Source organism: Lolium perenne, chromosome 7 (genome assembly GCF_019359855.2).
Source record: "Lolium perenne isolate Kyuss_39 chromosome 7, Kyuss_2.0, whole genome shotgun sequence".
In the NCBI taxonomy this organism is placed as follows: domain Eukaryota; kingdom Viridiplantae; phylum Streptophyta; class Magnoliopsida; order Poales; family Poaceae; genus Lolium; species Lolium perenne.
This window is the reverse complement of record NC_067250.2, coordinates 201,067,350-201,139,074: the sequence shown is the minus strand read 5'-3', so window position 1 is coordinate 201,139,074 and position 71,725 is coordinate 201,067,350. Positions and strand designations below refer to the sequence as shown.

General features: G+C 45.2%; 2 protein-coding genes, 1 long non-coding RNA gene and 1 other non-coding gene across 11 annotated transcripts; 1 reads left to right on the top strand and 3 right to left on the bottom strand.

Annotated features, from left to right (window-relative positions):
• Positions 1–16,310: 16,310 nt before the first annotated feature.
• On the bottom strand, positions 16,311–22,499 carry LOC127314482 (uncharacterized). 8 transcript variants are annotated; one of them, XR_007859690.2, is made up of 6 exons: positions 21,674–22,499; positions 20,850–21,008; positions 19,317–20,536; positions 18,558–19,163; positions 16,632–16,675; positions 16,311–16,542 (listed from the first exon to the last, which is right to left on the bottom strand). It is a non-coding gene; the product is annotated as an uncharacterized lncRNA (long non-coding RNA). The 8 variants fall into 8 exon arrangements; XR_007859683.2 differs by having other exon boundaries at positions 16,632–19,163; XR_007859684.2 differs by having other exon boundaries at positions 16,311–16,675; positions 17,302–19,163.
• On the bottom strand, positions 17,933–18,042 carry LOC127318149 (small nucleolar RNA snoR103). The gene has a single exon (XR_007861704.1). It is a non-coding gene; the product is annotated as a small nucleolar RNA snoR103 (small nucleolar RNA).
• A 12,021-nt stretch (positions 22,500–34,520) lies between the features above and the next one.
• Positions 34,521–37,046, top strand: LOC127314484 (vesicle-associated protein 4-1). Its single transcript, XM_051344949.2, has 7 exons — positions 34,521–35,049; positions 35,541–35,611; positions 35,840–35,921; positions 36,010–36,128; positions 36,217–36,294; positions 36,392–36,511; positions 36,623–37,046. Exons 1-7 carry the CDS (start codon positions 34,878–34,880, stop codon positions 36,680–36,682), a joined length of 702 nt encoding a protein of 233 aa, XP_051200909.1. The 5' UTR covers positions 34,521–34,877; the 3' UTR covers positions 36,683–37,046.
• Positions 37,047–39,509: 2,463 nt separating this feature from the next.
• Positions 39,510–44,859, bottom strand: LOC127314485 (external alternative NAD(P)H-ubiquinone oxidoreductase B2, mitochondrial). Its single transcript, XM_051344950.2, has 10 exons — positions 44,668–44,859; positions 42,835–43,090; positions 42,324–42,530; positions 41,886–42,136; positions 41,429–41,645; positions 41,247–41,351; positions 40,724–40,996; positions 40,504–40,625; positions 40,090–40,209; positions 39,510–39,952 (listed from the first exon to the last, which is right to left on the bottom strand). Exons 1-10 carry the CDS (start codon positions 44,757–44,759, stop codon positions 39,865–39,867), a joined length of 1,731 nt encoding a protein of 576 aa, XP_051200910.1. The 5' UTR covers positions 44,760–44,859; the 3' UTR covers positions 39,510–39,864.
• Between the last annotated feature and the right edge of the window lie 26,866 nt (positions 44,860–71,725).

Sequence of the window (71,725 nt, the reverse complement as noted above, 5' to 3'; positions counted from 1 at the left end):
ATATTCGGCGACACGTGGAGAGTTGTGCTCTATCTCGATTGGTAGTACTGCCTCTGCTCCATGAACCAGGAAAAACGGAGTTTCCTGTGTTGCTGTGTTTGGTGTTGTTCGGATGCTCCACAACACGCTTTGTAGTTCTTCTGGCCAGGTATGTCGAGCTTTTTCCAGTGGTCCTAACAAGCGCTTCTTGATGCCATTGCAGATGATGCCATTGGCTTTCTCGACTTGCCCATTGGTTTGAGGATGTGCGACTGACGCAAAGTTTAGCTTGATACCCACCTCTTCGCAATAATCTTTGAATTCATGGGATGTGAAGTTACTGCCGTTGTCTGTGACGATGCTGTGGGGCACTCCAAATCTGAAGACGAGGCCTTGTACGAATTTTACTGCGGATGCTCCGTCTGGTGAATTTATCGGCTTCGCTTCTATCCACTTTGTAAATTTGTCGACAGCTACTAACATGTATTCCTTTCCTCCTGGCCAGGATTTGTGTAACTTGCCCACCATATCAAGTCCCCATTGAGCAAAGGGCCATGACAATGGTATTGGTGCTAGCTCTGCTCTTTGGAGAGTGAGGTTTTGCGGCAAACCTTTGACACGCGTCGCAAGTTCTTACTATGTCCTTGGCGTCCTCGATTGCTGTCAACCAGTAGAATCCTGCTCGAAAAACCTTGGCTGCGATAGCTCGACTACTTGCGTGGTGGCCACATATTCCTTCGTGTACATCCTTCAGAATTATTCTTCCTTCTTCGGGTGTGACGCACCTTTGCAAGACGCCTGAAATACTTCGCTTATACAATTCTCCCTTGACCACTGTGAAAGCTTTGGAACGTCGAATTACTCGTCTTGCCTCAACTGGATCGTCAGGTATTTCTTTCCTGAGGATGTATGATATATACGGCTGCATCCACGGTATTCGTATCACCATGACCAGGTCCTGGTCTTCTTCTTCGTCTTCTTGCTTTTCCTTGGTAGCCCCCGAGGGTTTCTTCTCCTTCTTTTTTGATTTTGTCGACTTAGTGGATCTCTCTGTTATCTCTTCCCAGAATACACCTTGCGGCACTGCAAGGCATTGCGATCCGATGTTTGCAAGAACGTCGGCTTCGTCGTTGCTCAATCTACTAATATGATTTACTTCGCATCCATCGAACAACTTCTCGAGCTCGTTGTACACCTCCTTATATGCCATCATGCTATCATTGACTGCGTCACATTGGTTCATAACTTGCTGTGCCACCAACTGTGAGTCGCCAAAGATTTTTAGTCGAGTTGCACCGCAGGCTTTCGCCATCTTCATCCCGTGTATGAGGGCTTCATATTCTGCTTCATTGTTAGATGCGTTAGGGAACGTCATCCGAAGGATGTACTTTAACTTGTCGCCTTCAGGTGATATGAGTACTACTCCTGCGCCAGCCCCTTCTAGTCTCTTGGACCCATCAAAGTTCATTGTCCAAGTTCTCGATAAGTCTGGGGGTCCTGTGTTTTGCAACTCCATCCACTCTGCTATGAAGTCCGGCAGAACTTGCGACTTGATTGCTTTTCTTTTTTCATACGTGATGTCCCGAGGGGAAAGTTCTATTCCCCAAAGGGAGACACGACCCGTAGCGTCTGGGGTTGTTCAATATATTTGACAAAGGAGCTTCATTGACCACTACGATCGGATGTGCCGAAAAATAGTGGCGCAATTTTCGTGCTGTCGTGAACACTCCATATGCTATCTTTTGGTACTGAGGATACCTTTGTTTTGAGGGCGATAAAACTTCGCTTACGAAGTATACTGGCCTCTGCACGCCGTGGAGTTTTCCTTCTTCTTCCCTTTCGACAACTAGCACCGTGCTCACCACTTGGGGCGTGGCTGCGATATACAACAGGAGAGGTTCCCTTTCTTTTGGCGCCACCAAAATTGGTGGTGTCGAAATTGTGCGCTTCAAATCCTCGAAAGCTCTGTCGGCTTCTTCGTTCCACTGGAATTTGTCTCCTTGTTTTATCAAAGCGTAGAACGGCAACGCTTTTTCTCCCAGCCTCGCGACGAATCTGCTCAAAGCTGCGACTCGCCCAGTTAGCTGTTGTATTTCTTTCAACTTTGTTGGCTTCCTCATTGTTACGATAGCTTGTATTTTATCGGGATTTGCTTCAATCCCTCTTGCTGAGACTAGGAACCCCAGAAGTTCTCCTGCTGGGACGCCGAAAGAACACTTCGTCGGGTTCAATTTGAGGCAAAACTTATCAAGGTTGTCGAAGGTTTCCTTGAGATCCTCGATCAGCGTTGCCCCCTTTTTTGATGTTATGACGACATCATCAATGTATACTTGGACGTTCTTCCCAATCTGTGTCGCCAAACACTTCTGCATCATCCTCTGATATGTTGCTCCCGCATTTTTTAGACCAAAGGGCATTGTTCTGTAGCAAAACACGCCGTAAGGTGTAATAAACGCGGTCTTTACTTCATCTTCTTCTTTCAATCTGATCTGGTTATAACCAGAATATGCATCCAGGAAGGAAAGACGTTCACATCCAGCCGTGGAGTCGATAATTTGATCGATCCTCGGGAGGGGAAAGTGATCCTTTGGACAATGTTTATTGAGACACGTAAAGTCGACGCACATGCGAAGGACCTTAGTGTTTTTCTTCGGTACCAACACAGGATTTGCTACCCATGTGGCTTCTGTGAATATCTCTTTGATAAAACCAGCTTCTTGTAGTCGATTGATTTCTGACAGCATGGCTTTGCGGTTTGGTTCCGAAAAACGCCGCAAAGGTTGTTTGATTGGTCTCGCTAGTGGATCCAAGTTTAGGTGGTGCTCGGCAAGTTCCCTGGTACTCCTGGCATGTCAGCTGGACACCATGCGAAGATTTTCCAGTGCTCACGGAGGAACTCGACGAGCGCGCTTTCCTATGCGATATCCATGTCGTTTGCGATAGATATCGTCTTTTTTGGGTCTGTCGGGTGAATCTGCACCTCTTTTGAATTTTTCTCGGTACTGAAAGTTGATTCTTTGTTTGGCCTTCCAACGTCTGGGAGTACGTCGTAATCAGTCATGCTTTTTGACGCCAAATACTCAGCTTGCATCCCGAAAGTTTCTGACAACCGGTGGAAATCCTTGTCGCACTTATCGGCTAAGGCGAAGCTTCCTTTGACTGTGATTGGTCCCTTTGGTCCAGGCATCCTCCACAACAAGTATGTATAATGTGGCACCGCCATAAATCTAGCATATGCTGGTCGTCCCAACAGAGCGTGATATTGCGACGGAAAATCCACGACTTCAAACTCGAGCCTCTCGATTCTATAATTTTCTCGGGTCCCAAACTGAACGTCAAGATTGATTTTTCCCAATGGATAGCTTGGTTTCTCCGGTGTGATGCCGTGGAACCTTGTGTCTGTTGGTTTCAAGTTTGCTAAGGATATGTTCATTTTCCTCAATGTATCTGCATACATAAGGTTCAAGCTGCTGCCGCCGTCTATGAACACTCGAGAGACATCAAATCCCGCGATAATCGCGGCAAAATAAGTGCTGATCGCCCTGGTCGAGGGACTTGCTGCGGATGATCTGCTATTGTGAAGCCGATATCTTGTCCTGACTAATTAAGGTACTCAACTGTTGGTGGAGGCATTTTCTCTGCCATAAACACCTGTCGTGAGATTACTTTCTGAGCTCTATTGGACGGCCTTCCCTTCTGAATCATCGACACTGCTCCATTGGAGTTAGGATCAACATAAGGTGGTGGTGCAGGTGCTGCCGCTATTCTGAGCTGATGCCGATTGTCGTCTGTAATCGCGGGAGGAGGCGGCAAGTGAATCTCGCTTCTGGGTTCTCGAGGATTTCTCTGTGCTGCTCGCGCATTAGCGTTCTCTGCATACCGCAACATTGCTTGAAAATTTCGACAGTCCTTCTGCAAGTGCCCTGACTGTCTTTTGCCGTTGCTGTCGAGGAAAAAGTGCATCTGGCACGGTCCGTTCATCATCTCTTCAGGGGACACGAAAGGTCTTGGGAACCTAGGCCCGCTATTTTGCCTGTTGCGTGAATCATCTCTGTTATCACCTCGCTGTTCACTGCTTCTCTGGTAATCATCTCTGTTGCTTCCTCCTGTATTTGTCCGAAAACCTGCCGAAATTTGTCCTAGAGCGTCGTAGTTCTGGTACTGCCGAGGAAATCTTCGCCTCGGTTGATAGTTTCGACCGCGGTCCTCCTCTGGCGACCTGTGTCGTTTGTTGTGGACAGCATCTTCTCCATCTGCCCATTTATTTGCTATCTCCATTAACGCGGATACTGTCTTTGGATTGGTCCTTCCCAAGTCCTCGACAAAATCTCCACGCCTGACTCCTGCGACAAACGCATCTATTGCTCTCTCGTCAGATATATTTTCTGCCGAGTTTTTGATGATATTCCACCTCTGGATGTACTTTCTCATTGGCTCATCTGGCTTTTGTCGACACGCTCTCAACTCTTCTAACGACGCAGGCTTTTTGCACGTGGATCTGAAGTTCTTGACGAACACGTCCTCAAAACTTTCCCAGCTATCGATGGATCCTGGAGCGAGTTTCTTTATCCACGATCGTGCGGCTCCACTCAAGTGCACCTGGATGCTTTGCATGGCTGTTGCCCTAGTTCCTCCTGTCAGCTTCACCGTCTCTAGATAGTCGACTAGCCAATCCTCTGGATCTTGAAGGCCGTCGAACTTCTTGAAATTATCGGGTAACTTGAATCCTGAGGGGACTCGAGTTTTTCGGATTCTCCTCGTGAAGCATGGTAAGCCGCACATATCTTCGTCGTTAAGTTCTGGGGATTGCCGATGATCCCTTCTGCTCTGCCGCGCTCTGTCGACTCTTGCTTGTGCTGCTGTGTCTCTTGCTCCACTTGGCCCTTCGAGTGCCGCTGCCGTTGTGCTGCGGGTCGTGGACTATTTTTCCTTGCCGCTCCTTCGGGAGGCGTTGATACAAACGCTGTCCCCATAGCTCCAACTCCTGCTACCGCCATATTATACAGTGTTTCCCTTGGATCGCCTGGAGGTGGTTTAGATGCAAGGATAAAAGCATGTGTCGCCATATACCCAGCCTCTGGTGTCTTAGGGATGATGTTTCCTCTTGTATCTATCGACATAAAGGACATGTCGAGGTTTTGGACCAAGTGTTCTCTTTCTGCTTCGGGTATGTGTTGCAGCCTTGATCTTGCTCTGTTCCGCGCCTCCCGATGGCTATCACCCGTAGTTCTAGATTGTCGACTTAGATCTGCCCTTCTCCTGCTGGATGCAGAAGCTGCCTCCTTTCTCCTGTTCAACTCAATTGTCTGTTTTTCCAATTCCCTGGCAGCTCGTGCGAGCCTATATTGATATGCTTGCAATTCTTCCGTGTGGCTGTGGTAGCCATTGGTTCCGTGCCGTTCATAGCTCTCGCAGCTACGTCCCACGCTGCTTGTGAAAGTTGAACTCTATCTCGCGGCTCTGGCCCGACGTATTTGTTGCCCAGGCCTTGTCGCAGATTGGAGGGATCGACGTATGGATTTCCCACCGTCGAAAGCCTCAGATGTTTCCTCTTGATCTTCAATGGCGTAAATCTGATGATACTTTGTACTCAGATCTACGTTGGGTTTGGTGACATCATCGTTGAGATTGATGAAGACCTTGCCCACTGTCAGAGATTTGTCGACGAAGTCGTAACTGTCGACATCGCTTGAGTCATCGCTTATATATGAGTCCGCCGATGACTCAAACGACATGTCGTTGAAGATCTTGGCGAGTTTCTCTCTTGCTCTGGTGCTGACGTAGCGTGTCGCCGAGGTTTCTTCTTCTCCTGACTCGATGGACGATGCATAGTTTGAAAAATCGGAATCGACCACCGACGCTCCCGACGAAATCGGAATCTCGACACGATACGATCCTTCCTTCTCGACGCGAAAGTGAAACCTTCCGAACGTCATCTCCATGGGCTCCGCCAGATACGCATATGCATCCAAACGGGAGGGTGGGTGAGGAACAAAATCGACAAGACCAGCAGCGATCTGTTTACCTCGATCCATTGTGTTGCTTGCGGTTGACGATGTCGAAGATCTTGAGCGTGCCATCGAGATCAGCTCCTTACGCCTCTAGTTCCCACAGACGGCGCCAATTGACAAGGTATCAACTTGTCAATGCCTATGGATTGTAGGCTAGGGTTTAGTTAGAAGTAGAGGGTAAGTAGATCTCGAAGGTTTCAGCCGAAAAGTACTCGACGATTGTGAAAACTAGGGTTTGCAGACAATGTTTCGATTGATTCTTCGTCCCTCGACTCCCCCTTTATATAGGAGGTGGAGCCGAGGGATTCGTGCTATACAAGTTTACAGAGTCCGAGACGGTTTCTAACTCATCCCGCCAGATTACAAACAACACTTCCTATTACAACTCATCTTTTCCTTAAATACATCTTGGGCTCTCGAATCTTCTTATTCTTCGGGTAGTGGGCCTTCAATAAACCCCGGGTACTATATTCGGCAGGCCCATTTGGGGTGCCTATGTCACCGGTCCCTGGCCCGGTTGACCGGTCGCCAACCGGCCGCCAACCGGATATGATGCATCGTACCGGGCAAAAACCGGAAAGTTGCGAAGTTTCCGGTTGCCGCCCGGTTGACCGGACGCCAGACCGGCCGACCCGGTCCCTGGCCCGGTTGACCGGATTCCAGATCGGATTCGTCCGAGTCTGTCTCGACCAGATCTATTCTGGGTCGGTTATTTTTGTATCTTTTCGACCAGAACTCGTCCCGGACACCTATATAAGTGCCCAGGACGCCCCCTAGCTGCTTTAGACCAAGTTTAAGATAAACCCTAGTTCATGGTTGTTTGCTAAGCAAAACTATTGTTCCCCAACTCTCCAATTCGTTGCGATCTGGAGTTTTATGCTACTGAAAGTTTGTGTGTGATCTGCTGTTCCATTGGGGATTAGAAGATTGCAATCTACCGCTTCGTGGTCGGCGGCTACGTGCGCAAGTGTGTGGAGTTGCGAATATCTTGCAGGGTTGAGAGCTGTTGCATTGGCATCAGGAATCAATCGAGAGACTTCGTCGCGTCATACAAGTTATCCTCCTCATCATCATCGATTTCATCCGCTTCTACCATCACGTGTTCATCAACATCCGTCGCTTACTGAGAAGATCGGGCCACCCCTTATCATCTTGGTATCAGATTTCCAGTTTTCCTCGGTAAGCCATCCACAATCCACCCCATAGTTGAGTTGTGAGTGTTTTCCTATCCAGAAAAAGCCATAAAAAGTTAGGGTTAGGGTTTGCCATAGCCTTAGATTGCACTAATTTTGAGTTTTAGTTGCTTTTCGTAGTTGTTTTTGCGTATCTTTATCTTTCATCTAGTAGAATTGTTAGGGTTTGTGTTTTCTCTATCATCTAGTTTATCATAGTGTGTCAGTTTATTACTCCGAGTCCACATAGCGTACAGTGTGCTTGTTCCCAACCATAGACACAGCCTTTCGATATAAAGTGACTAGGAACTTCCCCAGAAGAGACTAGTTTTACCGCTCGACAGTCTGCTCGTTAGGTTTTTGGTGCTTTGCAATTTCTGTTGGCTGTGTTATCAAGGAGTTGAGTCAAAAAAAAAATCAAAAAAAAAGAGAAAATTGAAAAAAAAAAAGCAAAAAGAGCTACATAGCTGCGTGTGTTCTACAAAAAAGAAAAATCCAAAAAGACAAGTGAAGTGCTAGTTGAATCAAGTGAAGGCCTAAGTTTACTTTACTACACCCGTAGTTGAGCAATCTTGTGCCTGTTTCATTGAGCTTTGCTAGCGTCTCTCTAGTGCATTACAATCTTTCCCACATAAAGTTGCATTGCCCCATTATATCGCCTTGTGTGAGTATCATTGGTTGTCTACGGTTAGCGCTAGAGCTTGTTATTGGTGCAACTAGGTAGCCCACCTACAGCCCCACATATATCCTGCTTTGTCGTGTGATTGTTCGTATACCCTTGATATTCGCTTCGCTACATCTGTGCACTAGTCCGTCAATCCAAGTTGGTAGGCAATACTAATTCACTTTGGAGCGGTAAGATTTACCTTTCTTATCAGTTTTGAGTGAGTTCTGAGAGTACCACCAAAGATTTTTGTTTAGTGCACTAACCTACTAATCATGTCTACTGAGGATGTTGATGTGATGCAGAAGAAAGATCCAGCAGCGACAGTTACTTGGCTGGAGTATGAGGCACTACGTGATCACCTACAACGTGAAATCCGTGTTGCCAATGAAGCGTTGGACAAGGATATTCAGAGTGTTCACTTGAAGGTCGATGAGACTACTACAGCGGTTAACACCGTTCAAACATCAGTGACGACTCTTCAAGCATCTATACAAGCTTTGACAACCGCCGTTGGTGAGATACGTACAATGGTGCAACAACAACCACCACTGGATGAAGATGGCAGTGTGCAAGGTGACAATGCCGAAGCTGCTAATGCTCAAGGGCATGGTGTTGGTCGTGGTCTTGGACGTGGCGTTGGAGATGCGTTCCGTGGTCGTGGTTTTGTTCCCCTCGGAGCCCAACGTGTTCCACAACAACAAGATGATGGTTTGGGTAAACCCAAGTTCTCAATTCCCAGATTTGAAGGAGGTACTGATGTTGAAGAATATCTTACATGGGAGTTGAAGATTGAGAGATTATGGCGTTTACATCCTGACTATACTGAAGATAGGAAGATCAAGCTTGCTTCCTCTGAATTTGATGGTTATGCATTGCGTTGGTGGGATGGACTTGTGAGTGCTCGAGAAGAAGATGGTGAGCTGCCTATTATAACATGGCATGCTATGAAGGCGGCAATGAGAGCTCGTTTTGTTCCTACCAATTACTTGCGTTCCGTCTTTGACAAGTTGACCCAATTGAAACAAGGTGTGTTGACGGTTGATGCTTATTACATGGAGATGGAGATGCTTATGCAGCGTTCCCGTGTCCGTGAGTCTCTTGAGATGACACTACAGCGTTTTCTGAATGGTCTGCGGTTTAATATCAAGGGCATTGTGCGTCATCACAGCTACGCTACTATGAATGAGCTACTACATCATGCAAGAGGAGCTGAGTCACAGTTGGCTGAAGAACTGCAAATGAAGGGCCGTGCTACAGGCGCTGGGCGTTACACACCCCGCGCGCCGCCCTCCATGGCGCCATCTTCGCGCCCTGCAGATGTTCCTACTTCGTCTAGCAAGCCGGTCTCTAGTGTCACCAACACAAAGAAGCCCGTCCCTGCAGCAAGTGGAACTAGTTCTAATATGTCGACAGCACTCAACCGTTATATGGTTTGTCATACATGTGGTGGCAAGGGTCACTTCAAGAAGGATTGTCCTAATCGCAAAGTTATGATAATTAATGAGGACAATGAGTATGAAACTGGAGATGATGTTGATCCAAATGCTCCAGATGAGGATGATTATGATAGTGATGGTTATGATGCTTTTCCTTCTGAAGCTCAAACTATTGTTGTCTCGCAGCGTGTTCTTAATGTGCAGTCAAGTGCATCTACACAACGCTGTAATTTGTTCCAAACAAAGGCACTAGTTGGTCCTGATAAAGCTTGCAAGGTCATTATTGATGGCGGAAGTTGTCGCAATCTAGCAAGCAAAGAGTTATGTGCCAAGCTGAAACTGAAGTACCTACCGCACCCGCATCCATATTATATTCAGTGGTTGAGCAATAATGGTGAGATGAAGGTGAGCCACATGGTGCGAGTTGATTTTGAGATTGGACCGTATAAGGATTCCATTGATTTTGATGTGGTTCCTATGACGGTTTGTCACCTGCTGTTGGGCCGGCCATGGCTCTATGACCGTTCTGTGCAACACAATGGCCGCGTCAATACATATCACTTGGAGTTTAAGGGCAAGAAAATTAACTTACAGCCTATGTCACCACAGCAAATTGTCAATGAGTCTCGTCAGAAGATTGAAGTAAATTTGGAGGATGCATCCATAGATAGGCGAGAGAATTGTAATGCCGTGAGTGATATAACAAAAAGTGAGAGAGTGAATTCCTTAGTCTCATTAGCCACCAAACAAGACATGAGAGACTTTTGTGAGGATCCTACAGCCATGCCTATTGTGCTCATGTACAAGGGTACGGTTTTGGTTTCTAACGATATGACCCCTCTTCCTCTTGGTGTTTCTAATGTTTTGCAGGAATTCAGCGACGTGTTTCCGGAAGAGGTACCCGCAGGACTTCCACCATTGCGAGGTATTGAGCATCAAATTGACTTGATCCCCGGAGCATCGCTGCCCAATAGGGCGCCATATAGAATGAATCCCAAAGAGACGAAAGAGATACAGAAGCAAGTACAAGCGCTACTCGACAAATGTTATATCCGCATAAGCCTTAGTCCTTGTGTTGTTCCTGTTATTCTTGTTCCTAAGAAAGATGGTACATGGCGTATGTGCGTAGATTGTAGAACGATAAACAACATTACTATTCGATATCGTCATCCTATTCCCCGTTTAGAGGATATGCTAGATGAATTGAGTGGTGCTGCTGTTTTCACTAAAATTGATTTGCGTATTGGTTATCATCAAATTAGGATGAAAGAAGGGGATGAGTGGAAAACCGGCTTTAAAACAAAATTTGGTTTATATGAGTGGTTAGTAATGCCTTTTGGTTTAACTAATGCACCTAGCACTTTCATGAGACTGATGAACCACGTTTTGCGTGATTTTATTGGTAAGTTTATGGTTGTGTATTTTGATGACATATTAATTTACAGCCGCAATGAATCTGATCATATTATACATATTCGACATGTTTTGCAAGTGTTGCGTGATAGTAAACTCTATGGTAATCTTGAGAAGTGCACATTTTGCAAAGATAAGGTCATATTTCTGGGTTATGTTGTCTCTAAGCATGGAGTAGAAGTAGATGTGTCTAAAATTGAAGCTATTCAAAATTGGCCTACTCCCATGAATGTGAGTCAAGTAAGAAGTTTTCATGGTCTAGCTGGGTTTTATCGCCGTTTTGTGTCCAATTTTTCTACTATTGCTGCACCTTTGAATGAATTGACTAAAAAGGGTGTTGTCTTTGAGTGGGGCGTTGCCCAAGATCATGCTTTTGATGAACTGAAACGATTGTTAACTTCTGCACCGTTGCTTGCACTTCCTGATTTCAATAAGCAATTTGAGATTGAATGTGATGCTAGTGGTATTGGAATTGGTGGTGTGTTGATGCAAGAGGGTCGCCCAATTGCATATTTTTCTGAGAAACTTTCTGGTGCTAAGTTGAACTATCCAATATATGATAAAGAATTGTATGCTTTAATTAGAGTTCTTGAGGTTTGGCAGCATTATTTGTGGCCAAAAGAATTTATCATACATTCTGATCATGAAGCTTTGAAATATTTGAAAGCCCAATCTACTTTGCATAGGCGTCTTGCTAAGTGGGTTGAGTTCATTGAGTCTTTTCCATACATTATTAAGCATAAGAAGGGAAAAGATAATATTGTTGCTGATGCTCTATCTAGGAAGACTATGCTATTAACCCATCTTGATGTTAAAATTCCTGGATTAGAGGTGTTATGTGATTTATATGTGACTGATCATGATTTTGCTGAACCATACCGCTTGTGTGTTATGGGTAAAGCTTGAGAAAAGTATCACATGCACGATGGGTTCTTGTTTAGAGCTAACAAACTATGTGTTCCAGAATCGTCTGTGCGTTTGCTCTTATTGCAGGAATCACATGCTGGAGGTTTGATGGGTCATTTTGGGCGTGAGAAGACGCTACTCATGCTCGCTGATCATTTTTATTGGCCAAAGATGAGGCGGGATGTGGACAGGTATGTGAAGAGGTGCATTACTTGCAACAAGTCCAAGTCCAAGCTGAAGCCTCACGGTTTCTATACTCCGTTACCGGCACCTACTACACCTTGGGAAGATATTAGTATGGATTTTGTGTTGGGTTTGCCGCGTACTAAAAGAGGCCATGATTCTATATTTGTGGTAGTGGACATATTTTCTAAAATGTCACACTTTATTGCCTGCCACAAAAGCGACGATGCGTCACATATTGCTAACCTGTTTTTCAGGGAGATTGTTCGCCTACATGGAGTCCCGAAGACTATTGTTTCTGATCGTGATGTGAAGTTCATGAGCTACTTCTGGAAGACACTTTGGGGAAAGCTGGGGACAAAGCTACTGTTCAGTACTACTTGTCATCCCCAAACTGATGGTCAAACTGAGGTGGTGAATCGAACCTTGTCACAACTGCTGAGATCCATGATCAAGAAGAACCTGAAGGAGTGGGAAGAGTGTTTGCCGCATGTGGAGTTTGCTTACAACAGGGCGGTACATTCTACCACAGAGCTATGTCCTTTTGAGGTGGTGTATGGTTTCAAACCCATTACTCCACTTGACTTGTTGCATTCGCCCATACATGAGAGAGTTAATATGGAGGCATCCAAGAGGGCAGATTTTGTGCGTAAGATCCATGTGAAGATTAAAGAGTTGATAGAGAAGAAAGGCAAGAGCAATGCTGCAAGGATAAACAAGAAGCGCAAAGAGATGTTGTTCAAGCCTGGTGATATGGTCTGGGCACATTTTCGCAAGGATAGGTTCCCGAAGCTGCGGAAGTCTAAGTTGAAGCCTCGTGGTGCTGGTCCTTACAAAGTGCTTGCCAAGATCAATGATAATGCATACTCGATAGATCTTCCAGTTGATGAGTTTGGTGTCGGTAATTCTTTCAATGTTGCTGATTTGACATCATATGACGGAGAAGACCTTGGAGCGTCGAGGTCGACGCCTTTTGAAGGGGGGGGGGGGAGATGATGAGGACATCCCTACTACACCACTACCTCCGTCATTGATAAATGAAGATGAACCTGCTGTGAAGCTCAAGTCCAATGAAGTTCGGATTGGACCAATTACAAGGGCTCGTGCGAAGCTACTTAAACAACAGGTGAACTTGTTTCTAAATGGTACTTTGATTGATGAGAACTTTATACTGCCTAAATCCTATTACTTATGTATCATCAGGTATCAAGAGGAGACGAGCGTCGCACGAGGAGTAGAGGAACAGCTGGACATGAAGACGGACGTCAAGATGGACGTGAAGCTGGACATGGAGCTGGACATGAAGATATCTCATGGTCGCGCGAGGGAGGAGCGGGAGGCATGCGCGAGAGGAGAATACGACGTCCAGGCCGGTCCAGCACCCGGTCAGACCGGCCTCCAGACCGGCCAGCCCGGTCCCTGGCCCGGTTGACCGGTCGCCAACCGGCCGCCAACCAGATATGATGCATCGTACCGGGCAAAAACCGGAAAGTTGCGAAGTTTTCGGTTGCCGCCCGGTTGACCGGACGCCAGACCGGCCGACCCGGTCCCTGGCCCGGTTGACCGGATTCCAGACCGGATTCGTCCGAGTCTGTCTCGACCAGATCTATTCTGGGTCGGTTATTTTTGTATCTTTTCGACCAGAACTCGTCCCGGACACCTATATAAGTGCCCAGGACGCCCCCCTAGCTGCTTTAGACCAAGTTTAAGATAAACCCTAGTTCATAGTTGTTTGCTAAGCAAAACTATTGTTCCCCAACTCTCCAATTCGTTGCGATCTGGAGTTTTATGCTACTGAAAGTTTGTGTGTGATCTGCTGTTCCATTGGAGATTAGAAGATTGCAATCTACCGCTTCGTGGTCGGCGGCTACGTGCGCAAGTGTGTGGAGTTGCGAATATCTTGCAGGGTTGAGAGCTGTTGCATTGGCATCAGGAATCAATCGAGAGACTTCGTCGCGTCATACAAGTTATCCTCCTCATCATCATCGATTTCATCCGCTGCTACCATCACGTGTTCATCAACATCCGTCGCTTACTGAGAAGATCGGGCCACTCCTTATCACAATCCCTTAAGAGGGCATTCAGAATGACATCTGGCCTAGACCCTAACCGTACATTAGTACGGTTATTTAATCTACCAAAACTCGCTCACTCATGACTCACACTATACCTTGGAAATCCTGGCTACGGGATTAGAGTTTAACAGGAACTTTTTTTTGCGAAAAAAGGAACTTGGCATTAAGAGAAACTCGAGCTAAACACCATAGGTGAGAAGCAACCATGGCTAATTTTCTGAAGAAACTCGGGATCATGGGGGGGGGGGGGGGGGGGCGTATCCCCTGCTCATCCCCCCTTGTCTCCATCCCTGCGCGATCGCCTCCTCATCACCTATCCTGGACGTTTACGTACGGTAAGGGGTCGCTAGCAAAGGCAATTCAGCAAGAATTTAACTTTAGTTTTTAAATAAATCTAAATTTATATAAATTTAAGATATATTTTTATAAAGTTAAGACATATTTCTGGGATGGAGGGAGTATATACGTGTGAAATATGGCTTTCTAATGCATAAAATTGGGGTTGGTAGTAGCCATTTTGTGTGCATAGGCAGATAGGCTGCTAGGCTGCTAGCCGTAGGCCAGTAGCTAGATCGAACAGTGAATCTACCCGTGCATGCATGTTAACCTGGCACGTGCATATACGGCGTTATGTGTGACTGGCTGACTGCGATCCATCATCGTGAGTTCGTGATAGTGCATGCACTGTAACGGCATCTTTTTTCTTTTCTTTTCTTTTCAAACTATTCCCTCTGGTCTCTTTTAATTGACTCGGATTTAGCACAATTTTGTACTAAATCTGAGTCAATTAAATAGGACCGGAGGGAGTACTCTTTTTTTAGGGATGGGAGACCACCAGAAGACGGCGCACGGAAGACAGGATGCATTAATTTAAACTAGCTCTCAGTACGACCTGGCCGAGTGGACGGCCCAGCCACTACTTGTCGGCAAAACCTATTAATTCCCCGCCCAGTAGGGGCGCGGACTAACGCCGGCCGCGTGCGGAAGAGAGCGGGCCGCGGCCCATCTGAGGTAGTTTTTTTTTTCATATTTTGTTTTTTCTTCGGTTCTTCGCTGGTCTGGTTAGTTTTTTTGTCGGTTTTCGTTTTTTCTGTTTTTTTTGGTTTTTCCTTTTTTCCGTTTTTTTACTTTTTCTGATTTGAACATATTTATCAAATTGGAGCAAATTTTAACTTTGAGTAAATTTTAATTTCGAGCAAATTTCAAATTTGAGCAAATTTTCAAACTGAAGCAATTTTAAAATTCGAGCAAATTTAAATTGAAGAAATTTCGAGAAAATTTCAAATTCGAGCAAAATTTCAGATTTAAACATTTTTGTAATCCTAACTTTTTTTAGATATTTTTTTAATCTAATTTTTTTCAAATTTAGAAGTTATTCAAAAAGTTAAAATTAATAGGGAAAAACTATAGGTAACTTTTTCTCGGCAGCTAGGCCGGTCCAACAGGAACGAGCCGATGCGTGCGTTAATCCCACGCACGCGAGCAGGGTATAGGTGCGCCCCTACTTGTCTGGGTAGTGCTACCACCGTAGTTGCCAGGCCCATTAATACCTTTTTTTTTTTTTTGAGATCAGGCCCATTAATACCTAGAGATAGGACGAACGTACAAATATTATGGTTCTCAATATTTGGGCCTGAAGAATAGCTCCAAACAACCAAAACACTGTACATGAGCAGAGAAATTCTAATATCCATGCTTATGATTTAGTTAAGAGCTCTCTAGATTTATTACATGGGCGCTGCGTGTGGCTGCTACAATCTTCAGATATTATGATTGTACCAGTGTTTATTGAGTAATAAAGAGAGCTTTACCTCTTAAAAAAGCCATAATGAACAATGGGATCCCAGAAAAAACAACTAGAGAAAAATCTCAAAAAGAAGGCGAATAGTGAGTGTATAACTCTAGATATACATATGCTCTTTATGTCTCTCTCAAATTCTTTTGTTTATTTTAGGTGCACAATCCCAATTTTAAATTCAATCCTTTTAAAATATAGTAATAATTGAAGTTCTTAACTTGTCATTTTTGTTTGATGTGTGATTTTTACCCTGGGTGTGCATTTGTGCCACATAATTTGAACTATGTTTTTATCAAAATTAAGATATCTGCCATGTACAATCTAGGACGGCCTTGTCGAAGATCATATACTCCATCTGCCCCGAATTACATGTCACGGAGCATGTATTTATAACTTGGACGAATTTTTATTTGATGGGGTAAATGGTGTAAAAAAATACTTCATCTAAATCCATTAAAGCACGTCTAAACTTTGCTAAAACTTTGCTAAACCTCTTCTAAATCCATTAAAGCACCTCTAGATACATCAAATTTTTGATAAACTAGTTAAAATGCCCGTGCGTTGCTACGGGTACTCAAATTCATTTTTCTATGCACATATATATAGTTCAAAATACTTATGAAAAACTAAAAGAAATCAGAGATATCATAATTTATAATTATCAAAGAAACTAGTATTACTTATAGAAATATCTCTCATGTTAATTCAAAATCATTGGTTATTACAAGTCATGACACCAACAGAAAAAACATTTCTTTAGAACAAAATCTCCTTGGCCGCTGTCTCTAGGTCCTCTAGGAATTCCTTCAATTGCTCGACACCTCCTCTTCACCTTCAGCTTCAAAAACACTATCAAAGTGCTACCATACACCTTCAATAACGAGCATATCTCCGTCCTCCTCCTGTTGCACATGCGAGGGGAACAGAGGTCGCAGGGGTAAGATCTGTTGGTAGCAAATGGTAAAGTAAAGTAGATTAGAATCTGCCCAACCTGTACTTGAAAGTTTTGCATTTGATGTACCTTTGATCCTTGACCTGTAAATAATAGATTGGAATCAAAATCAACCTCATATGCTCATTTCTTTTTTTCCATACTGCATGCAATGCCTAATGGTATCCTAACAATAACAGTGTCAATAGTATGCAAGAAAGCGGACAGTCAAAGATAAATATTGTCCAGGAGCCACTAATTCTATACAACACGTATTCAAAATTGATGTGGTTGGCTAAAAATGAACCGAAGAGAAGGTAAAAATAAAACAGTTTCTTTCTACCTGTCTTGTAACGGTGACCAAGAGCTAACCAGGAAGCATAACGTGAATGTCAATTCAGGTGCAATCACATCTCTATACTACTCTATGTTTTGGAAGATTATAGTAGCACGATTTCATAAACAGACATGGAACTTGGGATATACTACTCTATGTTGCCTGGGGTATACTACTCTTGAATTCCTTCAGTTTTGGAAGAGCACTTATCCAAGGATCCTTGAATTCTCGTTCTGTAAATCAACTGTACTGAAAATATAAAACAGAAGTAATAGGATACATGCCTATCGTCTAATTTATTGGTGTCATGGTGTCATATAGTTGAACATACATATGACGTACGCTGGAAAAACCGAGTGCAAAAGAAAAATGAACGCGGTGTACGCGAGGCACCTGCTCCTTATTCGAGGAGTAGGCGTTGAGGTAGAGCACATGGGCGGTGAAGGCTAGGTGGCGAGCGTGTAGGTTCGGAGTCACTGCACGACGTGCAACTCCTGGATCGCTTTTTAGGCATCTGAAGTCTGAATACCGGTACTCTTGAAAAAATAAAACATATGGGTTAGGAGCTAGGACTAATGGCTCCTCCAATCCCAGGAATAAAATAACAAGATAAACAATGCATATCTTCGCAACCTTCCCCCGAAAGTCAGCGGCCAAGTAGTAAACTTGTGATCAATTTCAACTCTATATCATTTGAAAAGAAAACAAGCAAGATTTTGCTGGCCAGCTATACAGTTTGCGTAGAAATTTATCAACAGATATTCTAATGATTATTGATTACCATTTTATCTGGCTAATTCAGAAGCAAAACCTAAAATAAGGTTTACCATTTTATTCAAGCAGCAATCGGCAACCTCACCCCACTCCGCCACCATTGCCACCATACCCCACTCCGCGAGACCGTGATTCACAAAAGGAGTATTTTCATAGCGAAAACAATAATGTCATGAAATTCATTATAGAGTAGTGCCAGCATTCATGAACAGATTTACACATATTTTGACTGGTTCTAGTCTCCAAGAATGCATGTGTGATAGTCATTTATGAGCATGTACGAACTCACAGAATATACTCACTTAAATTCCATCAACATTACTCTTTGTCCATATTTACAAGAAAACACTCCTGAGAGAAACATACATTACAATCAGATGATGTTACAAGTAATTTGATTATTTTAAAATTATCTATAATATGAATTAGCAATATAGGTTACGTCGTACATCAATACATGAATGCTAAATCAGTTAACGGCTAATGCTTCAGTCCATCTCAAACGTTGACCAACGGGGAAATGATCCCTCCTTTGGCTATACGTTGTTAGGTAGAATGAGACTCTCCCCGCGGATGGACGTGGATGGATGATAACCCGGTTTATTCGCCCCTCCTGCAAAATTACCGCGGATGGGGATTCGAACCCGGGTGGGCTGGCTGCGCACTCGCTTGCCTTGCCACTGAGCTAGAACTCAATTCTCAATGCTTCAGTCCATCTCACACTCCTCACTCATATTCATTTCACAAACCTACCCAAATAAAGACTATATTTAGTACATGACACCTGCCTGGAAATTTGATTCAGTGAAAGAAGCTAAAACGCTCATCAACAAGAAAACTTATTTAGTGCAAGGGAACCAAGTCTGATTGCAAACCCGGATTAGCCCACGAAGGCCGAAGCTACCGCGCCACACCTCACCATGCAGAGAGAAGAATTTGTGAGGGGGAGAAGAGTGCGTCACACACCATCACATCAGACCAATCTTGTCTAGCAGCGGTTCGCCCGCTAGAAATCTTCGCACCGGCAAGATCTACCGCCGCCGCTAACGCCTCGGAGAACACTGCCGCATGTGCGTCCCAAACCACCGCCGCCCTGAAAACCCGCGCGGCCCTGAGTCCTGTTGCGCTCCATACCTGCGTGAGGCGAGGCGAGCCTGTGGGCCACCGAAGACGCCCCTGTAGTGTTGCCTGTCCACGCTCCTGTTGTGTGCAGTGTGCCCTTCCACACGACCATGGAATCCACCGGGTCCGGTCGTCTTCTTCCGGCGACGAGTGTTGCATCCTCTCCAAGGCCTGCGACGTGATGTTGAGCCGTTGGTCGAGCGCCTCGAGATGGCGCATCGGCGCATCGCTCTGCGTTCTCCTTGGCCCCCTCCTGGACCGTGGCGGCTATGGGGTTGACCTTTGAACTGAACATCTTGCAGCGTCTTCCTAGAAATGTTTGGCGTGATGTTGGCCAACCAGACCGTCTCGTTTTTTATCTGTAAAACACAAGGCATAAATCAGTAGCAATGAATTTCTTCTACAAACCGTAAAGACAAAAAAACATAGACACATAGTGCTCATTCATCAGAATACATAACCATATGGCCACACATAAATTGGGGGGAAGGAGATGAAAGTGCAGCACAAACCAGAGGCGGTAGGCGGACTTTGATATTCTGGTAAGACATGACCTATCTCTGTAGTATGTATATACTTCTTCATATGTTCCTTGTTGATTTGGGAGCAAACCAAGCTTTGAATGCGTGCAGAGAGAATTATCAAACTGTATGCCTACAAAAGTGTCAATAACTGCTTATTTGTCTTCAGATGACCAAGGATTAAGTTTGTAGTAGGCATACTTAGGATTGCATTAAAGGAAGCTGTAGAGATATTAAATAAATAACATCACAAAAGTCATTGGTCTACATTCTGTTTAAGCTAAATATGAACCATTAATCTTGGCCCCAGGATGCAGGTTTTCCTTATAAAAAATGAATGGTACAATTTTCTCTATTGGCTGGCTGCTAAAATACTTTTTGAAGGGAACACGCAAATAAAACCTTTTGTTGAATTGTGGGTATAGAGAGGACAGCACAATGAACAATGGCAACTGCTATATCTATGTATCCATTAGGAACCATCGCAACTGCGCTGAAAAAATCTGAAAGGGTTAATGGAGATACATGCCGCACCAGCTCTAAACATTTAGTTTTTTCAATAGCCACTACTAAATGGTGAGAGCATATCATTGCCTCGCGCACACCACTGAACTTGTCCAGTTATTCTCACATCTCCTAGTGAAGTAGTGCTCTTGTTATTCAGCAGATCTGTATCGCCGCCCTGGAGTTTCCAGTGTGTCATCGTGATCCGCGCCTTGATCACCCTCGGCTGGCGATACACGTGGTGACCAGCTATAAGTAACACATTTTTTCTCAATTTAGAAGCAATACGAAAAAATTCCATAAAAAGCAAGCAACAAATTAGAACGTGTAGAAGGATGTGTAGAAGTATGGGTCAGTGACAGAGTTCTCGATGTTTTTTTAATAACATTTGAGGGAGAGATCGCTGACAAAGTCAAAGGTGGTGAACTCAGGATCATCTTCTTTGGAGAAGACTCCAAATTGAACTGGACTTCCCCTGCCTCGCGATGTAATTTTTTTTTATTCATAGAGGATGGACAATAATTAAGGATAAATCCCTTAAAGATTTAACAATAAAGGAAAAAGTATGTCACGCATAATACTTAAAGAGGGTATCAAGTGACTTGGCCTGGATGTAGAAAAACGAACTTGATGTTAGTGTACTGCGTGAGGAAGGGGCTCATCTATTTATTGGCAGCGAGATACCACCATGGCATGTTGATTCACACCTGCATACATGACCCGGTTAAATTTGTGATTCCATTAACTGAAATTGCTGCAATCAACTACAAATTGGTAGAGTAACATAGTAGTCCTGGACATATCATAAATGGGCAACATAATGAAGAAAATGGAAAGATCCTGATTTACACCATGATTACGAATGACCATGCCAAAAGACAGAAGTTGGACACAAAGAAACTGAATCTTAAGCTCAATCAGGTACAACTTAATTTGGGACAACACTGTTACAATGTTGAATCACAATTAGTGCAGCTGCAAATTCCAAATAAATAATTCAATACAGGGGATAAGCGTCACCTTCTTGGCGATGAACTTGGGGTAGTTGTACTCGACCAGCACTCCAGCAGCGTACAGAGAGATGTAATATCTTGCATGCCACGACGGCGACTCGAGGCGACGTAGCATGCAACCAGCCTTGTCGCCTGCTGGAAACGCCATGTGCACTCGTACTAAGACCTACAGAATACACATCACACACACTGTAAAATGAACGGAATAACAGAATCATAAGTTCATGATGAATTCAGACTAACCGTGCACATATAAAAATTTACAAGCATGGTTTTTATGGAACTCAGATCAGGATCAAAAGTCATACATTATGTTTTCGATCTGTTCTCATAATTATTGTTGGATTTGGAAGCAAATCATCACACAAACTTAACATGAGGTGAACATGTCACGAAAAAGCAAGAAAGAAATGGAAAACGTGTTGGAGTACTGAACCACACCAATACAGCAGGAAAGCTTCGTCAGTCGTCGAAGATATAAAATCCATGTTTTTAGTCATGTTAATCTTGCAGCTGAAAGCAAGAAGTTAAATTCTTCTAATATGTGGTGAAAACACAAAGGCAAAAGGAAAGAATCATCCGTGGACTTCAATTAGGCTATAGGGAAGGAGTATTTAGGCTTTTTCATTGCTGCTAATGCTTTGACCATTCACGTCTAATGTTCCAATTATTAGCATTACTACTACATATATGCTGCTTAAGAAAAATGTTCAGGTCAGATTCTACACATGACACTGCACGTATGACTGAACTCAAAAGATAAAATAAAAGACAGAAGGGATGAGCAGATCGAGGGGAGGAAGAAACGAAGGAGAGGAAAGGATTGGTCACCTGCCCGCCAGGAGTTCCCGTGCTGGTAGTTGCCGGAATAACCACCAGTTCGCGCATATCCCAGAGTCACCGGGAAGCTCTTGTGACAGGCGCCCGCCGTGTTAGAGCACAACATCACGCATCTAGTATTTGACATGAGAGAAAAAATAGATGAAGGCACAACATCGGAGAGGAAAGGCAGGTGTGGCGCTACCTAACCTGGAGTGACGCACATGGTGGATGTCGGCAACGCCGCCAGCGGCGCGGACTCCAGCAGCGCTTGACAGCCTCCTCCCGGCGATGATAGCACCCCTCGGCCTGGCTCCCATGATGCCGATTGGTTCGTTCCCTCGGCGGATGCTTCAAGGCCAGTAGGAGGCTGAATCGTGGGCCGGTAGGAGGCCGCTGGGTCGTCGACCGGCGGTGGACTGTGGTCGTCCTATCGTTGGATTTTGAGGAGCGGAACGTCGATTGAAGCGCTCCCCATCTTGTTGAGAAGAAAAACCGCCCGGTCGATTAGCTGCATCAGATCGACCGCCTTGATGAGCGTCCCGTAGGAAAGCTTCCTGACCTTGTGTCAAGCCGACTATCTGGTCATCCGTTCGTCGAGCTCCGCATCCCTCTCGCTTTTGGTGCGGACGGGTGAAACTCGCCAAAGCGACTCCTCTGCGTCCGCCGGCGGCGGTGCACACGCCAGATTGATGGGTTGATGACCGAGTAGATGAATTTTTGGGAGATCAGCAGGGGTAGGTGGATTTGGCGGATTCGGCGGAGTCATTGGGCCTGGCCCATGTGACGACGGTCGAGGAAGCGCGACGACGGAAGGAACGACCAAGCAATTGACGTATTGTGGTGGATGGCAGAATAAGGAACCAGTTTAGTCTTTTTAAGTAGTAGAGATTTGAGACATCCTTTTATGGAGTGAGGGAGTACATAAGTAGGGCTCTTTTCTGCATTTGTAGTTTATAATACAAAGTCTATCCATGCACATAATTAGTCTCGCAAGAGCATCTCCAACTATCCGACACAAACGTACCAAACATGTCAGTTTTGGTCCTCACGGATAAGAAAAGGGTAAATTTTCAGCCCAACGGTCTGACGCAAAGTGAGCGTCTTGTACACATCGACGCATTCACGGTTCAAATTTGGTTTTGAAATGTGCACTGTCGACTCGTGTCCGCGTTCTGTGTCCTTGGGCCCGCTTCGCAGCCGACCAACGGACTGCTTCACTTCCAAATCTACCTCGCTTCGAAACCTGTGTCGCTTCGTCACCTGTCTCGCTTCCCCTTCTAAGCCGCTTCGATTCAGCACCCGCCCTAGGTCTAGCTGGGCGGAGGCTGGCCTTTTGTGCCGCCATCAACAACGCATATGCCGTCCTTTTATAGCCAAGCGACTACACACGCCTGTGCTCACACATGCATAACCATTGCTGTTTCTAGGTCTGCTTGCTCCAGATACCACTAGTAGGTGGAACCTTCTGTCCCATCAGCGCCATGAACTGGGAATGGGTGGACTGGCACGAGGCCACCCAACTCGCCAAGTATGGCATCCTCCTGTCGACCAATGCGACGGTGCCAGAGGGCTTCAGAATCAGCCTGGGCGGGGTTCCCGTGCCTTTGCCTAAAGACAAGGAATTCGGCTACGAGGTCTTCCAAAGGCGACAGAAGGAGGCGTTGTGGCTCGACCCACATTATGACTCCGTTAGCGCCTACTGGTTGGACCGCTTTCACGAGGAGCGAGCGGTTGAGTTGAACCACTTCGATGGCGAGCACCCATGGCGAAGAAGAAGAACAAGGCCGAGCGGATTACATTCTGGTCAAGACCCGGTCGCACAGTGAAGAAGGTCATCGACGATGCCCGCCAAGTAGCATTTATTCGGGAGACCATGGTGGTCGGCATTTTCAACCTGACTCCAATGATGAAGCATAGGAGTTGCCGCCCGCACGGGCACCCGACGATGTGATGAAGCCTTAGTTGATGAGTCTTAGGATCCTACTTTTTTTTTTTTGAAATTGTTGCGGTCAGAAACCCACCGGCGAGCAACGACGGGCAACACAGTAGAGCCGGGAACAACTTAGGGCTGCGGCTGGCCCTGGTCCCTCCGAGCGACGGCCCGCAAAGCCTCTGGTACACACGTTCGATGCTGGTGCAAGGGCGTGCCACCTGACCTATACCTGGTCAGGAAGGTGATGGAGATGCCTCGCTTAGTTTCCTGCATGGCATACACGTAAACGTTAAATACGAGCCTCGATCGGCTCTCAGGTTATCCTGTGAATCGGCTCAAGGAGCCGATCCACCCATGATTCGTACGAGGTGCACGAATATATGGTGGTCCTGCTTGATCAAGATAAAGCTAAAGCGATCTACGACGATTTAGGGTTTTCACCGCATAATCGGATCATCCTACTCACGATTGGGCCTCGCGGTCACGTACGGTGATCGTAAGCCGGTCCTAGACAAGGCCTAAAAACCAACACAAGGTTGATCCTCGGAACATCCTGTCTAGGGCTAGCAAACGACACCCTACGCGTCGCTGGATCCTCCAACCCTTTGTAAGGACTAACTATTGCAGATATTAAACTAATCCTTGAAGAACAAGGAACAACCGTAACGGATCGGATCTACTAAATAATGATCAAGCGGGGTGCCGCCCCTACACCTAAGATAGGTGTAAGGGCGGCTAGATGTATAAGGGTTGCACTACGACAGCATATGATACGAAGAACAATGCTAACCCTAACACATCTAAGATAACTACGTTGCTCGCCATCAAAAAGGCTTCAGTACGAGCAACGCATGAACAACGAAATAAGCTTGTGCTGCCTAGATCGCAAGATGCGATCTAGGCAGCATGATGCTTACCGGTAGAAACCCTCGAGACGAAGGAGTTGGCGATGCGCCTAGATTGATTTGTGTTGAACGATGGTTGTTGTTTATTTCATAAACCCTAGATACATATTTATAGTCCAGGGGACTTTCTAATTTAGGCGTGCACCTAACCATGCACGGGTAGAACTCTATCTTTTAATCTAAGATGCGATCTACTATATTACAGATACACGGGCAACCTAGCTCAAACTCTTCGTGCAGGGCCGCTTCAGAGATCTTCCACGTGTAATATTCTAAGCCCATCTCCCTTACGGCCCATCTCCTGATTTGGCCAAAATCTGGTGATAACACATGCCCCCCTGGTTTTGGTAATGATAATTTCAAAACCACTCTGCTTTTCCTTCGAAGGGTCATGTCGTGGCAGATCAGAACCGTTGCAGTATTCTTCATCATGATGGCTTGCCTTCTCAACTTCTCTGCGCGATTTGACAATTTTGGCTCCACCTCCTCGGAAACTGCATCGAGCAATAAATCTCTATTCCATCCCCTTTTATCTACAGCATCGAACAGTCCACCTCTTCATCCCTCTGCTCCAAATTAGCCGTCAGCCAAAAAACCCTCTCCTTCCATAGCCATGTCGTCCTCTTCCTCCTCTTCCGTCTCTCTCCAATCCTCCTCCTCAAGCGAGTTGATTCCAGGGCACAACCAGACGGAGGCGTACAACCGGCGCGCTCCCAAGCATTGGGACGAGCGGGAGTGGGACTTCGATTTCGTGCCGGAGGGCGAGGACCTCGTCTGGTCAGATGGGGCCATGCCCCTAACTGACGGGGAGGATGACCTCCGGTTCCTGATTGACGGAGCACTGGAGGCGGAGAGCGACGACGACCCTCCCTTCCGGGGTAAATTCACCTCTATCACCAAAGAAGAGGAAGAGGATGACGAAGACGAAGACATCTCCTCCGACACGAAGAAGGAACAGGAGGACGACACCTCCTCCGACGAACCGCCGCCAAAGCGCATCCGTGGCTGGGCTTGGTCAGATGAGGACGATGATGATGACGAGGAAGAAGCCTCTGCTGAAGGTTACAGTAGCAGCAACGAGGAGCTCGTCGACAGCAGCAATGACGGCAGCTACCCCAGCGACGGCGAAGACAGCAACAGCCCTTAGAGTAGGGACCTACTAGCATAGGATTAGCAGTAGCAATCTGTTCCTTTTTTGTTGAACAATCGGCTTCTCTTTGTAAGAAATCTTATTATCAATGAAGAACTTCCTTTGATCTTGCCGATGTCCTTTATGCTTATTTAGCCGATTTCTCCTCATCTGACTTTGTCGATCGTTAGTCTAATCAATGCTCAATGACCGATGGCAACGCATCGGTCTCTCACGATAATCTGCGAGACAGGCCAATTCAGTCATCCCTCCAAGTTAGCCAGTCCCGCCGGTGACGATAGCACTTGGTACAGCCGATCGCAGCAGGCCGGTGATTTGGTCTTGAGCAGGTGTCTTTAAGAGAGCCTTGGAACTGTTGTTGAATCGGCTTGGATGCTGAAACTGATAACTCTGTAATAAAAGCACCATTCTTCAGAACAGTTGCAATGTAGAGCCAGCCGATTCCAACAAAATCGGCTCTCCAGAGCAAAGATATTTCAGGACGAGCTGCCCCCCGAGCCTCAGTTAACGTGAGAACAGTGGCGAGGATGCACAGTTCAGTCCAAGGGCCCTGAACTCAGGCAAATTGAGACAGCCGCCGCGCAGAGGTCTTCACCACGCCTACGAGCGCAGCTAGGAAAGCGGCCAACTTAGCCAGGTCGACGGTAGACGCACCAGAGCCGATCACCCTTCTTCCTTCGAAAGCCGATATTGCAGATGAAGTACCAACAGTTTAATGAGCAAGAGCTGCTTTGCGCCCAAAACTAACATTTCTGCTAGTACTGGTGCAAAGGGTTTGGAAGCCCTCGACGAGAAGACTTAGGCACCGACATCGGCTCATCGCAGCTGAAGAAGCTCTCGTTGTTCACTCCCTCGAGGATGTAGAAGGTCTCACAGCTGAACTGGACTTGGTGAAGATCCGTGTCTTGAACAAGCCGATCTTGTGTAAATGTACTAGAGTCGATGGCTACGCATCGGCTGTGTATCATGAAATTTTTTTTTTACTGGCCGATTTTTTCTAATCGGCCCCCAAGGTTTCACTGGACACATGTTCATCTGATTAGGTGCCCCCCGAGCCGAATCTGTCAGGTAACTGCAGATATCGGCTCTGTAATTTAGCCAAGGCACCGTATTTGCACGTCGGCTTCGGTAGGACCAATGTCGATTCTTCTTAACTCATCAGCCGACGTAAAACCGCCGCCCAGTAGATTGATGTTGAACACAAGCAGAACATGTGGTGCGGATAATTTTGGCCGATTGCTGGAAGCCTAACCCTGCCCTTCGTCACGTCGATGTGCTCGCAGTCGTCCAAATTGGGTGCCTCGTGTAATCCTGGAACACTAAACTCCGTCGGAAGGACGAGCACCATGTTTGTGCCGGCCGATGTCTCATCATCGGCTTTCCTTTGCTTGGGGCGCCACACCATCTTTTGTGGTCGACCCTCTTCATCTAGGGTTCGCTGAATTTTCGCGGCCAGATCAGGCCGCGCCTTTCTTAGCGTGTGCAGGTATAACCTTTCGGCTTCCTCCAAGCCGCGCAATCGCTGAACCCTACGCTTTTGGGAACGGCTGAGTCCATCAGGGCACCACCTTGGTCGGTGGTACCTGTCTTCTTCTTCTTCTCCCTCGTCTTCCAAATCCTCGAGATCTTCCATCCGAGGGGACTCAGCGCGTTTGCTTTGTGGTTGGAGAGGCCCTAGACGTTTGAACACGGACACGTTAGCTGCATCCTTCCTCTTCTGTCTACATTCTGGGCAATTGCCGATTGTAGGCAATCGGCTCATTCCTGAATCCCAGCAGTGTCTGAAGAAGGGGCAGTCCCAGTGCCTATCCTCGTCGTCCTGCTCCCTCGACTTTTCCTTGGCACGGCGCTCGTACTCCTCCTCATCGCGATCATGTCGACGATGTCTCCCGGCGTCCCTAGCCAGACGGTCTCTATCATCATCGTCGCTGGATCGGCGGCGTTGGCTATATTGACTCACATACTTATTGAGGAGGTGATCAGAGAGGGGTCGCTGATATCTTATGTTCTTCACTTCTCCCTCTGTGACGTAGCGCTTGCCATCGTGACGGAGCCGATCGCGTGGAGCGGCCTCCTCTGTGTCCTTGCTACGAGAGCAGCTGCCCTCGTCTCCATCCTTGCCAGAGTGGTGCCCAGGTCCTACCATGTTGATACCGAACGAGGATCCTGGCGGCAACCTTCAGGGTAAGTGCACTCCACCATGTTAACGGCGGGGAAGAGGTGGGTGTCAACCTTCATGGCGCATCGGTTGAAAATCAGTCGTCCTTGTTCTATCGCCATTTGGATCTGGCCGACGCCACACCACTGCCGATCGTTGGTGGCATGGGAGAGCGAGTTATGCCATTTGCAGTATGGCTTTCCGTTCAGCTCCTGTACCGTGGGGAATTTGAGGCCTTCGGGTATCTTCAACTGCTTCTCCTTGAGTAAGAGGTCGAAGATTTGCTCAGTTTTAGTCACGTCAAAATCGAACCCTCTGGGCGGACCTGGTGGCTTTACCCATTTGCAGGACACGGGGGTTGCCCCCCGAGTCCATTCAGCCACTGCTACCTCTTGATCTCCCGCAGAGCCTTCGTCTTCATCCGCCTCAACCAGGACCACCGCACGCTTGAATTTGTCCTGGTACAAGTCCGGGTGGCGCTTTGTTCATATCTTTGACAGTTTCTGAACCATGTGCGCCAGTGAAGGGTAGTCTGCTTGGAAAGCCATATCCTTGATTTGTGAGGCAAGGCCCACCACTGCCAACTCGACTGCTTCTTTTTCAGTCACACGAGCCGAATAACATCGGTTCCTCAGATTTCTGAAGCGCTGGCTGTATTCTACCACGGTTTCTCCACGCTTCTGACGTATTTGAGCTAGATCGGCAATGCCGGCCTCGGAAGCTTCTGAGTGAAACTGCATGTGGAACTGTTCTTCCAACTGCTTCCAAGTCCGGATCGAGTCCGGTGGCAACGAAGTGTACCACCCGAAAGCCGATCCCGTGTGGGAGTGTGCGGCGAACCTCACGCGTTGTGGATCCGCCGCGGTGGCCGTTCCTAGCTGTGCCAAATATCGGCTCACATGCTCGATGGAGCTGGAACCATCTGATCCACTGAACTTGGAGAAGTCAGGGAGCCGATACTTGGGTGGTAGCGGGACCAACTCGTATTCATCGGGGTACGGCTTGGAATAGCCGATTGTCCTCCTTTTCGGCACCATGCCGAACTGGTCCCTCAGGATCGTGCTGATCTGATCCACGGTGCTGGCTGTAGGAGTCGAACTCTGAAGATTCGCCGGGGTGGCGTACTTAGCCAGCCATGCTTGCTTTTCCAGCTCTGAGCCAAGCTGCAGGAGCTGAGCTCACGGAGGTTCGTCGGGGTGGCATATTTAGCTAGCCACGTCTCGCTTCTCAAGATCTATCGCGACGTTCCTCCCCGCTTTCCCGTAAGTCCCTGCCGTCGCGGCTTTGGTTTGTGAGCGCCCGATTACCGCAGATGCACGTATGTGCACATGTACCCGTGAGGGATCTCCTTAGGCGCCTCATGCAAGAACTGGCATTCACTAGGGTCACCACCGATCTTGTAGACGACGAATGCCGGTGAATTCGGCACTTCTTGTGCTGCCAACGCAAATGGCAGCGGTGGACGGGACTGGAGTGTCATCTCTCCTTGGTGTGTCCCGAGAGCTGGTCCTGACGGAGAGTACTGGTGCCTCATGATCTCCTGGATCACCCGGAGAGCGACACGCTCCAAAGTGTTCACCAGGTTCTCAGAGTGGCGGTGCAGCGAGTGAGCCACCATGTAGTTGATCTCCTGACGTAGGGACCTGGTGCGTTCTTCTGACGGGGCAGAGAGGTCTATCCCATCGAGCACACCATCTGGCGAGAACCCCTTCCACCTGATGCCATGTGAACGGGTTCTGTGAAAAGAGCCGATGAGGTCGGCTTCGAGAATTGCTTTGACCTCGTCATACTTCTTCTTGAGCTCGTCGGTCAGATCCTCGTACGTGACTGGAGTGCCGTCCGCCATCTCAGATGTAGATGGCGATGTGGTTGATGTCGAATCTTGTCCCACCGGGCGTGCCAGAATGTGTTGCGGTCAGAAACCCACCGGCGAGCAACGACGGGTAACACAGTAGAGCCGGGAACAACTTAGAGCTGCGGCTGGCCCTGGTCCCTCCGAGCGACGGCCCGCAAAGCCTCTGGTACACACGTCCGATGCTGGTGCAAGGGCGTGCCACCTGACCTATACCTGGTCAGGAAGGTGATGGAGATGCCTCGCTTAGTTTCCTGCATGGCATACACGTAAACGTTAAATACGAGCCTCGATCGGCTCTCAGGTTATCCTGTGAATCGGCTCAAGGAGCCGATCCACCCATGATTCGTACGAGGTGCACGAATATATGGTGGTCCTGCTTGATCAAGATAAAACTAAAGCGATCTACGACGATTTAGGGTTTTCACCGCATAATCGGATCATCCTACTCACGATTGGGCCTCGCGGTCACGTACGGTGATCGTAAGCCGGTCCTAGACAAGGCCTAAAAACCAACACAAGGTTGATCCTCGGAACATCCTGTCTAGGGCTAGCAAACGACACCCTACGCGTCGCTGGATCCTCTAACCCTTTGTAAGGCCTAACTATTGCAGATATTAAACTAATCCTTGAAGAACAAGGAACAACCGTAACGGATCGGATCTACTAAATAATGATCAAGCGGGGTGCCGCCCTACACCTAAGATAGGTGTAAGGGCGGCTAGATGTATAAGGGTTGCACTACGACAGCATATGATACGAAGAACAATGCTAACCCTAACACATCTAAGATAACTACGTTGCTCGCCATCAAAAAGGCTTCAGTACGAGCAACGCATGAACAACGAAATAAGCTTGTGCTGCCTAGATTGCAAGATGCGATCTAGGCAGCATGATGCTTACCGGTAGAAACCCTCGAGACGAAGGAGTTGGCGATGCGCCTAGATTGATTTGTGTTGAACGATGGTTGTTGTTTATTTCATAAACCCTAGATACATATTTATAGTCCAGGGGACTTTCTAATTTAGGCGTGCACGTAACCATGCACGGGTAGAACTCTATCTTTTAATCTAAGATGTGATCTACTATATTACAGATACACGGGCAACCTAGCCCAAACTCTTCGTGCAGGGCCGCTTCAGAGATCTTCCACGTGTAATATTCCAAGCCCATCTCCCTTACGGCCCATCTCCTGATTTGGCCAAAATCTGGTGAGAACAGAAATTTATTTGGGTAGAAACCCGACAAGCTGCTATTAATACTAGAGTACAAAGAGACCCTAAAAGATACACAAATTACATAGGGGCCTAGATTATACAAAGAGGACCCTGAAGAAAAATAAAAAACGCGATCCAGTCCTCCGTCTTCCTCCTCCAGATCAGGCTCGGCCTACGGACTGCAGATTCATCTCCGGGGACATACCACTTGGTGACGAAGCGCAAAAGAACACCGTTGGGCAGAGCAGGGCAGCGGCGGAGCGGCAGCCCTACTGCCATTCAGTCCAACGCCAAAAAGCATCGGAGAAGAGCTCCAAGACGAAGTCGCCTCCGCCATCAAGCAACCCCCGCAAGCCAGCCACCACCATGAGGGCTTGAGCAAGCGAGAGAGAGAGGCGGCCGCGACCAGTACTGCGCCATCAGCAGAAGAGAGAAGCCCAGCTGCATGACACCTCCCGCCCCCTCGCCTCCACAGCCGGTCAGGCCGAAAGAAATCAAGCAGCTCACCTCCGCGTCCACCTCCCCCGCCACCATGGCCGGCCAAGGAGACAAGGAGGCCATCTTCTCGCCAGCAGACGACTCCTAGGTGCCTTATCGAAGAGCATGGCCGCCGACGAACTCCAGACAAGATCCACCATGGATCTGGAGAGAGGCCGCCGACGACGGGCCACCTGGTGCCGCACCAGAGCACCAGAGAGACACTCCGCCCTTGCCACCTCCAAATCAAGCCGTTGACGCCAACTCCGACCACACACCCTCACCACCAAGGCCGGCCAGGAGCGAAAGAAGAGGCATCAAGAGAAGCTCGAAGGAGATGACACATGCCTTATTGCTGAGATCAGTCGAGGAGGGGGTCCCTGGACTCCGGCCGCCGGAGCAGAGAGAGACACCGCCAGGACTCGGCCCGCTCTGGATCTGGCCACGAACCAGAGCTTCTACTCCTATCCTAACCGGCAAACCGCCGGAAATCTACTCCTATCCTAGAGAACTACCTCTGGCACCTCACCTCCGGCCGGCATCGCCGCCGGAAGGGCTCGGGATCGGCCCAGATCTCGTGGAAGAGGCTCTGGCTATTGTAGCGAGCAGAGGGGTTGGGGGAAAGTCTTAGGATCCTACTAGTTATTTACATTTGTAGTGAAAGATACATTCGCGATGAACTCTACAATCTTATTCGTATTCATGTTTCATTGAAAAACGTTTTTTTCTTGCTAAAACAGACAAACATGACCCGAAAAGAACCAAATACATCGGGGCAACCCATCAAAATAGACAAACTTAACCGTACTGTCATTTTATTGTCTAGATGGAGACATTCCGTGCTGTATCTCACATCCGTGCTCCGGCAGGCACGGTCTCCTGTTGTCTCTCTTGTAATGGGAGCTCGTGACCACTGACTGACTCATCAGTATCTCCATGCATGTCCCCATCGAGCCACGGAACTATTTGTTTCTTCCATGGCTTCGCGCCGAACTGGCTGCTGCTTCGAAAGCTCCAGGTCCAAAAATGGTCGCTGCCATGCCGTCCGGACTCCAGCGCCGCGGCCATTGACTTGTCCAGCGCTCTTGTACTCTGCCCCGTCCTCTTCTTCCGGTAGTTCCGACGCTGGTCTTTGGCTTCTTCCACTGCCTCTAGGAGAAGCTAGCAGAAGCCATAGGCATGAAACATGGACAATTGGACAAACATCACCGTGTAGTACAGCATATAATTGATCGGTAACAAAGTTATCATTACTAGTATAATAGTAGTAGTGCTATAAATCCACTAGAGTAAAGTTCTTTCCCGTTGGAAGCTTTCTAAGTCAAGGGAGTCAACTCCCTGGAAAAGTTTCTAATCCACGGAAAGACCTTGTCAAAGTCTATGTACATATACAAACCCTTAGCTAGCTAGCAGCAGGGCTGGACTATGGTTTAGGCTTTTTCTTAGATCATATCAACCTTACAAAGCTAAGAATAATTCTAATTCCGCTTGATTAAAAACCCTTGTGCATCCTGCTCTTTAGATTTTACTTTTTTGGAGAGAAAAAAAATCTTTGCATACATAGAGTATGGGTATGTTAGTATGTTATAAGGGTCCGCTTTGTTCATAAATTGATTTCTTTGAGGAGACGGAGAAGTTAATCAGCAAAATAGGAGAGCAATTTGTCCTATTAATTACTTTTGAATTGTGGCATTGGATTGATTTGAATCTGAACTACGAGCCTTTGATTTATCTTTGTGGCATTGGTTGTGTTCATTTTTTTGGATGTTTTTTTTTTTGCATATTTTCACTTCATAGCATTTCCTAAAATCATAAAAGTATTTTACATTTTAGAGCTCGAAATACAAGCACATTGTGGAAGGTAGATTGAGATTTGAATTGCATGTTTTAAGAAAGTTCAAAACATAACATGGATGGTTTCTTAATTCAGAACTAAACTCAGACATCCCACCATAATCTAGGGCTCGTAGCTGCATTTATATAAAAATAAGCATGAGAGGGTTCCCCTACATATCATAGTTGACCCTAGCTCATTAAGTGTCCTCTCTCGGCGCCTTCTCGAACCACCTTACACCTATTATAGATGCTTCTAATGGCATGTAATGGTGGAGAAGGCGCATCATACCTTAGAGATCTCTCTTCCTTAATTAGGCCTCCACATGATCTAGAGAAGGCAATAACTATAACGTATATAATGCATTATCTCTTATTGTTATCGGCTACAATTAATTAGAGAATTAATTAAATTTTGGTAGAATGGTGAAACTCACCTTCTCTTATATTTTTAAGGGATCATGCTTTAGCTAAGAGAAGGCATTCTTCTCTTTTTCAATTCTTTCTCCTCCAACTTAGCAAAAATCCTACATGGCGGCTCTAAGATAAAGCTGACGTCACCCTATTGTATATGGCCTAATAAGAGCCGGGGGTTGGGAGATGACAAGCAGCCCTTCTTGCCGAAATTACAGCTACAGGTAAGGGAAGTTGAGCTACTCGCACCACACACCGGAATCAACGTCACCGTCTCATCTTCTCACATTACCATATAGTCATCATCTTCGCCACGTTGGCACATCATCTAGAAAACTATTGGAGACAATTTAGGCAAGTTCTGTTTCGGATCAAGAAACCAAAGTCCCCAACAAGAGAAACCGATTCTTTCTAAAGGAACAACACAAATGCACCACTTGGAAAAGAACATCATAATCCATAATTTGGTTATTTTCAAGGTGCTTGCCCATGTAACTCTCTAGCTTTCAACCTCGAACGAGCGATGACACATTTGTCGTTGACTAGGAGGAGCACTAAAAGGGGGTAGAGATGTCCGCAATATCGGTGTGCTGCAAAATTGATGCCACGAGACGCTTCGCTCGACTAAGCCCGCGTTTTATCATACGGTCATGATATGCATAAAGACCACTTTAAAGATAGAGACAATACTACAGGTTAATTATTTTGAGTATGAGTTTTAGTGTGCCGAAAATTGGGCTCAAGATTTGGCACCTGAATTAACACCTGACAGAGCTAGGTAATAATAATCCTCTGTCATCCTATGGCCATGATCGACCAAGATCTTGTTACTCAACAACCACGGCAGGTAGCACCCACCTAAAAACCGCTAGTGCAACTCGGCAGGCACCATCGGCAATCATCGTCACCAATCAGGATAGACAGCGGGGAAGGGGAAGAAAGCAGGCGTAGCTGCTGAGGCGACCCCACCGCGCGCCGCCCATTAAGAACAGCCAACGCGCACGCGCTCAACCTCAACCTCAACTGCAGCTCCCCTCCTCTCTTCTCCTTCTCCACCCCAATAATATTCTTCTTCCTCCACCTCCACTCGCCGCCCAGCGATTCCAACCAAACAACCCACCATACGCCCGACGATGAAGGGCTGACTTATACCTCTGCCGGTTCCGGTGCTTCAGGGGGCGGTCACCGTGCCGTGCCGTGTTGGAGGGGCGCGCAGCCGCGCGCGACCAGCAGCAACAGGGGGACGACGACCCGGCGGAGGGGGCTTTTGACGCATGCCGCTCTGGGGGACCGCGTCCGGCCCGCCGCCGCCTATGGCAGAGGGAGGAGGAGGCGCCGAGGGGTCGGCCGGCTCCTCGTCGTCGTCCGGCGCCGCGGCGATACGCTCGCTGCTGCCCACCAGGCGCCGGCTCAGGCTCGACCCGCCGTCCAAGCTCTACTTCCCATGTACGTATGCGCCACGGGCCCGTGGCTTGTTCCACCAATTTCGCTTGCTGTATTACAACACGGTCGATAGCTTCCTCCTCCTCTGCTTTTCGCTTCTTGGCGGCGGTTTCTGCTTTAACCGGCCTAAAACTTTTTTGAGGAAATTTACCCGCCTATAACTGCCTGCTTTCAACCATTTTTACCGCTAATTTTCCGATTGGATTGGATTGGGCTCGCCTTCCACGAGTCCTTTATTTGATTGTTCTGTGCGGCCTTCCTTGTTCTTCCACTCCGGAAATATTTGAAGCTGTCTCGCTGCTTCCACATGTGAAATTCCTTTCTTTGGCAAAGAAATTTGGCAGCTGAATAATTGGTTGAAAATATACTTTTCTCTCCCTCCAATTTTTTACGCATGCCCCAATTTATATACTCCCTCCGATTCATATTAATTGACTTCAATATGGATGTATCTAGTAACTCATTATTTTCCTTATACCTTTTGATCGATGCAGATGAGCCCGGCAAGCAGGTTCGGAGCGCGATTAGGATCAAGAACGTCAGCAAGTCGCATGTGGCCTTCAAGGTAGTAACAACTCTTCTCTGCCTCCAGCCTTCTCTTCATTACTACATCAAGGGATAAATTAAGACCTTAAATGGAATAAACCCCATGACTTGATTATTTTTTTGAGTAGATAGCGCTATGCTTTGCAATTTTTCCTGCTTCCTAGCAATCATTGTTACTGTAGGTTGTTTGGGGTAACTAATTAGTAGAGTGACAGTTTATTCAATACATGTGTTACCTGTGTTACAGTTCCAAACAACAGCACCCAAGAGCTGCTTCATGAGGCCTCCTGGCGGCATACTGGCTCCAGGTGAAACTATCATAGCAACAGGTACTGCAAAGCTGATATGTCTAACTTTGTGTGCGCCTTTATGTGCTTTTGTCCCCCTTTTTCTCATTGTTCACCCGCCCAATGCCAGTGTTCAAGTTTGTGGAGCATCCTGAGAACAACGAGAAACCTTTAGATCAGAAGTGCAAGGTTAAGTTCAAGATTGTTAGCCTCAAGGTCAAAGGGCCTGTGGAGTATGTCCCAGAATTGGTAAAATATTTTGTATCCCTTGATACCATCTGATCACCGAAAAAATAATCGCTGTGATTTTCATTCTCTGCTGCTTTGTATGTCACAGTTCGATGAGCAGAAAGAGCAGGTTGCGGTTGAGCAAATTCTGCGGGTAGTGTTCTTGGATGCTGAGCGTCCTAGCGCAGTAAGTGACTACATATCCCTTCTTTCCATTTGCTTTCGCTTACAATTCTGAGGAGCAGCAAGTTCACCATACACATTTTGCAATATATTTCTTGAAGCAACTGGACCGACTCAAGCGTCAACTTGCTGAAGCTGAAGCCGCCCTCGAGGCACGCAAGAAACCTCCAGAGGACACAAGCCCCCGCATTGTTGGCGAGGGTCTTGTGATCGATGAATGGGTAAGATCACTGCTCTGGTGTTTTAGATGGCAGTAGTCCAGTCTTTTAATAATGTCCAAGATGAGGCTATGTATCATGTGCTCATATTCTCAAGATTTTATTTTATTTCAGAAGGAACGAAGAGAGAGATATCTTGCTCGCCAGCAAATTGAAGGAGTTGATTCAGTATAAACATTTTGAGACTGCAAAGCATCACTTTGAACGTACATACCGTTGTATCGCTGCCACACGTCGTCCTTCCACCCCATTTGTTCATGGTTTTCAAGCTATTGGGATGTGTCGGCTGGGAACAAGAATGAGGCTTTGTGTAATTAGGATTTGAGCTTCACGCTGCATTTCTTTCCAGGGTCTCCATGTATATAGTGAGTAAGAGATTGATAATAATATCTTCTGTGATAAATCATGTACGTGGTGTTGTAGATTTAGACATGGGACTGTGTTCCATTCCCTAGCTGCTGTTCCTATCAATACCAAATGTAATTTACCTGAAAACACTCTTCAAAGTGCTTAATGGGAGTTATATCCGTTGTCGTTACACTATGTCCTGGATCTAAATGATTATGCAGCTAATATTTTAGCTGTATTTTTTGTCATCTTACTGCCAATCTCCTATGCAAAGTTGTCTGGTAGAATTTTTCTGCAAAAAATGTTATTAAAAAAAAATGCAGTGCCCTTTCAGTGCCCCTCTGATTTTCTTCATGTAATCTATTGAGCATTTTGAGCTGTCTAGCTACCAGGTCTTTGAGGAGATGGAGCATTATGTCTCAGCATCTGGTTCCTCTGCTCTTTTATTTGTCTATCTGACCTGTACTGGCATAATTGTTCTTGTTCCCTTGCAGATATGATCTGTACTATTATAACTGTTGAGCTGGAAAATTTGGTGCAAATACACCTATACCTAACCAACCAGCCAACAAAGGAGGCTAATAATGATGGGGCATTATCTAGTCCTTTGTGGCTTCGAACAACCTGTTGCTTTCTTGGAATTCATATACGGAGTAGATCGTTTATTTAAGTTTGTTTCCACTTCATAGCCAGATAGATGCCAATCAGGCACCCTTGACTTCTAAAGCTGAAAGGGTGCAACTTGCAGCTTCTGCTCTGGTACCTTCTGTGTAATATTTTGTTTTCCGTAAGATGTCATTTTCATAGACAATGGTGTATTCTAGGAACTGTACAAATTTTCATTTGATGTGACCTTTATTATTTGTGAAGAGTGGTGATCTCTTGGACCGTCTCAAGATCAGTACTTTTCTCCCAAAATGATGCAGTTCAGCAGTTGGAAGCTCTGTTCTTGAATTCTAGAAGGATGTGAAATTTCAGCTTAGCAAGTATTTACTTTTCCATTCTTTTTTTTTTTTTTTTTTGCGAAGAAGGACCAGAATGCATTAAACAAGAGTCTTACAGACAAGCTCAGAAAACTGAAAAATTACAAAGACACCCCTCTGAGCTCTGGCTTCGTCGTCCTCATCGAGCAAGCCGCCACGCCGGCGAAACCCGCCGCAACTCCTCCGAACGCTTGGACTGGGAGGATCCCCTTCACGACGCGGAAGTCGACGCTCCTCGGTGCGCAAGCACCTCCACCCTGCGCGACAGACGCCGCCGCCATCTTGTTCAACACCACCCGAACCTTCAAGATCTTCAAAAGCCGGAGCCTCCACCACACGGCCCCCGGCACGGGGACGAGACGCACCACGCCTCCGACGAGACGCGAGCGAAGCAAAGACGGCAGATCCGCCGCTGGCCTCCACCGGAGCACCGACCGCGAAGGAGAGGACCACCGCCTGCAAAAGCCACTCCGGCCACGCCACCAACTCCCCAGCGCCGCCGGCTAGCAACCTACTGCTACCTACACTATGTACACGCCGGGATCCGGCGATTCCCCATCCTCCCGCCGCCGAGGCGGCCGCCGGAGGATGGGGAATCACACGAATCGCCGGCGGCGAGGTGGAAGCAGAAGGGGGTTTCAGAAATCGCCTACCTCTACTGTAGCGGGAGGAGGGGAACGGTCCAACTCGTCCACTAATGATGTTTACTTTTCCATTCTTCTGTTTGAGTAAGTGCAAAATAACAGAGTTGACGGTCAGCGCTCATCTCTCGCCTGATTTTCTAGTATGTCAAAACACAGTGATTCAGTTTCTGAAGTTATGAAATGCAATTTGTATCTGTTTTAACAAGCCGCCAGTAACGTACTACCTCCATCCCAAGGCTTAAGTCCTATGTTTTTTTCAAAAAGGCAAACAAAGTAAAGTTTAACCAAATTTTTAGAAAAACCTATGGACAAATAAGATTTTTTGTAGATACGATATGAAAATATAATTCATTAACTATCTAGTGATACTAATTTTGTACTTTTCAAGTTAACAATTTTTTATTAAAAATTCATCAAACTTAACATAGTTTGACTTTCTGAAAAAAAAAAGCATTAAGCCTTGAGACGGCCGTAGTACTAATCTTGCCCTTTGTTTGTGGCTATTAATTGAGTTTGCATCTACAGTAGCGGATTGCACCTCTTTAGCGTGCCACCAAAATTGTGCATATGAGTGCTACATTTTGCCCTTTGTCTGAGGAAATTAATTGGCTTTGCATCTTCATTAATTGCGGATTGCATCTCTCAGGCTACCATCAAAGTTTGCCCTTTATTTGAGGGCGTTGTCTACCCCACCAATGTCATGGAACTCACCAATCAGACAATGAATAGACAATGGCACCCACCTAAACCTCTACATAGAAAATAGGGTTTCAAGGGAGTTGTCCTGGACTGGAACCACTCAAAAGCTAGAACATATATAAATGAAACATTGGAGAATTGTCAACTGCAAACATATACTTAGCCTTTTGTTTTTAACTTGTCTTCATCTTCAATAGTCAACAAAGCACCCACTAACCAGTGTTAAAAAAAAGAACCCACTAACTAGAATTTATCAAAAGGCCAAGTCCACAAACATAACATACAGAGCTACTGAAAAAAGTACGAAGTTGCTAGACACGTACATCCTTCACATAAACAGGATTTCACAGAAGAACATCTGGTTTGCCAATTTCACATTACAAAATCAGATCTTCACATAAACAGGATTACTCTGAACAAAGTAAGGCCCAAACTGGTCCTTTGGCAAAGGAACTACCAAATTAATCCGCAAGTTTGCGCATGCCGCACAAGTAAAACTCTCAAAAGAGTAAAAAGGTACAGAGGAATTTTCTCCGTGGAGCACTAGGTAAGTGCAGGGTTACTTTTATTCTTTCCCCCGACAAAAAAGAATATATGCATCTGCAAAAACAGACTTAGGTGGGTGGCACCACTACTGCCTTAGCTTCTGAGTATATCACAGACAAAATCTTATCTCCTTTGACTATATGCCGCTCGAGTCTCTGCCGAAGATGAAGCGACGGCCCCAGTCAGATATCACTAGTGCCCTCGTGCGCCAGCTTATTTGTTTGCTGAACTCAGAGCAAAGAAGAGAAAAAAAAAGAGTGTTAAGTTAGATACAATAGGAAGTAGGTGAGCCAGAAATGAAGCACAATAGTGACCGCACAATCTGACTTCCATATCATCTAAAAAGGAATCAGACACTTACGTTGCATAGACAGAATACCAGAGCCACTGAGAGCTGTGGCCAATGGAGACCCAATCTCCCGGGAGCTGTGCAGCCGTTTGCTCCCCTCCTAGCGGGGCAAACTGGCCTAAATGCCTGTACCTGGAGGCATCAGCAAAGAAAATGGTATCAGTGACCAGACGAGAAAGAAAAACAGACAGCACTAGTTATGCAGGTATTAAAGGTTTCACATGCATACAGCTAAGTTATTCTGTAAGTGATAAATTTTGTTTGTTAATTCAGTTCTCAACTGCACTGATATATTTGCGGGGATTTCTACATCAGATTCAACTTAATCGTTTAGCATGTATGAATATCTTCAGTGCAGTCTAGTCAGGTTGAAGATCAAGAGAAAGAACTGGGAAAAGAAATGAGCAGATTTATTGCGCAAGGCACCTGAAGGGGAGGAAGCGATGACGGCCTTCTCCCCTAATGCGGATTGGGCCTTCAGGATTTTCTTCAGCGTACTCCATCTTGTTAAAGCATTTTGCAAGATATTGTCCTTGCTGTGCAGCAACCTGACAGAACAAACTAGTTAGAAGTGATGCATTTTAACTGAAAAGGTCATCTTGATACTTCTACGCTGTCAAAATTCCAACGAAGGAAGAAGGGAAACCTGAGCTGTTGCAGGTAGATTCTTGACTTGCGAATCCACGAGTGAAAGGGCCTTCTTAAACTCTTCAATACTCAGCTCTACAGATTGCTTTTCCGTGTCACCATTGCCAGCTTTAACTAAATCGGCAATTCCGTTCATTTGCTTGCTCTTCATGTATAGCTTTACTTGGGGATATCTCACATAGATATCCTCCAAGATGTCTTGGATTTCTTTCACAGTCAAGGTTCCAGATTTATCTTTGTCTGCAACTCTGAATATTTCTGAAATGTCCTCCTGCAAGCATTACATGCCAAGAACATAAATTCCTAAATAGTCAAGAATATAGTAGCACTGTATAGTTCTAAGCAGCTAATCTAGCAATTCAAGTAACCTACAAACTGTATCCAACAATAGGGAAGAACCACAGTACCGAAATAAGCAAGTAAAATAATTCATTTATTAGCAGTGACCACTGGTTTATGGACAGCCAATAGTTCCTCAAAAATTCTTACAGCATATAAAATCAACACTTTCTATTGCGTACCATGACTCTCCGCTGGTTTATGGTAGCACAATCACCTACTGCATAGACATCATCACATTCACGCACCCTTAGCCATTCATCAGTAGCTAGGACACGGCGATTAGCCTGTGTACGAAGATAAATGATCAAATTGCTAGCTGAACAGACAGAAGGACACATAATACAAAATAATTTGTAGCTACCTGGCCAATTTGTTTCATGAAGTCCACAACGAATGGACGGGTTCCAATACCAGTGGACCAGACAGCCATTCCATAAGGAACTGCAACATCGCCAGTAGCTGGATTTTGCATGGTGATTGCATCTTTAGCAACCTTCACAACTTTATATCCAGTTTTTACATCAATGCCATTCCTTCCAAACTTGTCCTCAGCAAAGTTAGTAATTCTCTTGTCAAACCTTCATAATGCAGAAAAAATTGTTACTTCGTTAGCCTACGAAGCAGCATACATGTATACATTATATGTGAGGTGATGTTGTGTTAGTAATTTTTTTCCCTATCAAAAAAAGAGGTAATGCTGTGTTGCCATGTTGGGGCAGTAGGTTACGTATGTATAAAGGTGTCAACCTTGTGAAAAGCAGTAGTAATTTTCAGGTCATAAAGAATTAAAAGTAGAGAGAGAACCTATGTAGTCTTACATAGTCAGTATATGATCTGCAGCTTCGATTAATGATATCTTGACAAGGTGCTGAACAGAAGGATAGAGCTTAGATAGATCTTCAGTAACAAAATCATGTAACTCTGCCGCAAATTCAACACCGGTAGGTCCACCTCCCACAATAACGAAGTGAAGATTCTTCTTCCTCTCTTCTTCATTAAGGTATGGGAGGCTTGCCTTCTCAAAGCAGTCCATCACACTCCTTCGAATCTTTTGGGCATCCTCCACTTCCTGTGAGTATAATAGAACCATATAAATATCACGTCAAGGCCAGAAGTTCAGAAGCAACTAAAATGTAGTAAGATCATTTAGCAAGAATAACATCAAGCCATTTATCTGTTGGTGGCATCCTTCAACATAAGTTATGCACCCAATATTGGAGGGAAATTTAGTTCATTTAAATCATCTGAGAGCTTACCTTCAAAAAGTGGCAATTTTCCTCCACACCAGGTGTATTAAATGTGTTAGACCGAGCTCCAACTGCTACCACCAGATAGTCATAATCAACTAAGAACTCGCCATTTCCATCAAAATTTGTCCCAGTGTTTGAGCGGCAATGGATTTTCTTCTTTGCTGGATCAATCTTGAAGCACTCTGCTTCCCAGAATTTGAAATCTCCACCTTTCTACAAGAGCATTACAAACAGCAGCATTAGTGCAGTTGGCATATAATTAATCATCTAACTGACGTATAAATGTATCTAGTGTTCAAGCATGAAATATGACTATTCCAACAAGTCAAACTTGCAGAGAACGAGGTTCATTTTTGCGTGAATTCAAGTTAGTTTTTGAGCAATATTGTCAAGGTTATAAGCGAAAACGAAGTCTTTTTAGTATTTGGATTTTGGAGTGCGTGTTCAGCAGTTGTGAAAGAAGTAAAATCCTAGAACTGCTCAGCAAGTGTCCTGAAATTTCTGGAAGCAATCTTACCTTCTCCAAAATTCTACGAATTGGCTCAACAACGCTCCTTGGTTCAACTGTTCCACAGGTGACACTCGGGAGCAAGGGTGTGAATGCAAAGTAGTTCCGAGGTGAAATGACCTGGACATCATACAGTTTGCTATCAAGATTCCTCACGAATGTGGTGCCAGCCCAGCCAGTGCCAAGAACCACAACTTTCTTCTTCTTAGGTCCCTGGGGCTGGTCCTGCTGAGCGTCTGCATAAGCGACAAGGCCTCCTCCACTACTGCAAATTGTGAAAACAGAGAATCAGAAGGTTTGCAAATAAGGTAGCTGCTCTAGCAATGGAAAACATCTAGAACTTGTTGGAACCATTGGGCCATCTTAAATGACCTCACTTCTGTGCTCTACTTCAATGACACAACTTGGAGAATATTTTTCAGCAAGGGGTGGCTTCGATGGATGACATCACTCCAAACTTTAAAAATGATCAACTTGATCAAGACAAGGACAATATCTATGCTGTGAAAAATAATCCTATTACCCAATCATCTACCAATGTCATCTGTAACAATTGCACTTCTCTATTCTGATTGCAGGAGAAGTCCATGTCTTACAGCTTGCGCAAAAATATGTATTTTGTGATGGCATTGGCTCAACCTGAGCGCAAGGCGAGTTAACCAAGGGCCACTCTTCACTTTGGTTATGTTACATAGATATATAACTTTTATTGCAATCTTGTAGAGAAACTAACAAATAGCATGCTGATGATGAATCATTAACGTTGAAAAGAAATTCGCCTTTCCAGGAATAGGAGAAATTGCCCAGCATGTCACCGCAGCACCACATACACAATGAGAATGAGCTTATCAGCACATGGCACCGACTCACCTAACCATCAAGCATCCCACGTTCCAGACCTTAAACAATTAATTTATTAGCTATCATACTAGGCTTTTTAATTTTAAAAATGCTATCAGCGTTTTCAAAGGCCTGAGCACAGTTGGTAATAAGAGAATGTAGGATTCAAGGCGAAGAAATCAATGTGATTTTTTCTTGTCGTGGGGGCTCATGGACCAGCGTGGAATATTCAGATGTATACGAGGTCCACAGCTACGTGGGGCCAGCTGGGCAAGGAAGCCCGGATGGAGAACAGGTGGAAAGAAGAATTAATTGATTTATTTTCAGTTAGAAAAATGTAGTACGAAGTTTCTTTTCCCTCCTTTTCTGATGTAATAATATAACATTCTATAAAAGAAGCGGCCCCTGCATGTGTGGTACTGGTATCGATCTAGGTGGGCTCTGAATCCTGCGCTGCTCGAGCCTAGGTGAGCTCTGAACCCTGCGCTTCTGGAGCCGTCGGCAGCAGAGTCGATCTTGAGACGACATGGTAGTTTCAGAGGTTCCAAGGATGCGAAATCGCTTGAATTTCACTCCAAGATATCTTGAGACGACATGGTAGTTTCAGAGGTTCCAAGGATGCGAAATCGGTTGAATTTCACTCCAAGATCCGCGGGTCAAGGCTGGAAAGGAAAGAGACGGGGGACTCTGTAACTTTCCCATCCCTGTATCCTGGAGAAGTAATTGAGAGAGGCCAGGGGTCCTGAAGTCGTCACGAAAATAGAATTTTTTTGACATTCCTGGCGCGCGCCGAAATAAAGATTTAGGCTATGAAGCGAAGACAGCAACAGCGGAGCATGAAACTAAATTCCTCCGTCAGGCAGGGTCTCCGGATGGTGCTAATAGGCAAGAGCGAAGGAACATACTAGAGGCGAAAGGACAGATCCGTCCGACAGAAGAATAACGTAGGGGAGGAAGAGGAGGGGGAACTGAAACCGGGGAGGAGGAGGGCGAAGTACATACCTTGCGGCGAGGACGAGGACGAGGTTGGTGACGGCGGGGCGGGCGTTGAAGGCCCGCGAGGCGCCGTCCCACAGGAACGCCGTCCACCTCATCTCTCTCTTCCTCCGGCTCCGACGTACGGCTGCTGCTCCGCCTCCGCACCGCCCTTCTTGCAGGTTTCCGGTGATGTTGGAATGCAGGAGAAGTCTAGAAGAAATGAAATTTCGGCCTCCTCCGTCTGCGGAACCGAGGACTGTTTTATGCGAAGCTGCTAGTCCAAGTCCTACCTTTCTTCCTCTTTTCTTTTTCCCTTGCCGCGGCTGGCGCCGTGTTGGGTGTTGGTGGTGGGTCGGTGTTTGACTGGTGGGTGGGCCCGGATGGGAACCTAGGTCGTGGGTTCTTTGCCATGGCAGCAGCCAGACCGGGCCGGAGGTGGACACACGTGGTCGGCATGCTAAAGCGGCCCCGCCAAACACCTACTCTCTCCCTGCCTCCCTGTCATGGCGTCTCGTGCGTTCGTGACATGTTCTTTTCCATCCCACGGCTAGCGCTGGATCGGTGATGCCTACCGTTGCTGGACAAGGACAAGGCCAAAGCTCCCAGGGCGACACATCGGCGCAGGGTTTTAATTTGGGAAAACATCTCTTTGCTTTCGCTTTAAAATCTTGTCAAATTTATACCAAATTTGAGCTGAATATATAGTCCGAAATTTCTCTGAAGCCCCCCCCCCCCCCACACACACACACACACACACTATATGTCTCGTACATATTATTTTAATTGTAATAATTACACAGCTAACAACCACCTCTGCATTTTCTTCATCTTTTGTGAAACAAATATTCAGCTCCAATGTACATAGGTCATTATGGGTGGTGATTTTCGGCTCTTGGCCCCAGTGATCCGATTCATTCGAAAAAGTTCAAGAACCACAATTATGAGTTTCAAAAGTAATTGGAAAAATATGTATGTATTCCACAAATGCGCAAAATATATTAATTTGAAATGCTTTGTATTTTGAAATATACAAAAATAACAAAAGTCATCTCACTACGAATGATTAAATTCCCAAAAATGTATCATATTTTGTCATTTTTATTTAGCCTACAATATAAATAATTTCACATGGGGGTTTTGCATGCTTGCAGACTACAACATGGACTATGTTTAGATTTTTTTTCCATACATTTTTTAAATACAATACTATGACTTTTGAAATAAATAAATGGGGGGAAAGTTGATGCTCGTAGCCAAAGACATTTCCCGGATCAAAGTTGATACATGCTAAATAAGTGGGAGACACAACTCTACCTTTCTGTCGCTCAGGAGTGATCGATGTCTCTGGAAATAATTATAGTTGGATTACTTATATTTCCGTAACCTTTGTGGTATTTGTGATTTAGATGATTACTAAAAGTAGGAAGAGGAAAAGTTGAGGACTTACGATTACTTGATTGAAAGGATGTGCATAGGAAAATCGCAATTTGTTCTTTTGTAAGAGGGTGAAGTGGATGTAGGCTTTTCATAAGAGTCTCTAATACGATGTTGAATTGTATGTACTCCTAACACAATTCCTTGTGCTTCTAGTTTTACGATGCTAACGAATCATCGAAAAAAGTTTATTGAATATTGCGATCATCTAAAATCATTTGAATTGAAAAGGCTAAAGTCTTTTTGTCAAACAGAGCGGACAAGGAAGGAAGCATGGTCAAATTTGCGAAATATACATATGGTTTACTTTTGACCGTGCAGATGACCATGACTTGTGTCCCAAGAAGAAGGGAGAGTATATTCCGATGCTCCCTTCCGTCTGTGTCTCTAGAAGAGAGAAAAAGTAACGTGCATCGGATGCCACTCCCGCTGGACAGACAACTCAGCGGAGAGATATATAGAAAAGGCGGATCCTACGAGCTGGACGGATCCATCCCTGACGTCCGCAGCAAGAAAGAAATATTCTGGAAGGTGTAAACAATATGGAGGTACCAGGAGTACGCGGTACACAATACAGTACAGAGGCCTGGTTGGTGGCCACGTTCTTTGAAGTTTGAACCGACGGAAGGCGAGAGAGAAACGTGAATCAGAGACTCGAGCAGCCTTGCCAGCGCCGTCCAGCCGTGACGTGCGCCACAAAAGGTTCGTTGGTTGGTCGCCGCGCGGCCTCGTTGTCGGTGTGCCAAGCAACGGCCACCGGCCGACGGCGCCGACGTGCCGCGGGCCGTCCTCAGTCGGTCAGTCCGGCCGCTTGAAGCGCGCGTGGCTACTTCTTCCGAAACCACGGTATCGCGGATAACCAATTCTACCTATGCGTACGGGTATCCGTAGATGCTATATTCATATGGCAGGATATAACTATTATCCTCCTTGTTAAGTCATGGTACAACATACTGTCAAAAAAAAGTCATGGTACAACATTGTCAATTTGTCATATGATACGTCTATTCTTGTTGATTTCTGTGCTAAAATATATGATTGTGATTTCTACATTTTGATAATTATTATGTACTCAATTGCTCGTTATTGAGATGAGATAATTCATCTTTTAAATCAAACTTGCAATCTATAAACATAATATTATGAATAAATTGTGTACTATTTGATCTACTTGTCGGGTACCCAATAAGTACTGGTACCTATCAGTTATGGGTACGAGTAAAACTTAATACACATAGGTACATGTATGTTAGAAGTTTATATTCACCCATTATATAGGTATGAGTATGGTATTGCTCTACCATACCGCACCTACCATACCATGTTTGTCACGCCCCGAAATCGGGCCTAGTCGTGACAACGCCACATATTTATAATCTTGCGATTATAAACATGTAAGGCTCAAAAAGACCACAAATTTACAAGCTAAAACAACAGTTTATTCACTATCTTTTCTATTACACAAGATAATATACATTATTTATATCCTTCCCGTAGTACTAATCCTACGCTTCGCCATCATCTCAACAAAACCTATTTCTGCAAAAATAAAAATGGAAATGGCAAGGGTGGGTATGGGGCCATACTCAGCAAGTAGTACACCAAGAAAATAATAGAAGATCAAGAGATTAGCGGAAATCAAAGAAGACCAACAAGGTATCAGTTGAAAGTGGATATCATGGATACAACAAAGGAATGAAATTCAATAGAAGTTTTGAGACCACGTCCCACTCCGTTGAAATTTTCTGTACCAGCCAATACATGTCCGTGAAGTATGACATGAATGTGTGTGCAGAACTAGGGCCCATCGCTGCGGGTTTTCCATTACAAAATTGGCATACGATATGGAATACCACACCATACCACCAATCTCGACGCACAATTGGCACTTCAGAAAAAGGGCTCATCTGAGCCCATATTCAGTTTTGCATTTCGGATTTTTGGATTGTATGTTTTATCTAGTACCCATCCTAACCTCTTGCCAGACCTCTTGCCCCCGACCTAACCTCTCTCCCCCGAGGCGGCGGCGCCGCCCGCCATCCCCGGGGAGTTCCCCTCCACACCGCCCTCCTCCCCTCCCCTACAGGCCCCCTTCCTCTGCCGCCGTCGCCGAGGACGCCGCGGGGCAAAGCCCCTGTGGTGAGGCGGCGGTGGCGGCTCGATCCTCCATCGGCAGAGCGCAGCGCGGCCTGCGGGAGCGTATGGGGGCAGCGGCCTACACCCTCCTCCTCCGTCGACTGAACGCAGCGGGATGGCGGTGGCTGGCGGATCTCCGGCGGCCGGCGGCGGATGTTGGCTGCGGTGTGGTCGGATCTGGGCCCGAGGTTCGGATCGCGATCCATCGCGGCTGCGTCTCGTCAATGGCACGAGGAGGCTTCGCTGGGTCTTCTTCGTGGCTTGAGGACGTCCGGGTCTTCGACCGGGCATGGTGGTGGTGGCTGACTTCATCCACCGAAGGCAGTCGGCCAGGCTGGCTGTGTTGGATTTTTCATCCCACTTTCAGCGCCGGCAGCGAGACAGGGAGGCATAGTAGCCGGTGAAAACCGAGCCGACTCCGGTCAGGCGGGCGATGGCGGCGTCTGCGCCGTTATCTTGTTGAAGGCATCGTCAAGCAACTATCGCTAACCTACTCGTTCCGGCGGCGAGATGGAGGAGCTTGGAAGCCGGCGATGGTGTCGCCGGTGGAGGGTTGGAGTGGCCAGCCCAGGATGGTCGCCGACGTTGGGGTCCGACCTGAATAAAGGCGGCGGTCCTAGGGCCTCTCTTGCGTGAAGAGGAGGACCTACCGGAGGTCTCGACTCGTGATCTGGCCGGAGTGTTGAGTTTCGGAAGGCTCCGCCGGTGAATGTAACAGTGCTTTTGCCTGGAGTTTGTTGGATCGGAGGTATTCGGTCGTGCGCACCCATGTTTTTATTCCGAACGATTGGTTCTGGAGGGAGCGGCGCGAAGCTCTTTTTCTTTGATTGACATCAAGTGACTATGGATTCATGATGAAAGTCGGAAGAAGAGAATTTCATGAAGGCCGGAGGGGAGGACTAGCTAAGGGAGGTTCAAGTCTCTGCGATGTTGAGGGACTTGCTTGGTGTTCCGGGCTTCACAGCAGCGGTATGAAAGTGGGGGCGACAACACAGGTGAAGTGCAGAGTCCTACCTTTCAGGGTGAAAACCCAAGGTCTGACCTTAATTGGTTGTGCCTGGCAATATCCTTGGTGGAGGCATTGTTTTGAGAGCGGGAACTAGTCTGTAATTCAGGTGTTATCTTGGCGGTGGATGTATTGCTGTTGTTAGGCCCGAGCTGTAGCGGGACTTTTGTTTCTTAGTTATCTTTTCTTGTTTTTGGTTGTGTGCATCCGTAGTACCATTAGGATGGTGCGTTGTTGCAGAGGCTGGGTGTAATTGGTATCTTCTTGATATTAATATATTCCCTTTATCGAAAAAAAAGTTTTATCTAGTACCCATCCCGTTACAAAAGGATGCATCAAAATTTATCTAGATTCATTTATCCATATCTATATACCTAATAATAAAGAAAATAAGGTTTCTTGTTGGTCCGTCTTTTGTTGCCCCTAATTTTTGTTGAAATTACAGCACCTGCCACCCCTAAGTGAAAAAAAAACGGTTCGTTCGTACGGAAATATGTGTTTATTTCATCCGTGACCTGGTCCATTGCCGTAGCTCGCGTAGCACTGCTGCCCATCCATCGTACCTCCTTCAGAACCAAATCCATCACAAAGTTCAAGTCGACCACGACCCGTGGATTTGCTTCAATAAAATAAAAGGCGCACACTGCCCACGATCTTCTCGATACTCACCATCAGCATCAAGCTCTTGATGATTTAGGGATCGGCGAGCTGGCTACGGAGGTGCCGATGTGCGACTGCGACGTGGATCTCATGTGTGAGATGAACGGCAACATGGACGACGCGCGACATAACTGAGACATGGCCACCGCCGAGAAGACGGAGAAGCTCCTAGCCACCGAGATCCTTTCCGGCCACCTCCCCGCTAAGGCGCCGCACATTGTGCTCGATCTATCAAATGTCCGATTGCCGCCGCCGGCATGTGCACATCCGTGGATGAAGCCCCAGCGGGATCATCCTCTTCAAGTCGCCCGCCAAGAAGGAAGATGTGGCCTTGATCGCGCTAGACCTGTCGCCGGCAGCCGGCTGCGTCAAGTCCTGACGGTGCTTCGTCAGGTTCGGTTGCGCTTCCAGCAAAGTTCACATGGCGCTCGTGTGTGTCTAGGAAGAGAGCGACAACAGGAGTGCAGGTTCAAACAGAGACGGGACGGCGATAAGCGCACGGTCATTTGCTTGCCAGGGATGTCGCTACTCTGCCTGGTTTGTCTAATCACGATTAGGAGGGTGGTACAGCCGTACAGGAAAATATTGCTTGCCAACATGAGCACCGACGGGAAGCCGGAAGTCATCGCCGGGCTAGCTTTCAGTATCGGCTACAAGATATGAACTCCACCATTGCACTGCCGCCGGGTGAGCACGTCCCGTCAAGGCGTAGGCAGATAAGATACGGGGCCACATATGTGTCTGCTTGCGGGACGACGGCAAGCAAATGCATCCTGCTCTGAGCGCTCAGACCTGCCGGGTCAGCCACCATTGGGAGCAGATGACTAGCTGTGCGCCCTCGCCGACCAGCGAAGCACGTCGGTTCCGTGGACCAAAGTTTGCACGCGCTTTGGGACTGCGGCTGCGTTCTGGTTGACATCTCATTAGCTCAACGTGCATGTACCATCGCCGGAAAGTGTGTGAAGCTATTTTACGAGGAGCGTTATTTTTTCTTTGCCAGGAATCCATGCGTCTATACATGGTTAGCATTTAGCAAAGTGGCTATGGGGTGGCACCACGAGAACTAATCAGGGTTGAATATGTAGATGCATGCAAATCTTAGTTTTATAGATTACTTTGCATGGAGCAGCATTTCCAGAGCATGGATTCTTATTTTGTTACAAAACTGTTTGTAGAGAACTGATCATCGTTGAATTAATATCTAGATGCATGCACATCTTAATTAGCTTTAGAGATTATCCTTAAGGTGAGCATGGATCACATTATAGCATTGTGCATTTAAGTTTGATAAATTAATTAGCTAGGACCAAAAAGTTTATCTTTTACATTCCCAACTGCAGCACAAAAAAGTGTCCTAGACAAATCCAAAATATTTGTTACAAGTAGTCCCTCCAGGATAAATCTAAAATTAGACTGCTATAGTTCGTACCATATTAAATGTTAGGTTAAGTTTTATTTTTCTTATTATTGTTAAGATATATTTTTTTTAAACACAGGCATGAGTTCTACCTCATTATACTCCTGGACTAAGGAGAAAAAAAGATCATTGCTACATTGTGCACCATTGTACATGTCTTCTTAATTTTTGTGCTGCTCCCGTGTGGATATGCTCTATTTTTTGTTGAATGCATGTAGGAGTAGGAGTATTAGAAGGAGAAAATAAGTACAATAGGAAAATAGTTGATCATCGCTGCAGTTGCACCATTTTGCACGAGTGCTTAAGTTTGGCTTTTGTCTGTTTAGATTATATTTCTTTCGCTGAATGCACATAAAGCACACTCTATTATATAATGAAGAGATATTGTTAGTAAAAGGACTCCTAGAATCTACAATAATTTCGAGAGTAATATTTTGACTACTTCTGAAGAATGTTTGTATTCGAAGGTTTGATACCTCATGATGTTGTGAGATATTTCAACAAAAAAGGGATAACTTTTGAGTTCTTCCCATCTAAAGTGATTTTTAGCTTTTTATCGGCCTAAACTTCTATTAAATGCAATATAATCTACTTATTATGTGTTACTTCGTTTTATGCTTGTGAATTAATTTAAACATTGGATAAAAAATCATGTGTGCCTTTAAGGCGCGTTTTCACTCCCGTTGCAACGCATGGGCATATTTACTAGTATACTAAAACGCGTCTAAGATATGTTGAGACATCTTTTTGAGGTAGAGTAGTGTTTTTTTTTTCCTAGAGGAGTTTTATATGTCATGAAAAGTCATAAGAGCAACCTGCGCAGTTATTCTTTATAAATTATCATAAAAACGCGTCACTAATTCGTAGAGTGCTCTGCACTCGCTACTTGCCAACGATCAAAGCTCCCAGATCATACGCGAGCATTGTCTTGTCCTGATCGGCGGCGTTCACGGCGTACAGCGGTGATGACCGGAACGCCGACAGCCCGTCGCCGCAGGACCTGACGGCGACGCTTGCGTCGATGTACTCCTGCCTGGCACTCCCGAACGAGCAGGCGAAGAGCTGGTCGACGACGGCAGCCATGATCTGGTGCGCCGTCTGGTACTTGTCCTTGCAGTTGGCGTACGCCGCCCGCTCGTCGCCGGACGCCTTCTGCAGCAGCTGGTCCACGGTCTCCATGGTGGGCTCGTACGACAGCTTCGCGAACCTGGCGGCGATGACCGCGTAAGTGGTGACCTCCCCTGTGGGCTCCGCGTGCCGCAGGGTGTCCTGGCAGAGCTGGTACAGGGGCTGCGAGGTGCACGCCTTGAGGCACGCCGAGTCGATGTCCATGGTAGGCACGTTGTCGCAGGCGTCAGCCACGGTGAAGAAATGGGATGACAAAGTGGCCAGGGCGAGGATCCAGGTGACAACTGCTCTCGTCGGCTTCGTTTCCATACCTATTGCTAGTAGAAAGGGTCGATGGCGCCTGTTGGAGGTGGAAGAACGTTGAGGTGGGCAATTGGGTATGTGAAGACTGGCTTTTTATAGGATGGTTTTCCACCTGGTGCATCCGGAGGAGGAAAATATATGTACTAGCTGTATGTATTTATTATGTGCTCTGTCTTGATCAGGTTTCTAAAATGTAAGGCACTTATTTTTCCTTCTTTTATTTCTGTGAGAAGGCCCATTGTTCTATAGTTGTGCAAAAAGTCCTAAAGTAATTAAAATTAATGAACTTTTTTTATTTTTTTATATTACGTAATAAATGAATCCACTCAATGCCTCACAATTCACCTTAATTTAGATGACCTGACAGGGGCAGATAAGAAATAAGAAATAAAATTCTCTAGACAAATAAAGAAATAAATAATATTCAAGATTTAATATGAGTTATATATATGATCAATGCATACCATCTTACTGATATCAGCAAGCAATTAATAAGTTAGCTGCAAAAATATCCTCCTTTAAAAACTGCAAGAACTATTGGATAATATTTTTTGACCAAAAACTGTCGGGAAAAACCCCCACAACAATTTATTAAAGCTTTTCAACTGTACAAAAAGGGATATTTACAGAAAGGAAAAAAGAAAATTACAACAGAGAGTCAAACCATAGTTTGAAAGAGTCGGAGTGCTTATCCTTGACTCCATGCACATGCAAAGGTCTAATATGCTCAAAAACTTTATTATTTCTTTGCTTCCAAATATGCCAGCAGGCCAAAATAACCACTTCAAAAAAGAAAGACTTGGCAAACTCCTTTCTAGCCTTAAAAAACATCTCCTCAATAGTATCTCCTTGTGACCATTCCACTTGCAGATAAGACCATATCCTTCTGCTGAAATTACAATCAAAAAATAAATGTATCCAATCCTCTATTTGATGGGCATGACACAACACACAAGTGTAACCATTGGTGACATTCCAATTTCTTCGCCTCAGCATATCTCTTGTATTCAGTCTGTCACTTATCAACACCAAGCAAAAACCTTTATCCTTAGAACCACTTTACTCTTCCATATCCAACAATGCATCTTACTATTTGGTCTATTGGATAATAGTATTACAAGATACAGCTCTGTGCATCTTTACCAATCACCATCCCCATTCTTCAATTTCCAAATCCATTTACAAAGAAGGCTAATATTTTTGCAATTACAATTAGTAACCCCTACGTCACTCTGATCCTTAGGTTGACAAACCTCAACCCACTTTACTGCTCCCTCCATTCTAAAAAAATATGGTATAAAAAGCCATAATAAGCATAATAAGTCTAGAGATATCTAGTTTTCCATCATAAAAATCCTGAAAGAGTTTATACAAACCAGTTTTAACAAGGCCCCAAAATGTTTGATAGAATTCAACATGGAATCCATATGGACCTCATAATTTGTTATGTTTCATACAAAACATATCTTATATAATTTTATCAACAACAAAAAAAGCAACTAATTCGTGCCGAGCTTTTTTGAAAGGACAACATAAATAGGGATGCCAATAGACTCTTATAACAAGGGGAAATTGCCGCACCCAAATAGGACGAACTAAAACCCTATCTAGTTTTTTCAACAAAAAAAAAAGGTCTTTCCAGGTGAAATTTCTGCCAGAAAGTTCAAGTATTTTAGTACCACAATGTTCAGTTGCACTAAAACAAAGAACCTTTTCTCTTGATCTTTTGAACTTATTACTTTCTGTGGGGTTTCTAATTATATTAAATCCACCTGTCAGTACAAAAGGAAAATTTATACTTCCTACAGTTTCAACTTATTCCAAAGTTTTAACCTATTCCTCTAAGAGGGTTTTCAATGAACAGATCTTAACTTCTTCGAAGATACCTATCCGGAAACAACTCAACAAGCTAAAATGACCATGCGCATGCCATCTTTGATTGCAAATTGTAAATTGTGGTAACATTTGTATGGTGCTCCATCGACAACATCGATGAGGAAGGAAAATGCTGAAGTACACCCCATGGAGTCCCACCCCTTGGAATTGTATATTGTGGTAACACCCATGATTGCAAATTGTAAACTGTGGTAACATTTATATGGTTTGTTTCTAGTATTTTTTATTGAGGTGTTTATTTGTTCAAAGGCCAAAAACCCTTCCTTTTAGTGATTTATTTCATTTTGTGATTGCACACAAGGCAGTAATACAAATGCTTTTACCTGATTCATTGATTTGTTTTTTGTTGCTACATTTTTTTATGTGAAAACTTACAATTAGCACAAATAGTTACGCCCGGTAGCAACATGTTTGGAATGTAAGGTAACTCTTGCAGAGTTAAAGTAAGTAGGAACATGCTTAAAATGTAAAATGGGCAGTAGACAGGAAGTCACCGGAGCGATGGGGACATGTTGGGGCCGGAGGGTGTTGTGTAGACGAAATAATCCAGGGGATAATACCTGGGATCGCAGCTGCGGGCGAGGGCACGCGCGTCTTGAAAAGTATTGAGTGCTCGTGGGCTACAATGTCGTATGGCTTGTCCACCTCTCTCATCTCCGCCCTTAGCCCGTCCGACCAGTGGAGGTAGAGTTCGGTTTGTCCCGCCTTGTTCGGTTTGTCCCACCCTTGTTCAACGACCCTGAGGCCTTGTTCGGTTTGTCCCTCCCCGGCCGGGATTTGGACTCAACCCCCATGGGTTGACCAAGATCGGCCTGGCCAGAAATCAACCCCGCACAATATTAGAAAAAGCATTCGGTTAAACCTGGTCTAGGTTCCACCCCGGCCTAAACCACCCCGATCCTGTCCAAATCGTGGGTATTAAAGCACATCGAGTCCCACACCATGGAATTGTTCCTTGCATTGTAGTTCCGAATCGGTACGGCGAAAATCGCTCTTTTCTCCCTCGCGCGATTTAAGGCTGCACCGTTGGCGACAGAAGGACCACGGCGAGGATGTAGCGCACAACTAGCCGTACAAGACGGTAGCTCCCACCTCGAGCAGATGCTGCTGAGGGAGCCCCGGCCGGAACTCTAGCTAGCCTAGGCAAGGTCCCATCTCCCCCCGACGCTTCCAGTCGAAGAAGATGAAGCAGCTCTCCATTAGGTTTGGGCGCGCGGGCACTCTTTTTGTCTCCCTCTCAGATGCCATGTTCCCTCGGGATTAACCAAACAAGCAAATGTCCTTCAGGGATTATAGGTTGTTTATGGGAAGGGATTAATGGGGATCTTGGTGACACGAGGGAATCACCCAATCCCTCGGGTGGTTTGTTCTATGTGTGTATTGGTTCGGGATGAACGGAACGAGCCCTGAGCGAGACGTCGATGGGTTTACCAGTGCAGCCAGATGAGATCTCCGATAGCATTGTTATGGACAAGGTGTATGATCGAGATCACCAAACCCTGTTATAATGATACTGGAATTGATACAGTGATTGCCTTGGGGAAGAAGAAGGGGGGAGATACATGAGAGGGATCAGATTGATCTAATTTCTTCCTAACCACTCCAATAGCGATACACGTCTTTTTAACACTCGCTAGGCGCAGTTGGCATTTGCTAGCTTTTTTTCGAAATGGGGGAAATATCGCCCCAGCTTCTGCATCCAAGGGATGCACACGATTTTTTATCAGATTATTCACAACACCTTACAAGAGCAATACAAAAGATCAAACTCGAAGCCACCTCGCTAAACCTACAGAGGGATGAAGGGGGTGACAATTCACCAACTCACATCAACCAAAAACCAAATGCCTTCCCAGGTCACCCAATAGCAGATGAGAAGCACATCCAGTCAAGCACACTCTTAGCATACGCCAACACACACGCCATAGAAGTTGCTACCGCCGTCTTCCTCGACTCCATCTTCAAGAGAGATCATCGCATTGACCATGCTAGGTCTTCCATCGATGCCGCCACGGCGCCAAACGACTCCACCATCCTGCGCGAGAGAGAACACCCGGTGCCACGGTCAGCGGCACCTGACGCCCGCCACCTGCCACCAGGTCGATGCCATCCCCGCCATCCAGGGCCGCCGCCCTTGGTGCCGTGGTCCCAGACCTTGAGGAGGAGCAGTACGAGATCCGTCCCCATCACCGCCTGACCGGGGATGCCGAGGCGGGGATGGAAGGAGAGGACCGCGCCGCCATGTTCCGGGGCCGCGCCGCCGCCCCCATCACTGCCCGCCCGACGAGCCTACGGCGAGGAAGTGAGGAGAGGCCACGCCACCAGATACCAGGGGCACGCTGCCACCGCCATCACCACCCGCCCGGCGAGAGGGCCGCGCCGCCATCATCCTCCAAGTGATGGGGCCATCCCCCAGTACGGAGGCGAGCCTCCATCCTCCGCACCAGGGGACCACGCGAGGAATTTGCTAGCTACGTGACCACAAGTCACACCTTTCCTTCATCCTCTTCCGAAGACGTAATCTCTGAGGCGCCTCCCCTGGAGCCAGCTCCTCCTGTGTTATTCCCAGTGTGACACTGGCCTCCCCTTGAGTAGCAGCTTGTCCCCAAGCTACCGCATCCGAGAACCGCTGACGAACCACATCGTAGGCTTCCCACGTCGCCATGTCCGCCTTCAGAGTCGACCATTTGATCAACACCTGCAGGTAAGATTTGTTCCCCTTCTTCACTAGTCTCCTGTCCAAAATCTCCTCTGGCTCCAAGTCCGCAATATCCAGCTGCAACTGTGTAGGCAACTCCGTGAAGACTGGAGTGTGATCGGGGATGTACGACTTCAACTGGGAGACATGGAATACTGAATGCACTTCACTTGTAGACGGCATCTCCAGTTTGTACGCCACTGATCCATATTTTGCCAGAACTTTATACGGTCCAAAGTACTTGAAAGATAGCTTGGGGTATGGACGACGTACCATAGATTGCTGGACATAAGGTTGCAGTTTGAGTAATACCTTCTCCCCAATCTGAAACTCCCGAAATGATCGTTTGGCATCTGTTGTTCACTTCATCCTCCTTGTGGCCCTGTCCAGTTGCAGTTTCAGGAACTCCGACAAATTGTTACGTTCCTGTAGCATTTCATCGACTGCAGGAGGCACTGTGTCAGAACTGACTGGGAACATTTGATGCGTTGGCTCATGCCCATACAGTGCCTTGAATGGAGAACATCCCAGCGTTGTGTGATAAAAAGTATTGTACCAATACTCAGCTAAGGGTAGCCATTTGACACATTGCTTTGGTGACACAGCCACTGAACATCACAGGTACATCTCCAGGCACTGGTTCACTCTCTATGTCCGCCCATCTGACTGAGGGTGGTATGTTGTGCTGAGGTTTAGTTGAGTGTGTAAATTGTTTAACATGATCTTCCAAAATGAACTAGTGAAGGTATTGTCTCGGTAAGAAACAATAGATGAAGGCAGGCTGTGCAATTTGACAACATTGTCCAGGAATGTTTGTGCCACTTGGGGTGCAGTGAACAGATGCTTGAGTGGCAAGAAGTGAGCATACTTAGTGTACCTATACACCACAACCAAGATTACCTCAAAACCTCCAGACTTAGGCAAGCCCATGATGAAATCCATCCAGACTGCCTACCAAGGAGCTGCTGGATGTTGCATTGTTTGACAAATTCCTTCACTGCTACTTTCATTCCATTCTATGCAAACAAGTTCTTGAGTCTTTGATATGTTACATGTTTGCCTGTATGCCCTCCCAAAGCCGAGGAGTGAAATGTTGTGATAATCTTTGTTTGCAGACCCACATTTGCTCCAATCCATACTTTTCCATTGCTGCATATGAGGCCATCCTTAAGTGTATATCCCCGAGCATTGTTACCTATGTCTGCCAGCTCTTGCAATAGCTGTTGTGCTGCTGGATCCACCACATACGAGTTGATCACCTCTTGCATCCAGTTCGGTTGTACCACCGAAATTGCCTGAAACACATGCCCTATGCGAGACAGCGAGTCAGTAGGAGTATTGTTCACTCCTTTGTTATACTGAAATTTATATTGCAGCCCAATAAGCTTGGTCATGGCCTTTCTCTGCAGCTCTATGTGCAACACTTGATCCTCTAAGTAACATAGACTTTTGTGGTCTGTCTTGATGATGAAAGGGCCTCTCTGCAAATAAGCTCTCCATTTATCTACTGCCATCATAATTGACAAAATTTCCTTTTCATATATTGACATCTTCTTGTTGTTGACACCCAGTGCCCTACTGAGATAAGCAACCGAATGCCCCTGCTGCAGCAACACTGCTCCAATCCCACTGTCACATGCATCAGTTTCAATAACAAATGGACAGTTAAAATCTGGTAAGGTGAGCACTGGTGTTTGGGACATTGCTTGCTCCAGAGTATCAAATGCCAACTGAGTAGCAGGGGTCCACACAAAGGATGTGTTCTTTTGCAACAAGTCTGTTAATGGCTTTGCCAACAGTCCACAATTCTTGAAAAAAATCCAGTCAAGCCTAGAAATCCCCTTAATTCTGTAAGGTGGATGGCTGTGGCCAGTTCAACATTGCCTATGTTTTTGTTCTGTCAGTGGCCACCCCTTTGTCAGAGATGATGTGTCCCAAGTACTCCAACTGTGTTGCTGCAAATTGGCATTTACTGAGTTTGACATAAAACTTATTCTGCTGCATGATCTGGAACACAATCCTCAAGTGTTGCAAGTGTTCTTCTAAGGATTTGCTATACACCAATATATCATCCATGAAAACCAATGCACATTTGCGAATGTAGCTCGAGAAAATGGAATTCATCACACACTGGGATGTAGCTGGGGCATTAGTAAGTCCAAATGGCATTACCTTGAGCTGAAAGTGTCCATGGTGTGTCTTAAAAGCTGTTTTCTCTTCATCTTTTTCCAACATTCGTATCTGGTGATACCCAATGCGCATGTCTAGCTTGGAAAAGAATTTTGTACATGCTAACTCATCCAACAGTTCATCAATGATTGGCATGGGAAATTTTTTCTTGATTGTTGAAGCATTGAGCCAACGGTAATCTATACAGAATCTCCACTGACCATATTTTTTCTTTACCAATAGCACTGGCGAGGCAAACGGGCTCCCACTCATCGTGATAATTCCCATTTTCAGCATTTGCTTCACCTGGCTTTCAATTTCGTCCTTTTGCAGAGGCAAATATCGTAATGGTCTAGCATTTCTTGGAGCAGTATCTGGTAACAATGAAATGAGATGCTAAAAAACCCTCACTGGTGGCAATTCTAATGGTTCTTGGAAAATCGACTCGAACTGAGACAGTAACTGATGCACACACTCTGGTACCAGCACCACTGTCACCTCCTCTCTTTTTTCCAGAATTGTTGTCGCCCACAATTCATTATTGTGGTGTATTTGAATCACTTGCTCCAATGATAACTCTGAGATGTGGTCATGATGCTTTGGCAGAACTCCTTGCAGCCGCACTGTTGCGCACATGTATGGCACCTCAAGCCATTTCTCTACCCAGTCACAATTCATGGGTCAAAATTTCTTTAACTAGTCAATTCCCAGCACATCATCATATCCTACCATATCTAGCACTTGCATATCATGCTCGAATTTGACTCCATGCGTGTGCCAATTGAACTTGGGAATATAGCTGTTGCATACCATTTGCTGACCGTTTGCAACCTTGACATGAATTGGTGCCCTGGATTGTGGTATCAGTCCCAGCTTACTGACCATAGCTGCATCAATAAAGCTCCCTGTGCTGCCTGAATCTACTAACATCAACACTGTCAAATTGTTGACTCTAGCTGGTAGTTGGATTGTGCTATCAGTATCTGTGCCACTGATAGCATTCATTGACAGTTGCTCAGCCTCTTCCATTGCCAGTGATTCCATGTTAGTCACCATTTCTATAATTTCATCAGACAGTACCTCATTTGATGTATCCACTTGCATTGCTTTGAGCTGTGCCACCACTGGTGCTGCACATTGATGTCTTGGTGCATATTTTGCCCCACACTTCAAACATTCATTGTTTGCTCTCCTATATTCTTTCAGTTGTTTCCTTCCACACCTCTCCATAAGTAAATTTGATCTTCTCCTTCCATGGTGTGTTTTGATACTGCGTGTATGGTTTATATGCTATCTTGGTACTTTCCACTATTTCCTCAAACACTTGCGCCATCAGTGTCGCCCTCTCCACTAAATCTGGCAGTTGTGCTTCCACCGCCACTCTCAGCTCATCCTTTAGTCCCAAAACAAACTGAGTAACCAACATCACACCCCCAAAACGATGGGTCATACAATAATATGTGATACACCAATTTATCATTTGTTTTCGGTACTCTGCCACCGTTCCTGTCTGTTTCAGTTGAAAAAACTCCTTCAACTTGACCCGGTATGTGTCGACATCAAATTCCATGAGCACTTCTTGGTGATACGTCTCCAACGTATCTATAATTTCTTATGTTCCATGCTAGTTTTATGACAATACCTACATGTTTTATTCACACTTTATAATGTTTTTATGCATTTTCTGGGACTAACCTATTAACAAGATGCCACAATGCCAGTTCCTCTTTTCTGCTGTTTTTGATTTCAGACAAGTTGTTTTACATATATTCTCGGAATTGGACGAAACAAAAGCCCACGGCCCTATTTTCCACGGAGTGTTCCAGAAGTCCGAAGAGGAGTCGAGGAAGGCCAGCAGGGGGACCACCCCATAGGGCGGCGCGGGGGCCCCACTGCCGCGTCGTGATGTGGGGAGGGAGCCCACTGGCTCCCCCGACGCTGCCCCTTCGCCTATTTATTCCTTCGTCCCTGAAAACCCTAGTACCGAGTGACATAGGCATCCCCAATGGGCCTGCCGAAGATGGTACCCGGGGTTTACTGGAGGTCCACGAGTCAAAGAATATGAAGCCTGGAAGCCCAATTAGTATTGAGGAAAGATAGAATTGTATTAGGAATATCGACTTGTAATTATTACGGGATGGGTCAGAAACCCTCCCGGACTCTGTAACTTGTGTACTACGAATCCCTCGGCTCCGCCTCCTATATAAGGGGGAATCGAGGGACAAAGAAAGGATCGGCTCATTGTTTCACGCAACCCTAGTTTCATAATCATCGAGCACTTTTCGGCTGAAACCCTCGAGATCTACTTGCCCTCTACTTCCAACTAAACCCTAGTCTACAACTTGTAGGCATTGATAAGTTAATCCCTTGTCACCGAGAGCCAAAATACCAGAACAGTTCCAGAGACGCCGCCGCCGTCAACCCTAACTCAGGGGGTTCAGAAGCACCCTGCCGGAGAGGGGAATCATCACCGGAGGGCTCTACATCACCATGCCCACCTCCGGACTGATGCGTTAGTAGTTCATCCTTGGACTACGAGTCCACCATCATGTTTAGATCTTGTGAGCTGCCTATCATGATCAAGATCATCTATTTGTAATGCTACATGTTGTGTTTGTTGGGATCCGATGAATATGGAATACTGTGTCAAGTTGATTATTGATCTATCATATATGTGTTGTTTATGATCTTGCATGCTCTCCGTTGCTAGTAGAGGCTCTGCCCAAGTTGATCTTTGTAACTCCAAGAGGGGGTATTTATGCTAGATAGTGGGTTCATGCCTCCATTGAATCTGGGACATTGACAGAAAGTTCTAAGGTTGTGGATGTGCTGTTGCCACTAGGGATAAAACATCAATGCTTTGTCTAAGGATATTTGTATTGTTTACATTACGCACAGTACTTAATGCAATTGTCTGTTGCTTGCAACTTAATACTGGAAGGGGTGCGGATGCTAACCCGAAGGTGGACTTTTTAGGCATAGATGCATGCTGGATGGCGGTCTATGTTCTTTGTCGTAATGCCCTAAGTAAATCTCATAGTAGTCATCATGATATGTATGTGCATTGTTATGCCCTCTCTATTTGTCAATTGCCCAACTGTAATTTGTTTACCCAACATGTTATTTATCTTATTGGAGAGACACCACCAGTGAACTATGGACCCCGGTCCATTCTTTTACATCTGAAATACAACCTACTGCAATCATTGTTCTCTTTTGTTTTCTGCAAGCAAACATCATTTTCCACACCATACATTTAATCCTTTGTTTTCAGCAAGCTGGTGAGATTGACAACCTCACTGTTAAGTTGGGGCAAAGTAGTTTGATTGTGTTGTGCAGGTTCCACGTTGGCACTGGAATCCCTGGTGTTGCGCCGCACTACACTCCTTCACCAACAACCTTCACGTGATCTTCATCTCCTACTGGTTCGATAACCTTGGTTTCTACTGGGGGGAAACTCGCTGCTGTAGTCATCATACCTTCCTCTTGGGGTTCCCAACGGACGTGTGCTTTACCGTCACAAGCAGCTACTTTTCTGGCGCTGTTGCCGGGGAGATCAAAACACGCTGCAAGGGGAGTCTCTCACACCCAATCTCTTTACTTTGTTTATTGTCTTGCTTTATTTTATTTTCTGTCTTATTTGCTTTCTTTATATCAAAAACATAAAAAAAATTAGTTACTTGTTTTACTTTATTCAATTCGGTTTTGCTTTACTTATTTTTAAAATGAGTACTCCTGAGAACACTAAGTTGTGTGACTTCACTAGCACAAATAATAATGATTTCATATGCACTCCTATTGCTCCACATGCTTCTACAGCAGAATTTTATGAAATTAAACCTGCTTTACTAAATCTTGTTATGAGAGAGCAATTTTCTGGTGTTAGTACTGATGATGCTGCTGCCCATCTTAATAATTTTGTTGAACTTTGTGAAATGCAAAAGTATAAGGATATAGATGGGGATATTATAAAAATGAAATTGTTTCCTTTCTCCTTGAGAGGAAGAGCTAAAGATTAGTTGCTATCTTTGCCTAAAAATAGTATTAGTTCATGGACTAAATGTAAAGATGCTTTCATTGGAAAATATTATCCTCCTGCTAAAATTATACCTTTGAGAAGTAGCATTATGAATTTTAAGCAATTGGATAATGAACATGTTGCCCAAGCATGGGAGAGAATGAAATCTTTGGTAAAGAATTGGCCCACCCATGGACTAACTACTTGGATGATCATCCAAACCTTTTATGCAGGATTAAATTTTTCTTCGAGGAACCTATTGGATTCAGCTGCTGGAGGTACTTTTATGTCCATCACTTTGGGTGCTGCAACAAAGCTTCTTGATGATATGATGATCAACTACTCTGAATGGCACACTGAAAGGACTCCTGAAGGTAAGAAGGTAAATTATGTTGAAGAAACCTCTTCCTTGAGTGATAAGATTGATGTTATTATGTCTATGCTTGTTAATGGTAAATCTCATGTTGATCCTAATAATGTTCCTTTAGCTTCATTGGTTGCTCAAGAAGAGCATGTTGATGTGAACTTCATTAAAAAATAATAATTTCAACAACAATGCTTATAGGAATAATTTTGGTAACAACAACTATAGGACATATCCTTCTAATAGTGGTAATTCTTATGGTAATTCTTATGGTAATTCTTACAACAATAGTAGGAGTGTACCCTCTGATATTGAAGTCATGCTTAAAGAATTTATTAGTACACAAACTGCTTTTAACAAATCTGTTGAGGAAAAGTTTGGTAAAATTGATGTTCTTGCTTCTAAGGTTGATAATCTTGCTCTTGATGTTGATATTTTAAAACTGAAAGTTATGCCTAATGAAGTTAAAGATACTAAGTCATTTCCTACAACAAATTCTATCCAAATTCGAATCGATGACAATATTAGAATGATGGCTGAATTGCATGCTAGGTGGGAAAGAGAAGAAAAACTTGCTAAAGAGAATAATATAGCTAGAGTTTGGACTATTACCACCAATAATAATGTTGATGCTTCACATGTTGCTAAACCTCCTACTATCAATGGTAAAATAATTGGTGTTGGCAATGTTTCTACTTCTACTACAAAGCGTGCAAAACTGCCTAAAACTGCTGAAACTATTTGTGATGAAAGTGCTGAAATTTTTCAAAGTGTTGGGGACAATGGTCCCATTGCTTTAGATCATAATGGTTTTGATTTTGATAATTGTCATATTTCTGAAGTTATTAAGTTCTTGCAAAAACTTGCTAGAAGTCCTAATGCTAGTGCTATAAACTTTGCCTTTACAAAACATATTACAAATGCTCTCATTAAAGCTAGGGAAGAGGAATTAAAACTTGAAACTTCTATCCCTAGGAAGTTGGAAGATGGTTGGGAGCCCATCATTAAAATGGAGGTCAATGATTTTTATTGTAATGCTTTATGTGATCTTGGTGCAAGTATTTCTGTTATGCCTAAGAAACTTTATGATATGCTTGACTTGCCACCTTTGGAATGTTGTTATTTGGATGTTAATCTTGCTGATAATTCTATAAAGAAACCTTTGGGGAGAATTGAAAATTTTCACATTACGGTTAACAATAACCTTGTCCCCGTTGATTTTGTTGTTTTGGATATTGAATGCAATGCATCTTGTCCTATTGTTTTGGGAAGACCCTTTCTTCGAACCGTTGGTGCTATTATTGATATGAAAGAAGGAAATATTAAATATCAATTCCCTCTTAAGAAAGGTATGGAACACTGATGACCCACAAGTATAGGGGATCGCAACAGTCTTCGAGGGAAGTAAAACCCAATTTATTGATTCGACACAAGGGGAGACAAAGAACACTTGGAAGCCTTAACAACGGAGTTGTCAATTCAGTTGCACCTGGAAACAGACTTGCTCGCAAGAGTTTATCAGTAGTAACAGTTTTATAGCAGTAGCAGTAGTGAAATAACAGCAGCAGAGTAACAGAGACAGCAGTAGTGATTATAGTAAACAGCAAGATTAAAATACTGTAGGCACGGGGACGGATGACGGGCGTTGCATGGATGAGAGAAACTCATGTAACAATCATAGCAGGGCATTTGCAGATAATAATAAAACGGTGTCCAAGTACAAAGCAATCAATAGGCATGTGTTCCATATATAGTCGTGCGTGCTCGCAATGAGAAACTTGCACAACATCTTTTGTCCTACCAGCCGGTGGCAGCCGGGCCTCAAGGGAAACTACTGGATATTAAGGTACTCCTTTTAATAAAGTACCGGAGCAAAGCATTAACACTCCGTGAACACATGTGATCCTCACATCGCTACCATCCCCTCCGGTTGTCCCAATTCTTGTCACTTCGGGGCCATTGGTTCCGGACAGCGACATGTGTATACAACTTATAGGTAAGACCATAAACAATGATTATCTTCATGAAACAATAACATGTTCAGATCTGAGATCATGGCACTCGGGCCCTAGTGACAAGCATTAAGCATAACAAGTTGCAACAATATCATCAAAGTACCAATAACGGACACTAGGCACTATGCCCTAACAATCTTATGCTATTACATGACCAATCTCATCCAATCCCTACCATCCCCTTCGGCCTACAGCGGGGGAATTACTCACACATGGATGGGGGAAACATGGCTGGTTGATGTAGAGGCGTTGGCGGTGATGGTGGCGATGATCTCCTCCAATTCCCCGTCCCGGCGGGGTGCCACAACGGAGACTTCTGGCTCCCGCGACGGAGTTTCGCGATGTGGCGGCGTTCTGGAGGGTTTCTCGCGACTTCCACTTCTCTCCTGGTGTTTTTAGGTCGAGGCGAATAAGTAGTCCGAAGGAGGGCGTCGGAGGCCGGCCGAGGGGGCCACACCACAGGGCCGCGCGGGCCCCCCCTGGGCCGCGCCGCCCTATGGTGTGGGGCCCTCGGGCCTCCACTTCAATTCCCCTTCTGGCTCCGTTAGTTTCCTGGGAAAATAGGGCCTTCTGCATAAATTCCGAGGTTTTTCCCGAAAGTTGGATTTCTGCACAAAAACGAGACACCAGAGCAATTCTGCTGAAAACAGCGTTAGTCCGTGTTAGTTGTATCCAAAATACACAAATTAGAGGCAAAACAATAGCAAAAGTGTTCGGGAAAGTAGATACGTTTTGGACGTATCAACTCCCCCCAAGCTTAGCTTATTGCTTGTCCTCAAGCAATTCAGTTAACAACTGAGCGATAAAAGAACTTTCACGAACACATTTGCTCATATGATGTACATATTCTCATGCAATAGCTAATACTTAAGCAGTTCATAATGAGATACATGCAAATAAAATCATCTAACAGCTATGTCAATCATGGAGAGGTACCAACAATTAATAAGAAGCATCATGAATCATGTATATAAGCAAGATTGCAATGTTCATAAGAGAGTATGATAAAGTGGTATCTCGCTTGCCTGTATTTGATTGGCAAAACATAAATGCCCGGGCACCTCTGGAGTTCATAGAAAGACTAGAAGTAGTGATTGTCAAAAGATAAATGCATCAAAGTTATACCACAATCAATCATATTTTGAGACAAGCATATTGTACTAAGAATGACAGTTGTGCTCTCAAGATAGTGCTCAAAGAAATAATGGAGACACAACATAAAAGTAAAAGATTGACCCTTCGCAGAGGGAAGCAGGGATTAACTTGCGCTAGAGCTTTTCATTTTTATAAAGACAGGAGTAAAATTATTTTGAGAGGTGTTTGTTGTTGTCAACGAATGGTAATGGGTACACTAACTACCTCGCCAACCGGACTTTCAAGAGCGGCTCCCATGAATTATTGCATATTTATTTGGCACTCCTTCCAACCTTTCTTTCACAAACCATGGCTAACCGAATCCTCGGGTGCCTGCCAACAATCTCATACCATGAAGGAGTGCCTTTTTATTTTGGTTTTATTATGATGATGACACTCCCCCCAACCTTTGCTTACACAAGCCATGGCTAACCGAATCCTTCGGGTGCCGTCCAACAATCACAAACCATGGAGGAGTGTCTATTTAAGTTAATTAATTTGGGACTGGGAATCCCATTGCCAGCTCTTTTTGCAAAATTATTGGATAAGCGGATGTGCCACTAGTCCATATGAGAGTCCGTCAAAAGTAAATGACAAGGTTGAAAGCTAAACACCACATACTTCCTCATGAGCTATGAAACATAAACACAAATTGAGAAGCATTTTGAAGGTTTTAAAGGTAGCGCACGAGAATTTACTTGGAATGGTTTGAAATGCCATGCATAGGTATTTATGGTGGACACTCTGGAATAACTTGGTTTTCATGTGTTTGGAAGCACGAGCAGCGTTCCCGCTCAGTACAAGTGAAGGCTAGCAATAGACTAGGGAGCGACAAATCAAGAGAGCAAAGAATCGTCATAATCATGCTTGCGGCAAAATAAATTAACGGAGGCATAAAAGTGATACAAGAACTCTGAAGCAATATAGATCATCGAGGTTTAATTGACTTTTTGTTCAGTCATATGCATGCGTGAGCATGTGCCAAGTCGATATAAATGAATTATTCAGAGGAGGATACCACAATGCCATACTTACTTATGAATAAAACAATGCAAACAAACATCCATGACATGCTACTCATATTAATAGATTGGAGTTAAACATGAGAGATCATGAACTACTAGACTTTCTCAAATAACATATACCTCACATGAACCAACTAAGCATGCTCACATGGATGAGTATATGTACAAAAATGAAAACAAATAGAGTTCATACCAGCCTCTCACCACAATCCAATTGTCGTAGATCGTCATTATTGCCTTTTCACTTGTGTAGCTTGGATAATATGAAATGAAAACCACGCTCCAGCCACCGAAGACCATTGAACTCATAAAGAACTTTACAAACCAAAGAAGAACAGCAAATATTTTTGGTGTTTTCGAATTAAAGAACAAGAACAAGAGGAAACAAACAAACAAAACAAAATCTTTTTGGGTTTTCTTATAGCAAACTAGCAATAGCAAATAAAGCGAAACAAATGTAAGAAACCAAAGCAAACAAATGGTGAAGAGAAACAACAGAAATATTTTTGGTCTTTTTGTGTTTTGGGAAGGAAACAAAGCAAAACAAGAAATAGCAAACTAAAAGAAACACAGAAAAGCGAGATGGCAGAAATCTGCCAAAACCTGACAGCAGTACAGAAATCGATTTTAACAAAAATCTTACGTTGCTCAGATCGAAAAGTGTTCAACTAATGAAAGTTAGATAACAACCTGGGGAACCTGCACAAAAATTGGCAGCTCAAAATGACGCTCTGGCTATTTTTGACGATTTTTACAGTAACGTTCCAGAATCTGTTTTCAGGCAGCATTTCCCCAAATATCATCCTCCTCTCATTAGAAAACCACTCAAACGAACAAAACAAGTATGTACAAGTATCCAGCAACCATAATATGCAAAGAATTAGTGATGCCGGTATACCTCCCCCCAAGCTTAGGCTTTTGGCCTAAGTGGAGTTTAATCCCATCGATCCCATGAGGTAGTGTCTCCGTAATATGAAGATGGGTCGTATTCCGGGTATGTGCTAGAAGAAGCACCCGGATATGTGACGGTGTGGTCGTAGGAGGTCCCGACGTCCTCGGAGTCATGTTGCTGGTGGAAGTCTTTTATCTTCAAATGTTCATCCACCTCCTCCTTAGTGCACGACCATGACTGCCTGTCAATACTCAACAAACCAGGTTGGGGAAGAGGGATTTCCTTCTCCTCCCCGTCAGAAAACAACATTCTATACACCATACTATCTAAAGTAGAGTCAGTAGTAACAAAATGATGACTCTTCATAGCAGTAATATCGAGTCTCCTAGGGGCCAATGGCACATCATTAGGATCAATAGGAAGATTAAGAAAAGTTAAAACACGCAGCGCAATAGTTCCTCCAAAAATAGGCCCCCTGGTAGTCAGGCGGCGAGCAATAAGAGCACCAAGGTGATAAGATGTATGACCAGTAAGTGCAATATTCAGGAAAGCAAGATGGTAGCTAGAGATATTACTAGTGTTCTCCCTACCAAGAATGCTAGTAGCAATGTAGTATGCAAAATATTTAATGGCGGGGAGTTGAATGTTTCTTATCTTGCCCCGCTGAATGGTGCGACAATCATCATCGGTGATTCCACGGTAGAGCTCCAGCAAGTCCCGGGGGTTGTCATCAATCCTACTTGCTGTACCTACAGGGGCAATATCCAGGGCACAACAAAAATCCTTCAATGGCATAGTCACAGTATTACCATAAATCCTGAACGCAACTGTTGGCTCATAGTGTTTGTTGTTGAACTGGAAACTCTCGACGAAGATTTTGGTGAGCAAGTAGTATTGCTCCCTTTCATCGCCCATATAAGTGGTTAACCCTGCCCTGTTGACAAGGGTTAAGAAATCCTCCAGTATCCCTGCATTCCTTAGAAAATCATAACATGGAAAAGTAGAAGCATTAGGGGGACCGTTGTCCTCTTGTGCGCGAAACTAGGCGCGAGGATGTCTTCATTGTATGATTGCCTAATCCGGGTGGCGGCCCTAGAAGGCCTCCCGGTGCTGGTTGTCCCCTTCTTGAACAACTCCCCAAAGCTAAACTTCTTCATAGCTTCTCTGAAATTTTCAACAAATGACATAAAAATTTGGTTTGGTGACATATAATTGAGGGAAACTACCATAGGAACTTGCTAGAGTACTAATCATGCATCAAAACTAGTTTCTACCACTTAGAACAAGCATGCAAGCTCACTAAACATGTTACCTACAGCAGCAAAATATTCAAGATATACTCAACCAAACAAAATTCTACTTGGATAGGTGGAGGAGTCACATACCGAAAAGCAAATGTGCCAAATTTCAGCATGTAAATCTGGGCTGAGCAAAGAGATCGAAAATCTGGAGCTACGGAGCAAAGACGCGAGTGAGAGGAACTTGGTGTCGATTTTTTCGGGAGAGAGAAGAGTCTGGGAGGAAGAGATGGCAAAGTGGGGCAGAGGGGGACCCACACCACATGGTGGCGCGGCCACCTCCTTGGCCGCGCCGGCCTGTGGTCTGGCGCCCTCTGGTGCCCCACAGGTCATCCTCTGGTGCTCCCAGGTGCCTCGTGGAAAAATAGGACCAACGGTATAATTTTTGTGAATTTTTGAAAACTTTGAAAAACGCACATTTCTGGGTATTTAGTTTATTATTACTGGCCAGGAATAATTTTTGAAATCTTCGAATAACTCAAGAACTTTGCAAATTAAAAGTGCTACAGCAACTAGAGCAAGTGGAGGAAGAAAGATATGTTGTTTACCTCCTTTATGCATATAAAAGGTATTCGTTAACAAGGTTGATCAAGTCTTGTCACCAAATAAATTTTACATAGCATAAGAAGAAATAAACCTCAAATCAATCATGTTACCTTGAATTGTATTGATATGGATCCAATCACGAGAGTTTGATATTCTTCCTTAGGCTCATATATAGGACAATCAATAGTTCCCACTTTGATAGTTCTCACATTAGAAATAGTATTAACTCCACACGCTTTCTCAATCCTCTTGGGGAAATAAACGGTATGCTCCCTATCATCAACATTGAAAGTAACCTTTCCTTTATTGCAATCAATAACAGCCCCTGCGGTGTTAAGAAAAGGTCTCCCAAGAATAATAGACATATTATCATCTTCAGGCATTTCCAACACAACAAAATCAGTTAATATTAAGCAGTTAGTAGTAACTTGAACAGGAACATTCTCACATATACCAACAGGAATAGCAGTAGATTTATCAGCCATTTGCAAAGATATATCAGTAGGTATCAACTTATCTAAGTAAAGTCTCTTATAAAGAGAAAAAGGCATAACACTAACACCGGCTCCCAAGTCACATAGAGCAGTTTTAACATAATTATTCTTGATAGAACAAGGAATAGTAGGTATACCTGGGTCGCCCAACTTCTTTGGAATTTTGCCATTGAAAGAGTAATTAGCAAGCATAGTGGAAATTTCCTCATTGGGGATTTTCCTTTTGTTAGTAACAATATCTTTCATATACTTTGAATAAGGTGGCAATTTAATAGCATCAGTCAAAGGGATTTGCAAGAATAAAGGTTTCATCCAATCGCAAAATTTATTATAGTGTTCTTCTTCCTTTGATTTTAGTTTCTTAGCAGGAAAAGGCATTTGCTTTTGCACCCAAGGTTCTCTTTCATTACCATGTTTCTCAGCAATAAAGTCTTCTTTAGTGTACTTTT

Excerpts from the sequence above, each read along its gene's own strand:
- LOC127314484 (XM_051344949.2), top strand. The coding sequence starts at position 34,878 with ATGCCGCTCTGGGGGACCGCGTCCGGCCCGCCGCCGCCTATGGCAGAG. Across the intron at positions 35,922-36,009 it reads TGAAACTATCATAGCAACAG|TGTTCAAGTTTGTGGAGCAT; the intron begins GTACTGCAAAGC and ends GCCCAATGCCAG. Across the intron at positions 36,295-36,391 it reads ATGCTGAGCGTCCTAGCGCA|CAACTGGACCGACTCAAGCG; the intron begins GTAAGTGACTAC and ends TATTTCTTGAAG.
- LOC127314485 (XM_051344950.2), bottom strand. The coding sequence starts at position 44,759 with ATGAGGTGGACGGCGTTCCTGTGGGACGGCGCCTCGCGGGCCTTCAAC. Across the intron at positions 43,091-44,667 it reads GTCCTCGTCCTCGCCGCAAG|TAGTGGAGGAGGCCTTGTCG; the intron begins GTATGTACTTCG and ends CACAATTTGCAG. Across the intron at positions 40,210-40,503 it reads CATCGCTTCCTCCCCTTCAG|GTACAGGCATTTAGGCCAGT; the intron begins GTGCCTTGCGCA and ends TGATGCCTCCAG.